Consider the following 72,089-nt stretch of genomic DNA (forward strand, 5'->3'; position numbering starts at 1 on the left):
GATATTGGATAATTAGAATACAAATAAATTTGAAAATCAATCAAGTATATGTGATTAAGAGTGTATAATTTTTTTTACTATAGTACTCTGTAATACGGAGTAGTATTTTAACAACTAAATTCGATAATTATAACCGTCATTGGTTGTACAATTTTGTACGTAGTATATGTAGCAACTACATTCGATATTATCACCGCCAGATAGTAATATTTTACTATTTTTAAAAAAAAATATATGTAACTTCCTTAAACATATATGAACAAAACTTGCGTAATCAAATGTATCTACTACTATACCACTCTACTACTTAATTCCTCAATTTTTTAGATGCAACTCTTTGATTTTTTTACTATCTATTATATTCACACATCGCTCTTCTTTTTCTGTTTTTTGTGTGATTATTAACACTATATGATGAACATAGTCATGTACGGAGTACCCCGTAACAGTTTTTTGGATTAGTATAAATACTTGCACAATGTTGTCATTTTTTAAAAATAATTTTTACTTATTTGAAGTTTAAGATATTAACAGTTGTTACTGATTAACAACCGTGAAAATATAAGTGGTTAATCCAAAAACATGGAAGAAGTAGTAAACAAGAAAATCAATGTGCAACTAACACATGGTCCTCTCTACTTAAAAAAGTTACACCAAATATTTTAGACTAAATAATTGATTGAATTATATTTTGGTAAATTTTTAACAACATCTGCATACGTAGTACTATACTAAAATAGAGGGAAACTGATGTAGAGCTGACTAAATGACGTTCTCTGATGTGCTTCTCCTATAATATAAATAACTATCCTATGATAAAATAATGAATATACTTCGTATTTATTTTACCTACAACGTACCTTCTAATTACTTATGGTAATAATCGATACTACGAAGTACTTATTTACTTACGGCCTGAGATGCTTAAGTATTAGAATATTACTCATATGCTTAAGAATGAGTCATAATAATCGATTATACTACTAAGCACTTATTTACTTATTTACGTATTCTACCTACAAATGTTTATACTGTGTATTATAGTTTGTGGAGATGAAAAACTATAAATGTATCTATATCTATATATTCCGTACTATACCAAAAGAAAGTCAAATCGATGTGGAGATGACAAATGTCGCTATATGATTTGTCTCTTTAGCTTATAACTAAATAATGACTAATTGTAAACTACTAGATGCATTATCACTTTTTGTTTAGAAATTATGTCATATAGATGCAGATATTTATAACGAATGTTTACCTTTGATAAGTTATTATTAGTAATCTAGTTAATCTTTGCATGCATTTTCTGATAACCGATATTTAAAATCTTATAATAGTTGAACATGTACTATCAATTATATTACTATAATATTATCATCTTTCTAAGAATTAGTGTCATATAATGAATACGGATATGAATAACAAACTTGAACTCTTGATTTTTATCACTAGTTCACTACTACAATTTCCGTGTTTTGGCGACGCATTTTTGGCTAATTAGCGACGCCTATAGGCGTCGAGAATATTTCCCTCGACGCCTGTCATTAGCGTCGAGGAAATCTTAGTCGAGAATTCGCGACGCCTTTAGGCATCGAGACATAGGACGCCTTATGCTGTCTTGGAAATCTTTGGGGCGTCGAGAATGGCGACGCCTTACTGCGTCCATAAATTAACTAGGCGTCGAGATCCTCGACGCGTTACTACGTCTTAAGATTTGTGTTAGACGTGGTTCAAAATTGTTTGCTGACGCCTTCCTAGGTTCCTATTCTAGACATCAATTGTCGTCCATAAAGAATTGTGGCGGAAAATTTAAACCTTAATGTAATACAATCATGACATCATAAGGCGTCCAAATTTTGTAAGATTTTTTCACCCAAATACAAATTTGTATCTATATATAGTTTATAAATGAAAATTAAAGCAACAAAATTAATGATTTGAATATATATATATATATATATATATATATATATATATATATATATATACACGACAGATCGATCAATCAACAATTTTTTTTTGGGCAAATATATAATAAAATATTATTATATATCACCAACTATAAGTAGTAAAATCCATAGTATGTCCACTCATTAATTCATATTACTAATATATTTAAAGCCTAGAGAAACTAAAATACATAGTACCTAAAAGAAAATAAAGCCTAGAAAAACTAAAATCCATAGTACGTAAAAGAAAATAAAGCCTAGAGAAACTAAAATTCACAATACGTAAAAGAAAATAAAGCCTAGAAAAACTAAAATTCATAGTACGTAAAATAATATAAAGCCTAGAATAAGTAACTAGGATTGAACTAGCTATATATTTATAGACGATTGTTCATAGTAGCTAATATAAAGCTCAAGTGTTCCAGGTTGCTTCATTCTTTCGTTGCTCCTTAATCATGTTGGACGATCTACAAAGCAAAATAAAAAATGTAATAAGTAAATAAGTCAAATTTTATTACCAAAATGGTAGAAACCAGTTAAAATAAAAAACCCAGAAGCAAGGAAACAAACAGTAAGGGGAGCACAACCGCAACCCTAACTAAAACACAAAACAAACATCACCTAGAACTGCAAAACACCAGCAGAACCAGGCAGCAGAACAACCAGGCAACAACACAAATAACTGCACAGCAGTAAACCAGGAAGCACAAAACTGCACAGCGGCAGACCCAAACCATGCAGCAAGCAGCAAGGACTTACTTATTTACCAAAAAAAAATATGTAATAAGTAAAAATAAAAGTAACAAGCAGTCAAGTACTGAAGAGCAGAAAACTCGAGAAATCTGGTCCTAGACTGCTGGCTGTGCCGAAAACTCGGGAAATCTGGTCTTAAAAAGTCTTAAATCACTTGGCAAAGTGAAAGCACAATACATCAATATTAACACCATTAATGAATGCCTCTAAAAACGGCAGGAGATTGTAGCACTAAGTATAGTGGTCCACAGTGAAAACTGAATGAGAAAGAAAAACTCTCCTAGTTTAGACAGTGGAGCTAATTTGTGTTGGTTACTATAAAGTCCAATATATTCTCAGATTTTGATACAGATCATAAGTGAACACCAACCTACAACCCTTCTTTCTCAAAGTCAATGAAGATGCTTAATATTGAACATAAGAACTAAATTCATACTTCGTTTAAAATGATAACACTGGCTGTTTGAAGGCATGCCAATTAATCAACTAAAAAAGACAGCATGTTAGGTTATGATACATATGAATAAACATAAATCATGCGGAAAAACCATAATGCCAGGAAACATATTATTTACACATAATCATATAGCATAATTTAGATGCATACACTTTGTAGCGTGCCCTCCCTAGCTGCGCCCGAACCGAACAAGAACAAGTCTTTAGGACTCCAAGTGTCGTCCCTCCGTAGATAGTCCACAACACGTCCGGATCCGCCTTAAGATTGACCAACTAGAATCGCCCTTAAGGTTCTTAGATTTTCGTCTATTTGGGTGCAAGTGTTTGGCTGATTTTTGCTTAAAAATCTTACCTTGAATACTTCAATAATCGTCTGTTAAATATGTGACCCTAGGCCTATATTTATAGAGTTTATGGAAAGGAATTATAATCCTACTAGGATATGGATTTATTAATTAGAATCCTATTTGAACTCTAAATAATAAATTTAATCTATTAGGATAAGGATTTAATCATTGCACGAATTCCGATAGGATTAGGATTACACGAATGTCGCATGACCACGAGGGACGCACGCACCCGCGCAGGCCTTGCGGCCCACACGAGTGGGCGCTGCCTCGCAGCCCACGAGCACACGCTCCAGCGCGTGCGCCTACGGCCTTGCTGGGCCTGGCCTTGCGCTGGGCCTGGCGAGGCTGTGGCCTTCGTGTTGGGCGCTTGGCTTGCTGGGCGCGGGCCTGGCTTCGTGTTGGGCCTTCGTCTGGCAAGCCTCGTCCGATGCTAATTCGTACGATGCGCTTCTGATTAAATTCCCGGTTCCGGAATTCATTTCCGATACGACCAATATTTAATATTTCCGATTCCGGAATTAATTTCCGTTTCGAACAAATATCTAATATTTCCGTTTCCGAAATTATTTTCCGATTCCGATAATATTTCCGATTCAGACAATATTTCCGTTTCCGGCAATATTTCCGATTCCGGCAATATTTCCATTTCCATTAATATTTTCCGATACGTACCATGTTTCCGTTTCCGGCAACATCTACGACTTGGATAATATTTATATTTCCGATACGATCCATATTTCCGTTTCCGGCAATATCATCGTTTCCGGAGTATTCATTTCTTGCTTATGACGATCTCAGCTCCCACTGAAACCAAGATCCGTCGATTCCGAATATCCATAGATGGAGTATTTAATGCTATTAAATACTTGATCCGTTTACGTACTATTTGTGTGACCCTACGGGTTCAGTCAAGAGTAAGCTGTGGATTAATATAATTAATTCCACTTGAACTGAAGCGGCCTATAGCTAGGCATTCAGCTCACTTGATCTCACTGAATTATTAACTTGTCAATTAATACTGAACCGCATTTAATTTATTAGACTTAATATTAAATGCATACTTGGACCAAGGGCATTATTTCCTTCACAGCAGTATGACAAAAAATAGTGCACCAGAAATTGTAAGAGTAAGAGTACCCCAAGTCTTCAATATCCTTATATCTATATTCTAGTGGCAACAAACCAAGTGCACTCCACATATATTGTATAATAGTAATAAAAAAATTCACATCCTTTACAAGTAATGACATAAAAGCAAAACATGGTTTTAAGTGCTGGGCATATACCAATCAAGGGAATAGGGGGGAAGCAGGAAGGGGAAGTTAAGTGGGTGAAATACAAATGAAAAGCAGGCACAAGACATAGCAAGGTAAAGGACAGGAGGAACGGCAAGTTAAGTGGGTGAAAAACATGCACAGGACAGAGCAAGGTTAATGCAGATGCAGCAGCAAACTGAAGATTTCAAAGGGAAACTTCGAATAACTACTTCTCATTTAACTTTCAGATTCTTTTCTACAGGTTTTGCAGTCCGCTGGATGACATTGATGTTGCAAATAAGTAATTTACTGAGCATCCAAGGCTATAATTTACTGACCAAATGAATGAGATCATAAGTAGTGGCTTAAAGCAGGTTTCAAAATGTGAAAGGTAACTCACTCTTTTGTGGGATTTGTAATCATAGCGCACCTTCCTATCTCCATGGTCTGTTGTAAGGATCCAATGGAGATTAAGCTTCTTCTACCAAGAATCAAGTCTAACACCTACAAATGTAGCATGACGATATTTGAACACTTCAATTCAACAACCTAATCTGCATCAAAGAACCAATGTCAATAATTTGAAATTTATGCACTAACATCATATAACTTGCAGTTTTGAACAACTTCATTGTTAACCCTTGGATAGGACTTTCTTGATGCACAGGTGCATAGGCAAAGAAGAAGTCATGAAAAAATGTGAAAAGAAGTTCGAACAAAAAAAAAATGTTGACAAACCCAATACACATGTAAATTTAATAATGCATATAGATAATAATATCTAGCATAGATAATAATACCTAGAATCAAAGTAAACTCAAGAAGCACCAGATGTCTGGTGCCATTATTTCAAACAACTTCTCAGCAAACTGAGGACTAGTGGTTTCTATGATAAAAAATATAAGTAATTAAAAAGAAACGCCATTGGTACTCACTTGTATATTAGTGAGTTTGTGGGGGGGGGGGGGTAGCTTCTCATAACTAAATCCAAACTTCATATAATTTGGCTTTGTTTTAAGGTAAATGTATGACCTACTTTCATGTAACAAACAGAAAAATATGTTTGATCTATCTGTATTGATATTAACACGAGGAATAAGCCAAGTAGAAGGTTGTTGTAACATACTAGAAGATACAAGCTGCATATATTTCCCTCTGGGGGAAAAATGAATGCTCAAGTTTTAATTTAAATTCTACTTTAGGTAGTCAAAATCAATGGCATTGGAGTTTACCTGCTGCTGGACGAACAGATTGAGTCTAGGAAGAGATGCAGAGCTATCCTGGTGAGCAGTTGAGCTATGCCTGAATATGCTTGAGATACTTTCAGCAAAAGAAGCAGCTGAATTGATGTTCAAACAAGCGTCGACCCTAGTTTGATCCCCATACTGCTTTCTGAACTTTCCGTACATGTTGGAATGTATAGCACAATGAACCATATAAATCAGCAAAGACATGACTCTTTTTCCTGGAACTTGAAGGAACATTATCACCATCTCCTACTGCTATAATATTTGATATCGTGTCTTCACCATGAAGCCAGGCACCGAAGTTGCTATACCTGATCGACATATGACAACAAGTGAAAGAAAAGATAGACATATCTTCAAGGTAAATTAAAGTAGAAGAATGGCTTGATTTTGTGATCTGAATCAGAACAGTATAAGTGCGGATAGCATGTCAAAATCCAGCAACTACAGTATAGGTTATTTTTACACATCAAATTTGCTTCTGGTAATGATCCCATATTCCCATGTCAATAAGAAAGAAAATTTTCCCATAACAAAATCTGTCAGAATTTTTGTTGAACATGTTCATCATAACCTATACAAAGATTCCATTTCAATGTATCAATTTGTCTAGATTATATTTGTTGCAATAGTGATGTCAATGTGTGGCTTGGTGCTATTCTTGTATTGTACGAAGTATCTGTTAGGAAGAAATTGTGAACAGGTTATTCTGTTTTTCTGCATGATTTAAGAAACGTTTGATGAAATTACTGAACGTTTCATGACCTTCCTGTGGCTTCTCATAAGTTGGTTACACATTGAAGCATGTGTTTGTAATTGTGCAGGCTGCCAAAGAATCGAGGTTTGATAAAGAAGCTGTGACAAAGTTCTTCCGCATGGTTTGTCTTCTTTCATTTTCAGTAGGCTCTCTGGAGATTGTGCTTTCTGGACAGTTTTTCTTACGTTATTAATCATTTGTTTATACAGTTAATAAGGAGGAGATATTTTTCAGATCGATTACCACCATCAAATCCATGGTCTGTTTCGCCAATTCGAAGGTCATTTCAGTCATCTGATGACATAACAAGTTGCAAAGATCAATCCATAAACCATACAAGGTATAGTATAGTCATCCTGCAACACAGAATCGCTTGTTTCTTTCTTTATCATTTGCCTCTCAGACTTCAATCAAATTTATTTCTCTTTTCAGTTCTCTCCAAATTTTTCTTTTTTCTTTTTTGGGAGTTTATGTGTTGCATTTGTTATTTTGAGTAACCACTTTTTTGACAGGAAGCCGTAAATATAAATATAATTACCCAGGCAACTAAGATTTTAAATTACCTAGTCAATTTGGAGACATTTTAATGCTATTTGTTACATCTCCTACTTGATCTTTATTGAGAATCATTTTCTTTAGCTCTCAAGGCCAATGAATATTTTAGAGGCATAGATAGTTTGAAAAAGGAAGCTTCCTGACTGTTTTTATATCTAATCCGAGCACCTTTAATCAATCTGTTGATTATAAACAACTTATGATCTATATTCCACAATGACACCGGAAGATTGTTCATTAATTCCCAATTCCTATGTATTATAAGTATTGCTGGAACTGAAAGGTGAAAACCCAAGATTCTCAACTTATGTTTCTAAGTTTCCCTGAAAACAAAATACTTCCACTACAGAGATGGTCACCTATATGCTGATGGCTCATGTTGTCAAACTAGTTGTAAGCTAAGTTCGTGCCAAATTTAAAACATTTTTGGTTCTAGTTAGTGTCTTAAGTCTTCAACCTTTTGTGCTACAAGCTTTAGAGAGTCCAGCCACTTTATGAAGTTTCTGCCTACTAAGTACAACCAACACACTAGAGTGTAAACATGATCACATCCTTATCCATACCTTAAAAACATATAACCAAGTAGTATAATGTAGGAAGAGACAATAAAGTCAAACTTAGCACAAAAACAACATATAACCAAGTACTATACTCCATAGTCGTTAACTTGAAACCCATCAGAACATAGGATTTAAGAGCATATACAAAGTACTATACTCTGTAGTTGTTAATTTGAAACCTATCAGAACACAGGATTTAAGATCATATACAAAGTACTATACTCCGTAGTTGTTAACTTGAAAGTTGAAACCCAACAGAACGCTAATGCTCATTAATTAACAGAATTTGCTACAATTAAGAACATAAAGTACACATGCTACTAATTTAACATACCAAGTACACACCCACAACGGTACTAATTAAAGTGAAGGCGCACAATTCAACTTTTACGGAGCATCAAGATATACTTTGACAGACATACATAGAATTTAAGTGTGATAGGAAACATATTAAGCAATCCAATCAAGCCATTGTTTAGAACGAATTGAAGTGTAAGAAAAAGTAAAAAAATGCAGAATCCAAAAAAAAAAAAGGAGCATACACAAAAACAGAACATGTACCTCTAGCCCAGAAATTTCAGCATACAATTGAGGATTATACGCTTCAAAATCTCAGCAATTTCTAGCTAAATTCAGTCTTGTTCCCACCACTGTGACTCGTTGTGAAGAAGATAAAATCGAAAATATCAGATCGATGAAGAAAAAACTAAGAAAAACATAAACGGCAGAGAACATTAATTATCAGTCTACCGAATCATAATTTTTATCAACAACAAGAAATTAAAACACACAACTCACACAATTAATCATGAACGAGAAATTTATTTTTAAAAAATAAGAAGAACATCAGAGAAGCAGAAAAGCGGACAAACCTGAGCATCAATGGCGATTTCGGATTTGCAGATGGAAAGTAGTTGAGTTTTAGATAATTTAGGGTTTGCAATGACGGTTTCTCTCGAGCTGAGAGTTTTAGCGGAATAGGGATGGTAAGCGCTGAATTTATTTTCTTCAGAATTTTAAGCGCTCAATTGTAATTTATTTCTTTTCTTGTTTTTATTCAATTTTAGGACAACGCTCAGTAAAGCATATCACGTGCAAGGCACGCTTTTTCTCGACGCCTAAAGTCGTCGCCAAAACCCTTGACGAAGGAAGGCGTTGAGAAAGCGCTGTTGTCAAAATTGTCGACTACTTTAGGCGTCGACCATACGCGGAACTTAATTTCGCACCCAACGCCTACCCCCTAGCGTCGAGGCCATAGCGTCTTGAAACACCTTGTTTTGTAGTAGTGTATATTTTACAAGGTTGTCTCAAATATTTTATATGCCCAATTTCAATTAACAAAATGAAACCCATAGCCATGTTTTTTTTATGACGGGTCCTAGCCTATACTTAATCTTTAATACCAAAAACAAATTTTGCCACATAACCATTATTGTAATATTTTTTCCATATATTTAAAAGTTAGTTGAAAGGAAAAGTGGATTATTTATCGAATATAGTGATGTCATATTGTCAATGGAGCAGGTTTTATGGGAGACCCCGTGCATCCGCCCCAAGTGGATTATTTGTCGAAAGTAGTGACGGGACGAGGATAAATTTTAGATTGGACATGCACGCGTTGCTAATCCTTTATTTAATTGATTATAAATATCATATAAAAAGTTACTACTAACTTACATATTATAATGTTTTATTTATTTACTCAATTACTCTAATCAGACAAACGGATTGTCAAAAACTCTAGAATAAGTTTTATGATTCAAAACTATCTTACCAAAAACTAAAAACTGAGTTAAGGAGTGGGTTATTTTAGGTCGAGGTACTGGATACACCAGAGGGGGGGTAATGAAGCAGGGATAAATTTTATTGTGTACCTCTCGAGACGGGAATTCATAGTGGTGGGTATCGTTCCTATCGTGGATGGAGGGGATGGAGATGAGAATTGTAGGCGGGTATGAGTGTGCAGGCCTCGTCTCGCCTCAAAGTCATCTATAACTGAATAAATTAAATGGTGTAGTTAGGTATTAAGTGGTCGGGTAATGAAGTTAATGGGGCGACTGTGCAAGTATTAACTAGGTATTACTGTCGAGTGAATGATGGAAGAAATCATTAAGTTTATTCTTGACACAAGAGGTGAATGAGAGAGAAAATAAATTTATTTATGTACCCTTATTTGTTTTAACTGTTTTAATAAATATGACACTGAATAGGAAATAACAAATTTGTTCATCGTTAATTATAATTTGGAGGATAGCTATAAGCTCTATTTTGATGATAATTGTCTACCATATTTCATATAAATTTATGTTTATATTCGTGCATAGCACGGGTGTTATACTAGTTAATAATCATGTACTAAAAGACACATCAAGAATGATACTCCGTATGTGTCATATTGTCATCTCCTGGTGGAGTGTCACAGTTTTTATTTCATTTTATTTTTTTGCCAAAATCTTTTTATGCAATATTCCATATATATATACTACTCACTCCGTCTCTTTTTGTTCTTTACATTTTCCTTTTTGGGTATATCAAAATGTTCTTTACACTTCCTTTTATATTATCACATAAATGACTTAGTATTCTATCAAAATTTGTGTCCAATTACTCCCTCCGAATCTAAATGTTATTCCCGTTTCCTTTTTTAGTGTCCCAAAATAATCTTCCCATTTCTTTTATTTCCTTATTAATCTCTTCCTTGTAATTTTAACTTTGTAATTCTATTGGTTTATCAATAAAAAAACCTTGTAGTCTCATTGGTTGGTTTAAGTTAGGATGGATTAAATTAATGAGTTGACATTTTTATTCCTTAAATTCTATTGGTTCAACTATTTTGTTTTCTTGTGAAAATGGAATCAAAAAGCAACAATTCCCCATAAAACTACATTAATAATAGTTAATCTTATAATGTTTTTTTCCTTAATAACCGCGTAAAATGACAAACGGGAATAACATTTAGGTTCGGAGGGAGTATTATTTTAACCAATTAATTAAATTCATTGGGTCATTTAATCTCTCACACTTTTCCAATGGGACATTAAATTTTTCTCATTTCCCAATATCAAATTTTTGATATAAGTGAAAATATTATTAATAAACGTAATTTATCTTGTTTAAATAAAAAAAATTGAGGACTCTCGATGCAAATTAATTAATCGTTAAAACACGTGAAAAATATCAAACGTAAAGAACGAAAAAAGGCGGAGGGAGTATAATATTTCCTTCCAATATATTTACATATCACATATTTTCCTTACAAAAATTAGAAACTTTTTTTTAAATATGTTATTATTATTTCATGGCTTTATAAAAATTGTATTTGGAAAAAAATGGTGGCTCACTAGACGTTCATACGCATTACGCAAACAATAATTTATTCATGTTATTACATTTTATGTATAGCACGTGTAAAAAGTGGTTTAATAAAATTATTTAAAAATCCAAACAGATATATGGTTTAGAAAATAGACTAGTCTAACCAATATGGTTTTTGGATCGGATACCAAATCTAAAAATTTGGATATCGGGTAACACTACTGATATTATTCTATTCTAAAAGCAACGGGTCTGATAAGGATTTGGTAAGTTTTTTTTTTTTGTCGGAATCTTATACTCTTGAAATTGTTCTAACCTCCTTATAGTTCGAATAAAATAATAAGTTTATCTTATTTTCCCAACAACCCATGATAAAACACGATGTTATGTTACATCATTGAAAACAGTCTTTTTATTAAGTTAGCGTGAAACAAAAAGAAAAGTAAGTACCATCCGTGCATTGTACGGGAACTAATCTAGTTTGGAAATATAATTACTACCTTAATTCCTCTTTAAAGATGCATTTGGTTTTGAGTTCATCGGAAGAAATGTTTGAGATGTTCCTTAAATCAAGATGTAAAAATAAGATAGAAAATTGAATCTTAAATAAAGATAAATAAAAACGATAACAAGAAAGAGCATGTTAAACATTATTTCATGAGACTAATAAAAAGGAAACAATTTTATTCAAAATGTTGTTCTTGTTAAACATCTACAACTTAGCTTCTATTCAAATTTAGGGTTGCGACAGCGTCCGTGCAAAACCCGTTAGATGCACAAATTTGTCCCGGACAACAATTGTCGTTGTGGAGATTGCATGCTTCACCATAATGAAAGCATTTGAAACCATTAGGACCCATAGTTTGTAATACAATGTTTGAGGGTAAGGGGAATTGTCGGACAGCCAAGGTTGATTGAGGTTTTGTTACAACCACCAAAAAGGCTATCAACATAAGCAAAATAACCGCCTTCTTCATCTCCATTACTTCACTTGCTCGATCTTTCACTACAGATTATTATTATCTTTTATTTTGTGGTTTGGCCGAAGAGTTTATGTGTATTGAACTGTCGGAGGAGAAGACTGAATCCAGCCTTTTATATGATGTATGCTATACTTAATCGATCACAAATTATTCTCTACTATAAATGACATATCATTTTTTATTTGTTTTAATGAAAGAATTGAAGGAAATATATCTATCAATTAATTACTGATTCTTTCTTTTTTTGTATGATATATTTTTAAGTAATTAAGATATATTTGATCGAGATCAAGGGCGGCGGAGAGGGGTGTGAGCGGGGCGACCGTACAGGGCCAAAAAAAAACACTGAAATTAAGTATCTATAGCATTAAGTGTGAATGATTACAAGAAATTAATTTGGCCCAGTGGTAATATCTGACTAATTATTCACAATCGAGGTTTGATTCTTTGATTGAGAGTCTTTTTTAACAAATAATGACATTCATTATTAGGCCTAGACCTAGCAAATAGGTGGTTTGAATCGGGTTCGTATCGGGTTATTTTGGGTCACTTTCACTTTGGGTCGAGTTTGGCCGTTTGGGTATGGGTCGGGTCCTTTCGGGTTTCGGGTTTAATTTGATTTTTTGATGGTTGGATTGGGTCAGGATTTCGGGTCATTATTGGTTCAGTTCATATTGGATCAGATCATATCAGCTCCGTATTTTCGGATAAGATCGGATATTTTCAGGTTTCAAGTTTTGATTTAATTTAGTAATTTCCCTTTAAATTTGGGCATCATTCATAAAATTAAATTAGTTTTAATATGATTATCATGTAACAATATCTCTTATAAAACAATTAAGGGATAAGTGTATACGGTTCAAAATTACTGACTTACTGTATGGGAATTTTAAACGACAAAGGTTACATTTTCACATTGTTACAAGTGATAATTTAGGAGACTCTAGTCTCACTTCAACTAATGTATGGCCGAGAAGACGGAACACGAAATATGGATAAATATAACAATATATATTACTCCCTCCGTTTCAAAATGTTTGTTACGTTTGGATTTTGGCACGTTTATTAACGTATAATTAAGATTCTTTTTAAAAAAAAATTAAATGTTCTAGATTCCATCATAAATCTGATTCCATCATAAGATGTCTAATTTATTTTTTGAATTAAAAAAATCGAATGCCACGTAGATAATTAATTAGGTGCCACGTAGATATTTTAATTAATTAATTACTAATATATACAACTACATCCAAAATAAAACACTCTAATAATTAAGAAGTAATCTAAAATAAAATTCATCCAAATTCGAACACTAATCTAAAATAAAATTCAATCAAAATCAAACACTAATCCAATATTAGAGCGCCACTTAGAAAATTTAATGGTTTCGGCAAATGAAAAATAAGATTTTGAAATTATTTTTGAATTAAAAGTCGAGTACCACGTAGATAAATAATTAAGTTTCACGTATAGTTATTAACTAATTACTAATATTACACATATACAACTTCACCTTTAGTCAAACACTCTAATAATTAAAAAATAAATCTAAAATAAAATTTAATTCAAACTCAAAAACTAATCTAATCTAATATATAAAATATAGCAGGCGGTATTTTTATAGGCGTTTTATTTTAACATAATAATTTACTTTCCCGTTCTTAAATCTTAGTCATGTTTTAACTTTTCAACCCGTTTCAACTCAATATTTAAACGTAAATATCTTCAAATACGTACGTTAGAAAAATATAGAAATTTGAGATTGTTAAACTACACATTAAGACGAACAAAATAAGATCTCACATAAATATGCTTAGAAGTACGTATTGGAAAGAAATTAGAAGATTATTTTCAATTGTGAATAGTATCAAGATTCCAAAAGAGATTAATATTCAATAACAGAGAGAGTAATAGAATCCGTGAATAGTACGGGCTAAAAATCTAGTCATTCATATTTCATACTGTAGACAACCCCATGGAAACTCCGAATACAGGCCTACATCGTTTGTACAGACAAACTTTTTTGGTGCTAAGATCCAAAGTCGAGAGGGAAACAGCCTAGGGTCTAAACTTGCATCAAAAGGGGCTTCGCTGGAATTTATCCTGTCATGAAGGAAGGGAAGAGGGTGGCACAACTGCAGCAAGCTGAGCTTCCTCTTTACCTTGTCTAAGTGCTGAGACAATTTCATTGCCTCTCTTGCATCTTGTTTGGAAAAATCATTGCCCAAGAAAATGTTCACGATTGTCACTGACTTATACATTCTATGTGGAGTCTCCCAGATTTATCATGCAGAAACATTATGGGCTATCAACTATAATAAGAAAACCTAATTTTGATGGGCTTTATGGGCTCAACTTCTCTTTCTCTCTCCTTCCATCACATTCAACAGAGTCGTGCAAAAACCAACCGACCTAAACCCATTAACTCCACCTCGTCTCTCTTTTCATTTCCGTTTTCTTCAATTTGTCGGTTTAATAAATCCCCAATTTCTCTCTCTCTCTCCTCAACCTTGCTCAGACTTATCCGATCTAGGGTTCATACTTCTTGTTCCCTCTTTTATCGGATCAGGTTTCCTCTCTCTCTATCTTCTAATCTTTTTTACTTTCTTTAGCTCCAACTCTTTTATTTTTAGTTTTTTTCTTCTGTTTAATCAATCAATTTTGTTCTGCTCTTGTTCGCGTTGATTTTGATAAGATTCTGATTCTGTTTCAAGGTCGGTTTATTTTAATTTTACAATTTTGATTGATTTTATTGTAGATTTGTTTGATTATTCTGGACTATGATTGGTTTTGTGTAATTTTTGTATGATCTATTGTTGAATTATTTTCTGGTTGAATTATCTGCATGTTTTTGACTTGTGAATTTGAAAGATTAGGACTTCAAATCTTTTTATTCCGTTTTTTCTCATGTTTAGATTTAATGATTTTTTATCTGCTGGTTAGATCTTGATTTTTATATTGTTGATTGAATGAAATTTGTAGCTGTTTTATTCGATCTTCTAATTATTCCATAGATAAATGTTAAAGGATTGAAATATTATGGTTTAGCATCTGTTTTGTAATTAGAGTTGACCTCATTTGTTCAGTCCTCGTGTATTGTGGATTGGTTGATGCGTATTAAATTGGATATTTTGCTTGTATCATGTTTTATATTTTGTAATTGTGGGGTTGGGAAAGGTTTAATTTGCCCAAGGCCGAGCGCTTCCCTCTTTAGTGAGGGGTGGCGTGGTATTCCACGGGAGAGGTTTTAATCGTGGCGCACATTGTGTGATGGGCATAAATTAACATTATTGCTGGACTCCTTGGCCGCTCCACTGTTTTAGTTCTGCAGCATGAGTGACGGGATAATTCCTACATGTGTCTTTTCTTTGTTTTTCTTGGATTTGGGGTTTTAATTGATAGATAGAATGGGATTCAAAAATGTGCAGTGGAAGATGAATAGTTTAGTAACTGGTTTATATTTCATTTTTTGTGCCGATTTGCCTTTGTCCTGTTTACCCTGAGCATAGCGTTCTCGGTGCATTGGTTTACTGGATAGAACCTTATAACCTTGTGGTACGAGGAAGGGCTTTTCTGTACATATTTTTTCATTTCATCTCTTAGCTGCCTGATTTATCACTGTTCAATGTAGTTTTAGATTAGTGTATTGTGTCATGTGAACAAGGTAATATTACTGCATTTTACGAACGACGTTCCTTGTTCTTTTTTAATTAAGTTTTTTAAATTTATTGAAGTACAATAACAGAATTTTAATAGCAATATAATGATCTTGTTCATAACAATGATATGAACTTGTTTCTATTTGAGTTGTGTGGTTTTGGTTTGAGCAATTTTTACATCTTTCAATCTTTTCTAAGAAAGTATTTAGAGTATATAAGAAGTTAACAAGTTTAAAGATTGTATGTTTTGAATCATCCATATAAGCCTGATGGGAGTGTGCGTATGGTCTGGTCTCTACTGATGCCAACTATATTGTTTTTGATTTTGTAGAATTGTTTAGGGGAGCATATTACTTTCTTTTTGTACCTGATAGGACTTGCCAATGTTTTTGAATGTGGATTGTTTTATGGTAGTTTTGTACCTTTGTAATCCTTAGCTTGATGTTAGAAAATGACATTTATGTTGTGATTTCTTAGAACTTCCGAGTGGTTTGCTCTTTCATAGTTCTGTTTTAAGATGTTATGTTTGGAGCTTTTTAGAAATGAGTTCCATTGTTGTGACTCTTGATTAATATTCTGCTGACTCTTTGTAATGCAGGTCTGAGCATTTTATATCAACATCAACTCTCTGGTCCGCAGATCCTTATTCACAAGCCTAGTTTTCATGTCGGATATCGACGTCCAGATTCCCGCTGCTTTTGGTAAGTTGTCAAATTAGTTTCGAATGTTTGCTGTTATTCTGGTCTGATAGGGTGGGAATTGGATTCAGAGCATATACTCTATGATCTTTATTTGGTGTTGCCCTGATTGTCTGATCTTGTTTTTTAATTTCTGACTTCGATGTTGTTCAGATCCTTTTGCTGATGCAAATGCTGAGAACTCTGGTGCTGGGTCAAAAGATTATGTGCACATCCGTGTACAACAGAGGAATGGTAGAAAGAGCCTGACAACAGTGCAAGGATTGAAGAAAGATTTTAGCTATAACAAGATTCTCAAGGACCTCAAGAAGGAGTTTTGCTGTAATGGTACTGTTGTTCAGGACCCAGAATTAGGCCAGGTGATCCAACTGCAAGGTGATCAGCGGAAGAATGTGTCTACCTTCCTAGTTCAGGTGCTGTTGCTTTTTTAGTTGTTCATTTATTTTTTGTCATATACCCTGTGGTAGTGTTGTAGATTATCCTGACTTAATTCTTTTTGCTTGGATTGGTCAACAGGCTGGCATTGTGAAGAAGGAACACATAAAAATACATGGTTTCTGAGCTGCGACGGCTCTAGATCCATACGTTGTGCCTGTTCTGTGTCACAGTTGTATGGTAGCAGAAGTTGTGGACTCGTTTATCGTAATATAACTCTGGTGACAAGCATATATGTGTGTAGTGTGTTATAATAACTCTGGTGGTTAGCATAAGTTTGTGTGGTAGTGTTTCTGTTGCTGTGTCATGCAGAGCACATGGAATTTGCGACGGATGTTAATGTCTTTGACAATAATCGTCTACATTATGATATAATGATGAAAGGTTTGCGTACTTCAGGTATTTGTGTGATGTAAAAAAAGCATGTTTACTTAAAAGTTGGTTCTGGATAGTCTTTAGCTGGTTTTCATAATCTTAACAGGTAGGAGATCTCCTAGTGCGTTGTCTAATTTACTTCCCCGAGATCTCCTGTACTTCGTTTGGGTAGTTGTATCCTTATTTGCAAGTTTGTCCTTGGCCAAGTAGAACACTTGAACTTGTTTAGCAGGTAATGACTTGTTTATTTCTAGGTTTTGGTCAATTACCTTGCATAGTATTTTGAAGGTTCTGTCAGCCTGGCTTCCTTGTGGAGTTGGCCCTATTTAAGAGGTTGTGTATTGGGTGTGGATCAAGCAGAGAAGTGTTGGGTTGTTGCAAAGTTGTGGAGGGTTTGCTTAAGCTGTTATTTTTGGTATTTGGATATGTGTTAGCCTGATGTTTTCGGTGATCCGAGTTGATTTGTTTTCTCTCAGAAGCTGGGTCATGGGCTTGTGGGTAATTGATTAGCTAGACAATAAAATAGCTTGAAATCTTATATGGCATAACAAGCTAATTGTCAAACTAGCTTACCATTAGAGATGCTCTAACCTACTTTGTGTGACCACAATTTACGGAGTATTAGTATGGTGGAGCGGAAACCTCTTCTCCCTTTGTGATCAACTATGCCTCGTCTCTCACGAAAATCACCTATTTGAACCCATACTTGTCGACTGGCAAATGATCACCGTCTCTATTACAAGATTTCCAGACATAATTAAAATGTTACGCTTAGAAGAATACTTTTAGTTGTGATTATGGTCATATAAGAGGTTGTTCAAACCATAATACTTGGTGAAAGCATTTTTTCGTTTTAGTTGAGATTATGGTCATATACAATTTTTTCAAACCCGAGTTTCTTCTCTGCAAAACGACATAAACTGAAAATAATTACTCGTTCAAGTTTCTTATTTGCAAAACGAAGTGAATTTTTTTTTGTTGATAAGCCCCAAAAACAAGTAGTTTAATACCTTGTTTTGCCCTTTAAACTTTTGCGGATTGTATTCGTAGTGATAGCTTGGGTAGTGCACGGGTCTTCCCTATGTTGGAGCCCTAGAGCCCTAGACTAGAGGTCTTATGCTTTTGTAATATTTTGTAAAGCTTAGGTCAATTTCAACCAGGATTGATGTAGCTTTTGTGTATGCTCGCCTTTTGTAGAGAATATGTAAGTTGTTTGGGAGGAGCTACAAGCTCTATATCGACATGGGAAAGTCCTATTGTTTGCATCGGGACTTTAACTATTATTGAATGGCGAGATCAAAAGCTTAGGGGACAGGGATCATTTAGAGTGGGCGCGACGTTTACGATTGGAAGTTCGCTAGTGGTATGACGGAAATTCACTTTTTTGGGGGTAAAATATACCTAAAGCAACAACGGGGAAGGAAGGCGATCACTACAAGAAATTGTACTATTAACGACGGGATTTCCCGTCGTTAAAGGCCAATAATTGTTCAATAACGACGGATTTTTCGTCGTGAATCCGTCATAAAAGGGGGCCGTCGTTAATTAAAACGGATTTTTCAAGAAATACTCCCGAATTTTGGCGTAATTCACCAAATGCCCCTCGACTTTCAGAAATTCATAAAATAACCCTATTTCAAAACTTAATGTACGAAATACCCCAATTTCAAAACTTAATACGCCAAATATATTTAATGACGTCATCAAACCTATAATCAACCAACTAACGTCTAATTAACTCAGTTATCCCTAATTAACACCCATAATCAACCTAATTAGCCCACCCATTAAACCACGACCCACCCATTTCTTTCTTTTTTCTCTCTTCCCCCTTCTTCCATTAACTCATCATCCACCTCAACTATCATGGCAGCCATGTTTCTGACATCCCCCTCCTTCATCTCCACCTCCACCTCAACCTCCGCCTCCACCCTTGTCCACGCCTACCAAAGCAACACACATCCACTCTTGCCAACGCCCACCAACGCCTTCCCTCCCTCTGCTTCCTCTCTCCCCTGGTCAACACTGCAATCAATCCATTGGGTTTCGAGCTAGTATCATCATCTCGTTTACCAGCTCTCCAGGAATGTAAATTAAGATCCGAAAATCGCAAAAAATCAAATCAAATACTAAAATCGCATATAAGCAAAATCAATCAATCAATTTTTTGGGGGAAATTCCCTAGCGTCCATCTTATGGTCAGTATTCTTCGAAGCTTCACCACCGTTGTAACCCTATGCGTAGGCGGAGGCATGAGAGGTGGGGAAGAAGGTGATGGTGATTTGAGGAGAGAGAAATCGAATCATTTCTCTGATGGAAGGATTCGGTTCAACAAGGTGGAGGAAGTGGTGCTGGCTGGTGGTGGTGCAACGAGGAGGCACAAGAAGACGGACATGAGAGAGGAGGGAATTGCAAGGTTGACCAACAACGTTTTCTGGTGAATTCAATTGATCGAAAAATTCCCGTTGAATTCAATTGAATTCAAGTGAAGAGTTTAATTAATTAGAAGGAGGAGAGAGGTTGTTTTTACTTGTGGCTGATGTTGTTATTGTTTCTTGGTGGTGGATGGCAAGTCGACGGAGCTGACGACACACGATGGTGAAGAGGCGGTCCTGGTGGAGCTAAGAAATTGACATCTATGGAAGAAACTGGAAGAAGAAATAGGGGAGAAAGAAAAGAAAAAAGAAAAAAAATGGGGTAGTTAGGAGTTTAGTGGATTAATTGGGAAAAAATGGGTTAATGGGTGGGTTAATTGGGTTAATCAGGGTTGATGATGTCATAAGGGTACTTCGTGTATTAAGTATTGAAATAGGGGTATTTTATGAATTTCTGAAAGTCGAGGGGCATTTGGTGAATTACGCCAAAATTCGGGGGTATTTCATGAAAAATCCGTAATTAAAAATTCCGTCGTTAAACCGTCGTAAAAGACATTTGCGACGGTTGTTCCCGTCTTTGTTGGGTTGTAATTACCGTCGCAATTTTTATCCAACTTTCGGGCATTAAAATACGTTTTAGGCGTGGATGACCAGTCGTTATTAGGTTGTCATAAAAGATACAAACTTTTGTAGTGGATGTTTTGATTTGGATCGTTCATATGTAAATGACTGGAGAATGATATTCCCGGACGCATCACTTTGCAACCACCAATCTTTTTGTTTGATCACAACCTCATAATACTTGCGCCTCTGGGGAAACCAGGATCCGAGTGCACAAAGTTGGAGGCCTGGTGTTTGAATAAGGAAGAAATTTCGAAAAGGTGTGGAACACCCATGTCAATGAATCCCATCTTTATCTATTCAATATCATATTCGCCAAAATTTTAAGGCTCTCGAAAAAATTGTGCCTTGAATTCAAAAGAAACTTGGGTTTGAACTGGAGATTGTTCGAAAAGGAGCTTGCGAAAGTCCATGAAGTTGTTTGAGCGTCGAGGATGTGTGAAACATGTTTCTTCAGAAAAATGCTATCTCAAACACAAGCCTAATATCAATGTTTATATTGGAAGCAAAGATCAAAGTGTAAGTGAGATGCATATGGAGACCAGTCCTCAAAGTTTTTCTAAAAAAGTGTCAAAGTTCTTGCGCAACGAAATGAGATTCGAGGCATAAAAAAAACAGTGGAGAATTGATTAAGTCCCCTTCGGGCATCCGCGCCGCATTCAGGGATCACTTTGCGAGAATTTTAGAATGGACCAAGTACGGCTCCACTGCATTTGGATATATAGTGGTTGCAAGGGTTATCCACTATATCTGATTCGCACTTATCTTTTTTACTAACCCTTTTTGCTAATTCAGAGATTCAAAGAGCAACATTCAATTCCAAACCTGTAAAATCTCTTGGTCCAAATGGGATACCACCATCGTTTCTCCATAAACATTTGGGGCTGGTGGGACTAAACCTATGTGACGCGGTTCAATATTTCTTGCCTTAGAATACCTCCTTAAAGAGGTAATCAGACATTCATCACGTTGATACCAAAAGAAGTCAGACCAGAAGAGGTCAGCAAATTCAGATCTATCAGACTGTGCAACTTAACTACATGATCATTTCCATATGCATGGTAAATAGACTGAAGAAGGTAATGCCCGATCTTGTCGCGGATTATCAGAATGCTTTTGTTCCGGGAAGTTGATGGTGGATAATTGGTTTATGGCCTCTGAGCTTATGTATTATGTGCGTAAGAAGGAAAAGGATAAGCAGTTTGCAACAATCCTGAAAGTGGACCTTAGTAAGGCTTATGATCGTGTTCGTTGGGATTTTGTTCATGAAGTGTTACTCTCAATGAAGTCCCCAAGTGTCTGGATTCATAGAATTATGCAATGCATCTCTACTGTATCTTATGCCATTCTAGTGAATGGGGAGCCATCACAATCCTTTACTCCAAAAGAAGGCATGCGTTAGGGAGAATCACTTTTTCCTTATATCTTCATTTTATGTATGAAGGTGCTCGCAAAAAAGTTATCTCTACTTCAGTACAAGAGGAAAATAACCAGGTTAAAAGTGGCAAGATCTTCTCCAGCAATATCGCACCTCTTCTTTGCAGATGACACCCTCTTTTGCTTTATGGCCAAACCACCTTCGTGTTGAGAACTGAGATATTGTATTGACTCATTATGTGAGCTGTCAGGGGAGATGATTAATTTTGATAAGTTTTTTTTGTCATTTTTATCAAACACCCCATCTTTCTTCACTGGGATATTCAGACGTCCCTTGGGAGTAAAGAGCGCGACTTCTATGGGGGATTACCTAGGATGTCCGATGGGCATAGATGGAAGATCTACAAAGGGTCTATCTTGTATTCCTGATAAGCTATTGGCAAAGCTAACATCATGAAATTCATGCATCTCAACCAAGCGGGCAAGCTAATCTTGATCAATGGCATCCTTATTGCACTATCGGCAAAATAATTTTCTTTATAACTTATCGCGCAGAGATTGGTAGAAAATATCTCTTCCATTATCATGAGGTTTTGGTGGATTTCGTCTATGGATCGCTGACTCATTTATTGCAGGAAGAAAGAGCTCCTGTTTAAACACAAGGCTGGCGGAGCCTTACGAATTCGGAACATCGAAACGGTTAATATTTCCATGCTAGGAAGGCAGGCGTGGAGGCTATCCAACGATACCAGCTTGCTCCCAGGACCCAATCTCTTCTGGGTATACAAGTGAAAACTTGTCAAATGCATTGTGGCCGGCTCAGAGTATGGTGCGCAACATTGCTCGACTAAAAGGGGGAACTAGAAAGGTAATAGGAGATGAAAATTCTACAAATATTTTTAAAGATATTTGGAGCTCCTCGAGTCGTCTCTCTTTGACCTCAATCAAATGGGTCGTCAATCTCACGGACGACGCCCATATTTGGAAATTTGCCTAATATGGAGGGAGTTCACCCTCGCCTCAACATCAACCATTTTTTCTTCATAAGTGTCTAACTCGGGCGATGGGGATGGATTCTATTAGGATCTTACCAAAAATGGGGACTTAAGCATCAAATTTGCGTATTGATTCTTTATCAACCAACATTCTGACTTGCCTTCAGTACCATTTAATTTGGAAGTCTTTATGGAAAAGAGATACCTCTCCAAAGTCAAAAATGTTTTGCCGAAAGATTGTCAATAGAGTTATCCCGACAGGAACAAATCTGAGAAAAAGAAACATTCAGGTCGATGGATTTTTCCCTTTTGATTTGCAGAATAACGGAGGAATCCGATGATCATTTGTTTAGAGACTGCTCTACTAGTGACCATATTTTTAGAGCTAGAGGCCTGGTAATCAATCCCTCTGCATCGACGAATACCAACATTGGTGAATGGTTGAAAATTTTCCTTAATCTCTTTTTTTAAAGAGGATAAAAGTATGAATCGAGAGTGGTAGAGTTCATCTCTACCCTATGGGCTCTATGGCTTTATAGAAATGAGGCCGTGTTTGGAAAGTCCAAGTGCTCACTCGAAATGATTCTAATGTTGATTGAAGAAGGAAAGATCAAATGAAGCAATTCTTGTAAATTGGTGAAAGAGGAGGTGGGTAGACTAGGGTGCGTGCATCCTATACCCCTACCAAAGAATTTTATCTGGAGAAAAGGGGCACCGGTAAGCATGGGGTTTATGACTATTGTAGTCGGTGCTGCGCGGAAGAAGATGAATCACAAGAACAAGAAAATAATGGGGAGCTGCAATTGCGTGGATAGGAGAGAGGGAATCAGAACGATATGTCCAAGGTTGGATGCGAGTTTGTGTTAATTTCTCCCTAAAGGCAGAATGTATGGGTATTTTGGAAGGAATGAAGGGAGCTTCCCAGTATGCCAGGAATGTCCTCTTGAAGACTGGCTGTTAAGATGCAATTGATGCGCTTTTACATCCAAAGGTGGTAGATGATCGGATCCATCACATTATCCCATGCATAATTTTGTTGCCTCGTCTCTTGACTATGTAGTGTGGATTAAAGTAAGTCGTTTAACGGTTAACCCAACCTACGTACTTGCCAGTAAGGTAAGGAAAAAACTGATTTCTTGATTCTTAGTTTTTTCTGGCTCTCAAAAAGAAAAAAGAAAAAAAAAACATCATCCTTCTATGCAAAAGTGTTTCCTAACTATTTCAAACTAGATGGATAGATAATTTGTGTATAAGAAAGAACAATGTCTTACAATATTACTTTGTATTTTATAAGGTAAGATGAAATGGCATGCTCATATGACTCTGAGAGTAGGAGGAGTGGTAAGAAGAACCCTAGCTAATAACCAAAGTAATTCTTATAAGCCAAGACATTGCTTAGTCAATGTATTGCAATATGATTATTACTATACTACTTGTACTTGGTATATAAGATGAAGGGTGTAACACTGTAACCTAACCGAGAGGAAGGAAAATGCATTCTGCCATTCGCAGTAAAGACTTCAAGTGTAGAGCGCATAAAAATTGATGTACTAGTACTTGGCAAAGTGGACATCAATAATAAAAAAGAATCAATAATGAGATAAATCACGAGAATTATGAGCAATCAAAGTGTCAAAATCAGCTCAAGAAAATGCCAGAAGTGGCTATCAAACTCATAGCGCATAGCCATATACACGTTAGAGAGATAATTAATGGAACTTGACGTTGTACAAAAAAATGACATGAACGCAACAAATTTGCCACAAATCTTTCAAGTGGTTTTTTTTTGCCCTACAATAATGTATGTTGGGGAGATAATGTTTTTGATATTTTTGGATTATTACTATCACACCTGCGCGACATCATGTCATATATTTCCTTTCGAGTCACACTCATATGGCTTGACTCTCTTTTAACACTCACTTAAAATAATGGTTTTTATGGTGCGAATGAGCCATAAGGCATTACATGGAGAAGATTTAAACCTTTGAACTATCATACACAAGTCTTCAGTTTTTACTTTTTACTCAATTCGCTTCAAAAAATAGTGAATTAACTGTTTTCTGGGCTAATAACTAGTACCGTATAGTAGTACTTCGTATAAATAAATGGAATCGATTAGTTATTAACCATGGTCCATGTCGCAAATGTATGATTGTTTATATGTTTTCTTTGGCCTCGACAAATACTAATTTGTCATATAATGGACAAAGACTTCCTGTCTTGTTTTGCCAATTTGTAGATTGTATGGTCTGATCATGGAAAAGTTAAATAGACACATACTTATAACTTTCAAAAAAACCCAAAAAATCAAAAAATAATATTAAAAAAAAATCTTTATTAGGAAAAATCATTGCGAACTAAATTCAGCTACATACGTAGTATGTACTATGTAGTACGAGTAGTACTCATCTTAGTCAGCTCTATCACTAATGTTTGCTCATTTAAATTAAGATTTGGGAAGCTTTTGAAACATTACTATGTAATACAAGCTAATTAGTAATTTAAATAGGGAAAGTAACAGCAACTTATTGGATAAATAATACAAAGTATATGGACCATGGTAAATAGATAAATACAACGGTATGTAAGATAAATACTCTGTATCTATCTGTAACAACCTAACAAACTAGACTATTAAAGAGATAAGAGTTACGAAGTAGTAGTAACAAATTAGACTAACGGTACGTTCTATTAAACTTATTTTCACTTAATTGTTTTCATAACTAATCTTATACGTAGTATGAATTTATTTAGCTATAAATTGTATTAGGATAATTCTTATTTTTTTCCTGAACTTATCTTATCTGAATTCACGTGAAGCTTATTTTCTTCAAAAAATTATCGGAAATAACGTGAATAGAACAAAGCAAGACAATAATCCCATCAGAATATCTTAATTGTTCAACAAAAAAAACAATAATCAAAATATCATATCTTCAATCGTTTGTTCGTTTTAAATACTCAGTATTTTATGCAACACGTTGATTTAATCTAATTCCTCGCAACTTTTAAATAAAATTTACTACGAAGTAGGTAACAAATTAACAAAGTTGTACAATACGGGCGGAGTACTCCGACTTATATACTCCCTCCGTCCCTTAATACTCGCACCGCTTTCTTTTTCGGGCCGTCCAACACGTTGATTTTTTTTTATTTTTATTAATCCCACCTACGACATATTTTTTTTAACAATCTCACATTTAGTACCCAAAGACTTTTATTGAGCTTAATAGGTCATAAACCTGTTGTAGGTGGTAATATGTCACTACGTGACATGTACTCTCTCTCTCTCTCTCTCTTTTCCCTTGATATATGCAGACATCATCTTCATCAATTCATCACCATCTCGCTGGCGAGATTATTAAAAAATATGTCGTATGTGAGATTAATAAAAGAAAGTCGGTCAAATGTTGGATTAATAGTACCAAATTTTTCCTAAGATATTTTTTCGAATACTTTTTGAAGTCCTCGAAAATAGTAACATAAGGTATAATTTATATTTTAGAGCATATAAAAACAAATGGGCCTAATTTATTGTCTCGCCCTGAGCCCTTAAAAAGTCAGGATCGAGCCTATGCTCTGTTTTATTTGACATAAGTCTTTTATTAATCAGACAATCAAATTGTAGAAGACTCTAGTATAGTCCCCCTACAATGTACGATGTGCGAGTATTAAATTTGCATGAAATCTAAATTGTATTTGCAGACAATCTATAATAATAAAAAAAAGAGCTTATAAATATTTTCTATTTAAAAATTAATGATGGATAAAATATGTTGTTAATGTCTTATTTATTAAAAAAAATTAAACAAATAAGGGTACAAATATTTGATTGTGTTCGTCTCCGTTCATCACCCGTGTCAAATATAAAATTATTCTCATCCACCCTATATTTCGGTAGTCATACTCCTCTAATATTCCTTCACCGTCTATTTCATTAGCCTATCACTTAACACCTACCTCCTCCATCTATTTTATTCGACTATAAATGACTTTGAGGCGGGCGGAGCCTCCACAACCGTACCCGCGTAAAACTTTTATCCCCTCCACCAACTGTAGGTATGGTACCAATTAAACCCCAATCCCATTCCTGTTCGTCTTAATTATAAGATACGAAATTAAATTCATCCCAATTAACTACCTCATTACCCGATCATTTAACACATACCCGCACCATTTACTTTATTAAGATAGAGATGGCTTTGAGGCGGGGAGGGACTTCCACACTCTTAACCACCTAAGATCTTACCCCCTTCCTCGCCACCCATGATAGGAACAATAGTACCAATCGGGCCACCCCACCCAATCTCTTTCCTGAAGGGTAAAAAATATAATTCATCCCCGTTCAATCACCCTCTCGTGTATCTACACCAGCCTCAAACCCACCCCCCAATTCAACATTTTTTGTTTTGGTAAGAGAATTTTAAATTTAAAACTCTATTATAGAGTCTTCTACAATTTGATTGTCTGATTAGAGTAATTGAGTAAATGAACATTTCATTATAATATGTAGGTTAATAGTTTTCTTTTTTTGAAAGATTCGCGATAAATTCGTTCAATGATAAGAGAGGTGGGCGAGGCTAATAAAAAATTTATGCATCCTCGTCCCGTCACCCTCTTAACCCAAAACAATCCGCCCCACTGACAATCTTTCGTCCCTATATTCGTTAAATACATCACTTTGTCTTTCATGCATCTTACTTTTGAATATATTGACATAAGTTTATTATTAAAATTGATTTCATTAGCTATATAATATTGATGAAAAGATCTAAAAGTGACATTAATTAGAATTGGATGAGGGTTCGGGTTCTCAAATCCAATAATTCAAACTCGCCCCATCACCAAGGTGGTCTGGTACACGTTTTCCTCATATCTATTCACCAACACCAAATATCTATTTATTAGACAATATTAGTCAATAATCTATCTTTATCTTCGTCGTTAGAATAAATTAATTAAGTCCGGACTCTCCCATATCAAGTGTGATGCATGATTTATATATCAAAATGTTAATTTTACACAAAATTTTATATATATAAGGAATATTTCAATCCTTTACATTAACATAGAAAAATTATTTTGTCGTTGCAAACATATTAATAATAATTTTATTACAATATAAGATACTACGTACAATATAATAAACCCTTAATTATAAGGTATAACCATTATAAAGTTTATGTTGGCTTATGGAGTTAGAAATTAAAATCATCTTTGCCCCTTCATCCCAAATATGATATAATATGATACATTATTAGTAGATCAAATATGCTTACCCACTTTATTCGACCAAATATTCATTAAAAAATGACATACTACACCCTCTTAACTTAATTGACCCATTTAAAATTTTATCTTATTCATCAACTTTTAAATCGAACTTAATATAAATTGTAAAATACAAAATTAAAATTTTACTAAGTTATATGTATGTCTATGCTCACCTGTCTTATTTTGTTATATCACAAATTAATGTTTTCGTAATATCTAGTTTTGCATGTACAATTGCATGGACATAATATGAAGCATATCATTTGGTTCACATATAATTTGTATCACCGTATGTCGTAGTAATTCCATTTAATTTTTACTAATTACTAATACATAAATTATAAAATATATTTTTAGTTTAACAACAATATCTTTTAAAAATATACTTTGTAATAAGGTGTTGAACTGAACTATATCCTCCTTATAATTTATTTGTTTAATTAGGAAAGGGAAAAGAGCCGAAAATATTCTTAGTATGTTTATTATCAACAGAATCTTTAGATTTATAATGAAAATCAATAATATTTTTTTCCTTAATTAAAGTGTTTTAATTATTATTTTTTAATTAAAAAAATGAGGAATTAATGAGTGACATTTGTCATCACCACATTGATTTCCTCTCTTTTAGTATAAGAGCAAGATTAGCGGTAGTCTGAGCAATAGTCTGAGCAATAGTCTTATTGAGTATTAACTTAAGACCTCCCATTTAAGTTGAAGAGTATGACAAAAGTCTGAGCAAGAGTCTTGGAATTCCAAGACTCTACTTAAGACGTTTAAATAGCACATTCAATCTTAATTATTATTATTATTTATTCTTCTTTATTTTATTATTTTTATAAGTTTGAGGAGTATTGAATGGGTACGAGGGGTGAAGTGAAAAATTAAGTAAGTCTGAAAAGGTCTCAACAAGAATCTGATTAATTGAAAATAAATAAAAATTAATAAAAAGATGACGTGAAAGTCTTAGCTTATACTAGCGCTAATCTTGCTCTAATATATAAATAGATGGATGTTTCAAGTTGCTTAACCGTTAAATAGTTCAATTAATTTATTTTGGTCACACATTAAACATGACAGTGTTACAATAAATAAAAATGTTATTTTGGTATGATATTGGGTACAAAAGTTAGTAAATTAAAAATTCTTAACACTAATAAGATATTATTAGAATGAAAATACAGTATGAAAATTTCAATATAGTCGTAATTATTTTTTGAAACAGTATATTTTATTTAGGAAGAAAGAGTGAAAGAGCAGTTAAGATTTTTTAGGGATGATTGTTGAAATCATACCATTCACTCACATATAGGGTGATTTATTTGTTTTGCATTATAATTTTTATATTGAATATTCATTAAATCCCCTATAAAATCCATCACTTCCCTTGACTGAAACGCACATTTATTTTTTCTCTCCTCTCTAAACCTCTTTCCTTTCTACTAAAAAAAATAAAAATGGCTTCAATGGCTTCCGCCGCCCTATCTTCCAAATTAAGCAAGCCGGTCTTCCTAGACTCGGCTGTCTATGGAACCCCTTTAACCACCCCAATCCACAAATCTATCTACTACAAGCCATCCACCAAGTCTAGCATTTCCATGTCTGCCGCCCCAGCCCCAGCCCCAGCCCCACTCCCGTACGACCTTAACAACTACAAATTCGACCCTATCCGTGAATCCATCGTGGCTCGGGAGATGACCCGGCGTTACATGACCGACATGATCACGTACGCAGATACCGATGTGGTCGTGATCGGGGCCGGGTCAGCCGGGCTTAGCTGTGCTTACGAGCTGAGCAAGAACCCAAACATCAACATAGCCCTCATTGAGCAATCCGTGAGCCCTGGAGGAGGAGCATGGCTCGGTGGCCAGCTTTTCTCCGCCATGATCGTCCGCAAGCCTGCTCATCACTTCCTTGATGAGCTTGAGATCGATTACGATGAGCTAGAACACTACGTGGTTATCAAACATGCTGCCCTTTTCACCTCCACCATTATGTCAAAGCTTTTGGCCCGACCGAATGTGAAGCTATTTAACGCTGTTGCGGCTGAGGATTTGATCGTGAAAGGAGGCCGTGTTGCTGGGGTTGTGACAAACTGGGCACTAGTTTCAATGAACCACAACACACAGAGTTGTATGGACCCAAACGTGATGGAGGCTAAGGTTGTGGTTAGCTCATGTGGACATGATGGTCCATTTGGTGCAACCGGTGTGAAGAGGTTGCAAGATATTGGTATGATTAAAACTGTACCAGGGATGAGTGCTTTGGACATGAACCTTGCTGAAGATGCTATTGTCAGGTTGACTAGGGAGGTTGTTCCTGGTATGATTGTTACTGGTATGGAAGTTGCCGAGATTGACGGCGCTCCACGAATGGTAAATCTCTTTAATCTTTTTATTTTTACCTATATCATTGCTCATATTTATCACTCAAATTTTTTGTGTGTGTTAATGTTTTATTAGTGGTGGACGGTGGTACTAGACATTTCGTCATTTCTTGTGAATAACTGGTTAAATATTGTGCAATGTATAACATATTGCATACTAAATCGTTTGGCACACAGGATGCAAAATGATTTTAGTTGAATTTTGATCAATAGGTCAAGATTAAAATTATAAATTAGATACGGTTAATATGTGTAGAAAATTACGGTATTCAAAAACTATCCCTAATAATTCTTCAATTTTTTTTTAAAATTCTATTCGTCTCACATTTATGATTTAGTTGTTCGTCCAGAATAAATGCCCACATTTCTAGGATTAGGAAAGTCAAAATTGTTACTTTTTCTACTCCATATAACACTAACAGATGGCCGGGAAAAATGCAAACAATGGAGTAATGGATGTTTTTTTACTTATTATTTATTTTTACACATTTTTTGCAATCTGATGGAAAATTAGATGTTCATTCCGAGAAAAACATATTAACATATTTTGTTATACAGTAATTGTTCTGTTGAGTTATTTGGTCCTCTTTAAAATAAAATTAATCAGGTCAGTTAAATTTAATGAAATCATTTTTCAAGGCAATTTCTTATGAACAATTGGTTAAAGGTTGTATAATGTAAACTGGATTGTATACTGAAGAAACACAATTTTCAAGCACACTAGTATAGTACTACGTAGTATATAGTGATACTTTTATTAACTTTTATAAATTAGGTGAGTACCTTCGACTTAGATTTCGTATATGCTTTTTTTATTTTATTTTGTCATTGAAGAATCAAGTGGAATAATGTGACTCCACTAACATAAAAAATAAAATAAAAAAGTGAGGCATGTGACTAATGTGACCCACCAATAACTAAAAATTAAATTAAGAAAAAGGATAATTGTGAAATGAAATTTGTTGATATTCACTAAAACCATTAATTTGCTATAGTTGTGGGGTATAATCAAATATGGATGAGAATCATCCTCATGATTTAGCATCTTTAAAGAGAGCTACATAACCAAATAAAGGTAAGGTAGAAACCAAAAGTTCTATAAAATATCTGTTTCTCACATGAATAGACAGGCATATTCGTTGTTTGACACCAATTTTTAAAATTTACCAATTAAGTTAGTGGTACCATCCACCTTAACTTTCCCATGGTAAAATAGAGATTTTAAAACTTTTTATGTGCAAAATTTAGTGAAATTACCAGGGTAACATTAGAAAATTTGGATTGTGATTAATTTGGATCGAGTCTTCAATGAGATGGTCTGACAAAGACTTTTTCTTTTCTTTTGATATGATCCGATTTTTTTAGTTTATGGTTTGAATTTTTTTTTTGGTCTGGTTTGGTCTAGTATGAATATTTTATGTGATTGCTTTGCTTTTTTTGTGGCCTGATTTGATCTGAATATTTTTAATCTGGTGAGTAAGGAATAAGGATAATTTAGATTTGAGTTTTGGAAAAGTTTAATTTTCCGAGATGAAAAGTGATTATTTTTTCCCCTCTATATTTCAATATTGGATGAAGAATTAACATGTATCCGAACAATAATTTGCAGGGTCCAACTTTCGGCGCTATGATGATTTCAGGACAAAAGGCGGCCCACCTAGCTCTGAGAGCATTGGGCCTAGACAATGCTCTAGACGGTACAGTAGCAGAGCCCAAACCTGAGTTCACTCTGGCTTCTTCTGAAACAACAGACGTTGTTGATGCTTAAGTAAATGAAGGCCCAAACCCAACCCATACTATGCCTAATGTTGCAGAAGGCAAGGAGAGTGTAATAATATGGGTGTTGTTGATTCAACCCCCTTAATTAGGTCATTTTGTGTGTTGTAAATGCAACTTTCTTTAGAACCTTTCATTTCTTTTCCTAAATGGTTAGTACTTTGGTCCTTTTCTTGATCAAAATCCGAGCATTTTGTTCGTGATTTATGTTTGAAACTTTCAAGTGACAATGTTATATTATGGGGGTGTGGCGTTTGACACGGCCGGTGTTCTAACTTTTGGGAATATATGGTTGTTAAGATTGATGACCAGACAACCGATATTACGTGACATGAGCCATGGACTAATCGTGTTTACGGATGTGGTTATGTCAACCCACTTCGTTACAACCATTCACAATACGATACTAGTATGAACATTTTGGCTCAAATAAGTACCTTTTTAAGGGCAATCAGGAATGATATCAAGTTGGTATGAGTTTGAAACTTGATTCTTAATGCCACGCGTTTGGTTTAGTTTAGAAACGAGTTTCTTTTTTGCTTTTTTATTGATACCTTAAGTAAAGGTATGAACCCCCCCTCCTAGGTTTCTACACCCCGATCATACCTTAAAGGTATGAGGTATGAATTTAAAGCACTTCAAATCATCAACCAAACACATTGTATACTTTTCAAGAAAAAAAAACAGATAGTATATCCACCCCACCAAAAAAGAAGTTTAAGGGGGCGATTGACTCGCACAATGGTATAGGGTTCGAACCAGGATTGATATCAAAATGATATGATTTGGGACTTGATTGTTAATACCATGTATCTAATTCATATTGAAAATGAGTTTTTTCCTTTAATTTAATACCTATAGTAAAGATATGAGCCAAATCCTCATACTTTGAGGGTTTGAGATATTGATTTGAAATTCTTAAAATTAACCATCAAACAAATAGTATGGGCTTAAACCATTCATACCTCATATCTCATCCCTATAATTTTGAACCAAACACTGAAACAACCCCTAAAGCATCGTACATTTGGCGTAATATGCAAACACCTCAAAGACCTATGTAAGAAACCAAGTGCCAAGACAAGTTTGGTTCGTATCGTAACAAAATCACATTTCCTATGTAGGACATGCATTACTTTTTTATACCACTCCAGACCGGTTCAGGACAAGCCCATAGACGTATTGTTATCGTACTTGATGTACATAGTGAAGTGGGCCTCATTATAAGAAATTCAACAAGGCCCATTATCGTGTAGCCATTGACCTATTGGCTATTGTAATTTGTAGCCCCGGCTTCTACCGCTCTTACTGAAATGTATCATGTACGTAGTATACGGAGTATTTGTTACTTTGTACAATTATATATCTTCATAATATGTTGGGTAGGTTAAAGATGAATATATAGATGATGCTAATAGGTTTTCTTAATCATATGCTCCGTAATTAAAGATTGTGCATGCACTTGCGTGTCCTTTACTACGAAATACTTTATCCGTCCCATAATTATAGTTATGTTTTAAATTTTCACTTTCTATACATAGAGTACTATATTGCTTTGAAAAGACAGCAAAACAAAAATATGTATTATATTTCACTATCCATGATCCGGACAACCGTATTGGTAGACTTTTCATTAATTTAGTTGATAATTCCTTTCAATTAAGCTGTTTGTTTAGATAGTTTCACAGTATAGACCTATCTCCTCGTTGATCATGAATTACTAATTCAATATGTTACTCGTTCTAAATAAAGTAATAAATAGACAATGAAATCCTTAATTAGGATAATTATATTCAACGCAATTCAGAAGTAACCATGAAAGGAAATCAACTCAAATCCTTGAATTTTGAATTGAGAGAAATATCGACAAAGACCCAAGTATTCGATCACTCTATTTCTTAGAGTTATGGACTCAATTCAATCGATCTTCAATACAAGAGTACTCGATCAATATCTACTTACGTAGTATTAAGCAATCTATCAAAGGGACAAAAGGCCGGTGGGTTCTATGTTATTCAGACTCTCATTTCACAATTCACATCAATCACCCGTGTCGGATCCTCGACCCTTGTTACTCAAACATGGATATACGGACATTTCAACACTTTTACTTAGGCCAAAATCACACTTCATTATAATTATAATAGACGAGTTGGACATTTAAGCACATATCCACATGCAGGTTGATAATTTAATTGATTCTCCTGAGATAATACGAAATCAAATAATCTTAAATTAAAATTTAAAAATTAAAATTGGAGAAGGCCGGGACCATGCATATTAATACCATATGTCCATAAATGTACATAAGGGCCAAGAAACCAAGCTTTGGTGGCTGCTAATTACAATGTTTACCAACCACGTTTTCTCCATGCAAGTGTCTCTAATTATGTATAAATAGTAATCCAATAACGTAGCAAAATTAATCCACTTTTATTCAGCCAAAAAAGAATTAGAATTTCAAACCTTAGCTTGTAATAAACAAATGGCAAGCAAAGTTGTAATCCTAGCTGCCATGATGGCAACCTTGGTGGTAATGACCCATGCCACCATTATAACCACCGAGGTCGAGGTCGAGGTCGAGATCGAGGACACTGCCTCAGACCGAAGGATGAGCACTTCTAGCCAGTGTCGCCGTGAGTTGCGGTCGCAGTGGCCGAACCACTGTGAGCAGTACATGATGCAAGGCATGAGGAGGAGGTCGTACATGATAGATGAAGATATTAATCAAGGGAAGCAGAGCAGACAATACTTTGACAAGTGTTGTGATGACTTAAGGATGATGCAACCACAATGCCAATGTGAGGCCATGAAGATGATGATGCAAGATATGGAGATGAAGCAACAAGGACATATGATGATGGACAAAGCCATGAAGATTCCTATGATGTGCGGCACCATGCAACGCCAGTGCCCTATGTCTTACATCTAGGATGGTCAATTGGTCATCATCATCATCATGTTGAGGAAGAAGAATAAAATTAATTAGTTAAGTCTAATTAACTACTTAAGAGAGTATTAGTTATAACTTATAAGGCCTGGTTTTAATTAGAGCACATCGTCGTGTGCTTTGATGTTTTCTTTATGCTTTAATTTGTTATTGCTTTTAACTGTATCCTTCGAGCTTTATCCCATAAATAAAGTTAAAGTTGGCTCGTTCTTGATCACCATATATCATAGTCTAACATTTCACAGGTTATTTTTACGCATATCAGATATGTGATATGTGAGAAAACACACGTATCAACTAAAAGACAAATAGCTAAAAAACAAAAAATGAAGTACCATTCATTCATGTTTAGGTGCCTGCGAATTGCGATTGCACTTACATCAAATAGTTATGTTTATCTCTGGGCATGTTGTTCATACACCAAAGTCTTAATTTTCTACTCAAGGCTCCGACACGACAACATGTCGATTGAATAGGTTTTAAATAGTTCCAAAAATGTGGCCATTACAAGAGCAAGACTGTGTGTTGGCCTGGCCTGGGCTAGCCCAGCTGGGAAAACACAATATATTTATAGTTTTATACTCGTATGTTAATCTTCATCAATCTGCTTGAAAAATAAGGTTGTGTTATCAACTTTATCACCCGGAGTGTGCCGCGATGCGTGTGTGGATTTTAAAATGAACGTATGCTGACATTAATAAAATTAAAATTTATTAACTTAAAATGACTATTTTTTTCCTTCTTCAGAAAGTGTCTTAACCAATGATATAGTACAAATTCCAAGATTTCATCACAAATGGCTAATCGAAAAGTTATGAAAATGTTATCAATCCAGTGTGTGATTTTTGTCGTCAAAAATGATAAATCTCAATAACACAACTTATATTTTTTATTTTCTTAATTTATGCATGGATTCGGGATTAAAATATATATACTCATATGTATCGACTTCAAGAGAAACAATGGTGGATTTTTTTTTACTCTTTTTTTTTAGAACTGTTCAGACTCCTATTCCTTTTACAGAAAATCGAATTACAAAAGTGATTTGAATAGTTTTAGTTTTCTGTATACATAATAGAGATTTTGGAAATTATAATAAATTTGTAATATTATTTGATTTTTGTGTGTCTTCTTTTAACTTTTATTGACGGATTTTATTGTTTTTGTGAAAGAAAATGAGATATTACATGCGGGGCTGGTTTCCATATTTTTTTAATTACTTGCTTTTATGTTCGTTAGATAAATTATTTAATTCTTTGTTGACTTTCAATGTAACATTGCCAATAGGAAAACTTCTATGCATGAAATTATTTAGTTTTTATAAATTACAAACTTGCATTAAATAGCAAGTTTTTAAAATTACTAAAATAACCAGCTTTTAAATTGTCGAGGGTATTTTAGCCTATTCTATAGGGGCATCAAAAATGTCATTTACGAAAAATGATCTCAGGAATTCCCTTATAAAATAGGGATGTGAATGAATCATAAGCATAACATAATAATCCGGGAGGGATCGAGAGATTCAAACTTGTAATCTATTGTACATAGAACCACAGTTTTAGCCACTAGGCCAATACATTAATTTATTGGTATAAATGTATTGTATTAGTGACATGCATGATGTGTTAGTTCAGATAACATGTAATATTTCCGACACCAAACAACGGTTTGGGCTAGTGGAAAAAATTTCACCTTTCAACTAAAAGCTAGATTGGGGTTCAATCCCACTAGGGGGCGTACTTCAAACTATTTTGTCACATGCTCATATTTAAACAAGTGAAAATTTTATTTTTCTACCAATGTACTACATCCGTTTCAAAATGATCTTTACATTTTCCGTTTTAGTCCGTTTCATAATGTGTTTTACAGTTTGCTTTATTCTATTTGTTGATATGAAAAATTACTATCTTACCCTCTTCTTATCCCACAATTTTCCACTTACTTTTTCTTACTTTATTTATTTTTTTCTTACGTCCACTCACATTTTTACAAATTTATCTTATTTTATCCATATTTTATTATATTCAACCAACTTTTTCATTTTTGTCTTAAAATTTGTGCAAATAGTAACCGTAAATCTATATATAATATACTAAAAGAGAGGAAATCAATGTGGTGATGACAAATGTCACTCATTGATTGGCCTCTCTTATAGATATTAAAAAAATTAAAAAATAAATAAAATACTTGATGCTATAATTATTTTGTTAACTTTTACTTCGAAAAGAATATTTGATTCTCTTTTCCTCAAAATAAAAAAGATTTCAATCTATACATAGAATATTTTTTAAAATTATAAATATTTTTTATATTTGGTAACAAATATAACCAATATAAGAATAATAATATTATCTTTTTTATATTTGATAACAAATATAACCAATATAAGATTATATTTTTATAAAAATTTAATCCATTGTACGGAGTACATAGTATGACTTTTATAAAAAAAATTAAAAGTAGTCTATTTATTTTTATTTCGTACTTATATAGTTTGAATACAAATAAATTAGAAAATTAATCAAGTATGAATAAGAATGTAATAAAAAAAATTACAATCTATATATATATTATACTAAAAGAGAGGAAATCAATGTGGTGAAGACAAATTTCACTCATTGATTGGCCTCTGTTACAGATATAAAAATAATATAAAAATAAAATAAAATACTTGATTCTATAATTATTTTGTTAACATTTACCTCAAAAATATATTTGATTCTCTTTTGCTCAAAATAAAAATATTCCATTCTACAGATACGGAATATTTTTTAAAATTATATTCCTTTTCTATATTTGGTAACAAATATAACCAATATAAGATTATCTTTTTATAAAACTTAATACATGCATTATGCCGAGTACGTAGTATGATTTTTATAAAATTTCAAGAGTAGTCTACTTATTTGTATTCCGTACTTACATAATTCGAACACAAATAAATTAGAAAATCAATCAAATATGCATAAGAGTGTATAAAAAAATTGCAATAGTACTCTATAATATTTTAAAAGATAAATGCGATAATTATAAAAAGTCATCTATATTACTATTTTATACGTAGTATATTTAGGAACTAAATGAGAAAATTATAAATGTCATCGATTGTACTATTTTATACGTAGTATATTTAACAACTAAATTCTATAATTATCATCACCATTAATAATAATATTTTACTACTTTAAGAAAATTATGTAACTTCTTTAAGCATGAGCAAAACTTGTTTAATATAATATCTACTACATTACTATGTAATTCCTAAATTTTTTAGATGCAACTCTTTGATTTTTGCACTGACTATTATATTCACACATACGTCTATTTTTTCTATTTTTTGGTGATTATATTCTATGATGAACATAGTCATGTACTCCGTAGCATTTTGGTGGATTGTCTAAATACTTACATAGTACTACCATTTTTTTAATAATGTTTACTAATTGATAATTTAAGATATTAATAATTGAAGTTACTTACTAATAATCGTGAAAATAAAGTGGTTTATCCAAAAAAAAATGAAAGAAGTAGTAAACAAGAAAAATGATGCGCGACTAACATGTAGTCCTCTCTACATAAAAAATCTCTTCCAAATATTTTAGGCTAAACAATTGACTTTATTTTAGTTGACTTTTAACAAACATTTGTATACGGAGCACTATACTAAAAGAGAGGCAAAATGATGTGTAGCTGACAAATGCCGCTCTTATTTGTCTCTTTTATAATATCGGTAACTAACCTATGTTAAAATAATTAATATACTTTGTGTATATTTTACTTAAAATGTTCTAATTACGTATGCTAATAATAGTTTATACTACGAATTATTTAGTATACTCCGCATATAAATAATGACTAAATGTAAGTACTATCAAGTTTCGTTTAGAAATTGTCATATACCGAGTAATGATATGTTGGAACGTTCCTTTGATCGTTTATTATTTGTAATCCAATGAATTTTTTTTGCATACAATTCTAATAACTAATATAGTAATATTATAATAGTTTAACTTGGACTATCAATTATATTATTATAATACTATCAACTATTTAAGAATTTGTGGCATATAATGAATACGGATATGTATAACAAAAGGTAACTATTGATTTAATGTATTTAACAAGATTGTCTCAAACATTTTATAGGCCCTTTGTTAACTAATTAACAAAATGAGCCCCCTAGCCATATAATCTCTTTAGCACGAAGCTTATACTTAATCTTAAATGTCAAAAATAACTTTTACCACATTCTGATTATCGTAACATTTTTATACGGAGCACGGATAATAATTTGTTCGCTCATATTATATATTGAAGTCTTAAGAGCATGTTGATTGAAATTTTAACTAATATATCGTAATCAACTATGTCCAAAGTCATATGATCTACATGATTAAGTTTCCTTATTATTAATATGTTTGCGATCAATTTTTTTATATAAATTAATGTAAATGATTGCAATAACTTTAAAATTCCGTGCAAAATAAAATTTATGTATGTAAATGGTGAATCACACGTGATATTGGGGCGGGTTTGGATTTTAAATTGGTCTGTCGAAAAAGTGAAATATAAATGATTGACCAATGTTGACTAACAAAAAGAGATTTTGGTAGATGGGTATAGAGCTAGCAAAAATTGACCCAACCCACCAACCCAAATCGAACTCAACCCAATAATAAAGGGTTGGGTCAAGATTTTCAACCCGTTTAATTAAATGGGTCAACCCAACCCAACCCATTTAATTAAATGGGTTGGATCAGGTTGAAATTTTCAACCCAAAAATAACCCGCCTACCCGTTTAAGTTCAAGCAAGTATGTCATATAGATCTGTATAATGTTATTTAAAAGATTTAATTTCTCATTTTTCCTTCAACATTGAATAATTATCTGACATTTTGATTCATGTCAAATACACATCGAAGTATTACTTTTTTCTATGAGATATGCCACAAAAAAAATTACCTCGCAATTCTATAGTAAAGTTATTTTACACTTAAAAGTGGGAAGAAAAAAATTAAATGGGTCAACTTCATGTCAACCCGTTTATAGTTGGGTTGGGTTGGGTTGAAAATCTCAACCCGTTTAATTAAACGGGTCGAATTGGGTTGGGAAAATCTCAACCCGTTTATAAATGGGTCGACCTGATTTCGACCCAACCCAACCCATTGCTAGCTCTAGATGGGTATAAGGATAACATGTACTCACCTTGATGATGGGGCGAGTTTGAATTGATCGGATTTGAGAACACTCACCCAATCCTAATTATTATTGTCACTTTTAAATATTTTTTCAATATTATAGCTAATAGAATTATACACTCATTTTGATATTTCGTAATAAAATTATGTCAGTATATTTAAAATTTAGTTGAAAGGAAAATTGAATTATTTATCGAATATAGGGATGTCAAATTGTCATTGAGGTGGGTTTTTTGGGAGATCTCTATGTGCATCAGCCCCAAGTGGGTGGCGACGGAGGAAAGTTTATTGGGTGATGGGGTTAAAAAATGTATTCGTCGCGGGTGAAGGGACCCGCTTGAGTCGCTAATCCTTCATCTCATTGATTATGAATATATATAAAAAAATTACTATTAACTTACATATTTGTTTTGTTTGTTTATTTACTCAATAACTCTAATCAGACAAATGAATTTTCAGAGGCTCTATATAATAGAGTTTTAAAATTCAAAACTCTTTTACCAAAAAAAAAAAAAGTCGAGTATAGGGGTGGGTGTGAATACACGAGAAGAGAGGTGATGAAGAGGGGGTGGATTTTATTTTTTACCTCTTGAAATGGGGTTGAGAGGGGTGGGTATTGTTCCTATCGCGGATGGAGGGGGTGAATATGAGAAATGTAGGCGGGTGCGGGCCCTGCCCCGCCTCAAAGTCATCTCTAACTCAATAAAGTAAATGGTCTAGATAGGGGGTTAAGTGGTCGGGTCATGAGATTGACGGGGCGACTGTTGGAGTATTAAGTGGGTATTAAGGGCGGGTAAGATAGTTTTATGTTTGACATAAGTGGTGAATGAGAATGAAAATAATTTTATCTATGTACCCTTATTTGTTTAAATTGTTTTAATAAGTAAAACACTGAATGAGCAATAACAAATTTATTTATCATTAATTTATTTATTTAAAGAATATTTATAAAACCTATTTAATTTGATGATAATTGTCTACCACATTTCATGCAAATTTATTTTTAGATTATAAATCGTGCATCACACGGGTTCTATACTAATATCTTTATAAAACGGAGGTAGTATGACACATATATTACCACCAAATAGTAGTACTTAAAATATGGATTTTCCTCCAACTTTTACATTGTTTCGAACGGATTCCCCTAGGAGCCCTATCATGCATCTTTCCCCTCTCAAAGTGTGGAGCCCGAATATTCCTAATATTATTTGTACTTGCGTATACTTTTTCCACTTTTCATTGTAACAACCTTTGCGTATCTTAATTTTATACTGCGTAGTATACATGACGATTCACGTTTTATTGTACATAATATATATCCTTACCCGACTGCATTTTCATGCACCATATATGCATGTATCTTGTGTCTTGGTAAATGTAACTCCCTATAAATACTTCAATGGCCTTTCTGATAGAGATAATATTAATTCTCTCATACATTCTGTAAAGACCAATAATATTGTGTTACAAATTCTTTATCACTCTTATTATCTGCTATATATATATAATCTAAGTAGAAGTCAACGACATTCACCAAAATTTACCTCTCAATCAATTGTAGATGGCAAACAAGCTTGCGATTCTAGCAGCCCTCATGACCATCTTGGTGGCGATAAGCCACGCCACTCGAACCACCAAGCCTGAGGCTGAGGATGGTGTCGTCCCTAATCGGCTGGGAAATGGGATGATTCGGGAGTGCCGCCACTATCTAAAGTCCAGTTGGCCGGACCACTGTGAGCCATTTGTGACAAAGAACGGCGTGGTGAAGATTCAAGGGGCTGGGGAGGACTTTAATACGTGTTGTAGTGAGCTGAGAATTATGCATCCAGTATGCCAATGTGAGGCCATGAAGATGATGGTGGAGAAGTTTAAGATAGGGCCAGGACCTAAATTGGAAAGGGCCTTGCAACTCCCTTTGAGGTGTGGCACCATGGAAACTAAGTGCACCATGTAATATCACATGCGTCCTGCATCACATTGTTATCTTGAATATTCAATGTACTGATTATAAATAAGACAGAATTTAGACATGATTTCAAGGCATGGTATATACTTATCTATTCTCCTTTAGTTGCAATGTTTTTACTTTTACGTTTATTAATTAATGTCCATCTTTGACCAATAATATCACTAATTGTGCACAAGAAATAATCGTAACACTTTAAAACATGCAAAGTTTAAGTTACTATTGCAACAATAGTGTAGTTATGGTTTTGCCCCCACCTCAACCTCTCATTACTGAGTTGCCCTCCTCTCCTAATCAAACCAGGTTGCTTCTCTGCCAGCTTTTTTCATTTTTTTGCTCTTTTCTTTCTCTCTCTTCTTCCCCGATCTTTCCTCCCCCGAACTTTCTCTCTGCTCCCTCTCGATCTTTCCTTCTGCTCTCTCTTCCCTTTCACTGCATAATTTCAAATTTTCGATGCTTCTCCTTCCTCCCTTGTCTTCCACTTTTGATCTTCACATCCAACTCCATGTTTAGGAGATCTGAACTAGAAGAGAAGGAAGAGGAGGAACCGATGTGGAGTATTTCTCATGGATATATGAATTTTTTTAATTATTCTGATCTGACATACGAGTACTCTTCACCGACTAATTCCTTCGATGTTGGTGCCAGAGTTGACGGCTAGGGTTTTCGACAAATCTGATACTACAATGGCGGCTAGGGTGTTTGATGAATCTTCTGCAGCTAGGGTTCTTGATAAAAATCTCAAAGGTGAGTGTCTCTCTTTTATTTTCTTACTCTGTGAATTCTCAAAGTACGTGGTAGATCTGATTGTGGAAATAATTCCCCCATTTCGTTGCTTTTTCCGTTCCTCCTGCAGTCAGGCTCAATAATGGATATCCGTCGTTGCTTTCCGGGAAATCTAAGGTTTTTTTCCAATGATTCTCAGTTCCTCGCCGAAGGCGGAGAAGGGGAGGGAATGGAAGCGCAGAGTTTTCTGGAATTCTTGACGACTGAGAGAGTGAAAGTGGTGATGATGCTGGTGTTATGCTGATCGTGTTGTTATGTCTGTCGCCATTGTCTCTCTTTCTCAATCGCATGGTTGGAGCTGAGCATTTTCTTTCAAGTCTATGTTCTTTGGTTGCTCGAATATTAATCTGGGCATTTAAAGCTTTCAAAGTTTATTTTGAGTTGTTTAATTATTTTTAACAATTCTTCAGGTTTCGATTGTTTGATTAACTCTTGTGCAAGCAATGTAACATACATGAATTAATAGCTACTTGAAATTTCTTTCACTCGTGACATAATTGAACATTGTTTATTAAGTTTTATGCGTTGAGTGAACCTGCTTTGTCAAACTTTGTCCAGTTACTAAGCATTTAGCAGTTCCTGGATTTGCGTTTGAATTAGTCATCGTTTGAATTTGTTTTGTTGCTCATTTGGTTATTAGTAGGGGGTTCTAGCTCCTAATGATACCACTTCAATGGAAGAGAATTTAAAGTTCAGTTAGGGATTGAGAACTTCGGGATTCAACTGCAAAATTATGGAGACTTTGACTGATATAGCAATTCTTCATCAAAGAAATTGAGTAATTTTCTATGTAGGAGAATGGATGTATGGTAGAATGCCCTTTGTCCCTTACATCACTCCTATCGTTTACTGTCTTCTCATCATTAAAGAAAATTTTCTTATGTGCCTGAAGATATAATTTCGTGGGCCAATCAGTGATAATGACTAGGCTTGTGTCTTGCCAGAATCTTTTCCGACTTGTTAACCGTTGTGGAGCATTTCTTAACTATGTGTTTAATTGGGGATATATGTCCTCTTTTTTTTGACTTTAATGTCGTATGTTTAAAGTTGCAGAATGTTGGTAGGTTAATCAATTTGGTATTGGATCTGGCTGAGTAATTGTTTTATGTGGAGATGTTAGTTTTGTTATTAGGGTTTTGATTTTGAACTGAATTTTTGTGTTTTGTGTCTTTTCTCTTAAAAATTGCAGTGTGTACAATAGAGTCTACAATACAACGATTCTCAAGCACAAGAAGTCGTTGAATCGGTTTGTTGTTGATGAAGCCATCAATGATGACAATTTGACAATGCCATTGTAATTGTTGCTATGCTCCTGGTACAACGGACACGTTCCAGACAATACTTTTCTAATCAAGGTATAACTTTTATCATTGATGTGTTTTTATTTAGTTATATTGTTATAATTTCTGTTGTTTCAATTGTTACATTGTCCATTTGAGGTTCCTAGTTTGTTAGGGTTACAAGAATTTATGTCTATTGAATATGTGTTGGTTAGATTGTTTGTGTAAAACTCAGCTTGTCCATGCAACCTAGTAAAAAGAAAAGTTGAAATTATAAATAGATTGAAAACCCAAGTTGGTAGTTTTACACAATGACTGGCATCCACCAAGAATAAGAAGCATTCCATATTGTAAAGAACCAATTCAAAGACGTGATACAGAATCTAAAATAACTTCCATGGAAAAACCATAAATTTGTACCTAAAAAGTGAAGGACTATGTTAGTTAGATGCCTCAGAAATTGGGCTCCTTGGCGATCTACGCTCTGAAACTTTTGGACTTTGGTTAGGAGTTTTATCAGCAGCGTTACTTGACCGGGACGAGGAGCTCAACTCAACTGAAGTTATTTTCAGCTGTCTGACTGGTCTTACGGAAAATTTCTGAGGTGACTCCTTGGGACTTCCTCTGCTTTGAAGGAGGGGTTAGGTAATGAAGAAACAAGTAGGAATTCAAAATAGAAAGTAAAACGTAAGTTTGTTTTTTCAGTGAGATAAGGGTGGATATATAGGTGTGGATTTATCGCTGTAAAGATGCTTCAAATTCGCCTTAATTCTTTGTTTTAATTTTGGAACTCATGTAGGAATTCATATGCTTGCCTCCCATACTATTGTCTAGCATATTTGTTTACTAATAGAATTCAGTTATGATTTATGTAAATGATGATGCTAATATAGTCGAGTTCATGCTTGCAAGAGTGGTTGCAAAAGTTGAGCATATTTCTTGTTACATTCGACATACCAGGATATGCTGAGAGTGATCCAAATCCTCACCAAAAAATGATGACCTTGATATTCAAGAACTTGTTGATCGACTAGAGCTTGGCCCAAAGTTTTATGTCATTGGAGTATCCATGGGTTCTTACCCTGCCTAGGGTTGCCTCAAATATATACCTCGCCGGTATAAAGCTATTTATACTCATGTGCCTCTTTGTTTTCCCCACACTCAGTACATATATAGACTTTGTTTATGCTTCAAATGAAATTGGAAGTATTATCTGCTAGGTGATGCTCTGAGCAACTTGTTGACGCCGGTTCCCTTGGACTTGAAAATTTTGAGTGCGTTTTTAACCACTGGAAAATCAAGTTAATAGCAGTGCCTAGAAATAATATCACATGCAGTTCTAAGAAGCCCTATTAATTTATTAGAACTTCCCATGAGTTCATATTTTGAATTTCATACAGAAGTCTATAAAATGACTATTGTATCAACTTTTAATCGATGTTGTGTAGAATTTTACATAGTAACAAATTTCCCATAGTAGACATCTGACATACAGTTAGACCTTCTGAATGTTTATTCATCTTTGTATGACGACCTGATTATTTACTTAGTCTACACTAATATGATCACAGGGCTTAATTTGTATAGGGCAGAGCATAACCATAGTATAATTAGTCCAAAGTTTGATGTGGTAAATGCTATTAGACTCTGTTGTATGGATTACTGTGTTTTATTTTAGAAAACCGACTTAAGGTTCATCTCCTTTTCCTTCTTTCTTTTTGCAGGTTCACCATTGGCTTCTGTATTTTTGTTGTCGTCTTCAAAGGAAAATCTCGTATAGGTGTGTTTCTGGACTGTAATATATAGATAGATTGGTGGTTGTGTCTGGTGATTTATGTTAACCGAAATACCCCCATTTTCCTTTGATATTTTTTTGTTCTTTATCTTACGGACAGTGTAATTACAACTCTAACCTTTTTCCCCACTTGTATGTTGTGTCTCCGGTCCCCCCTTCATTTTTCCTTGTTCCCCTTTCCCTGCTTCCTTTGCCCTTCTCCTTTGAGTTCTTGATTTCAGGATGCTCAATTCGCCGCTCTCCCATAAGGCCATAACGAGTGTTGTCTTTCTTCTTTCCATTTTCCTGCTTCCCTTCTCTTTTCCGGGAATTTTTCTTCACCCGTATCCTTTCCTATGAGGGATTTGCCTTTTCTAGGGCTTTGATTATAGGAAGATGTTAACAAAAAGGTTGTTTTTCCATTGAGGGTAATTTCTTTGAATATTAACTTCCGGTTGGAATCATCCTTGTGTATGATCATGATCATGGTAGTGAGGAATTATACATTTATACAATCCTTCAAACTGAAATGTTTGGAGGTCTTACATATTCTGCATGTTTCATGCAGGTTTGAAGTTTAAATCAAGGCAAAAGGGATGTAGAGACATTTCTAACTATGGGAGTTATGGAAGATGTTAGCATTTACCCCCAGCCTGCCGGAGGTAACTATAAATTGCACTCTTATCATCAATTTACTTAAAATTGTTTAGCTTTTCAAGAGAAAAAACTGCCCAAGTTGCTTTGTGTTGCCCTCTCCAGCTTATTTGCGGCTTCCGCTCTAAATTTTATTGGTAGGCCAGTGGATCCGTTGGCTTCAATATATCAGAAGGATTTAGGACAATATACCTTTGTTCTCTTGAACCTAGGGCCTAAGCTTTGAAGGGAATCTTCAAGTTGCCTCGGAAGCTTGGCCATTTAATATCCTAGACTTTGGATCAAATTACCAAATTGTTTGGCTTATGCTATTACGCTATTCTCCAGTTGGTTCAACTTCGTTACTTGGTAGAAAACTAGAGATAGTGGTGATTGTTATGTAGAAACATATATGTTATCTGTTGGATGGGATGTTTCAAAACTGGAATCTGTCTAATTTCCATTTGTTTACTACGTTTCTTTTTCTTCTAACACCCAAGACAAGATGATAATGCTCTATACATTCTTCTGATTGACGAACGTTGGCCATGCTTATTGATGTACTATGGTTGTATTTACTTTGGAATTCGCTTCTAACCCCCCTGTATGCCCCCTGTGATATTCATACGACATTTCTTCTCATTTGGTTAGTTCAGACTATAATGGAATAGTTAATGCTTACGTTATGCAGGTTGGAGCGTAGTGTGTGATGTCTGATTAACTATCTGATTAGGTATATTTAAATCCATGCTTTTGTAGGGTTCGTTCAATAAGAAAGTTATCAGCCTTTTTTGTGCCAACTACCTCAACTGGATGAGGTGTATCGCTCCCACTTGAGTCATTGATTGAGCTTTTGTTTTTGGTGCAGGTTAGAGATTTCACTCACTGGAGATTTGAACAACATAGTTGCACTTCAGGGAGTGCTGGCACCCTTCGATATCTGCGAGGTATATGTAGGACTTATTCCTTTAAAGTATTTGAAGTCCTAAGTTCTTATTCGCACTTCATCTGGACACCAATCTCTGTCCTAATACAACCACAAGGTTTGGCTCATGCATTCTGTCAGGTTTTTCGTTTTGTCTGGTCTTCCTGTTTTCTACAATCAACACGAGCATAAATGCTTTTGTGACGAAATCATTCCCCGGTATTTTAGTTAAGAGTAAAAGAAACTAAACAAATTAGGAGTGGCATTTCCTACATGATGTATGCGCACACCAATTCCTAGATCCATTTGCTGTTTATTAGAGTTGTTAGTAGTTGGCTGTGTGATTAGTCTTTGGTCTTCAAGTTATATAAGGCAGTGATTGAATACAATCATTTGATTTCAAATGACTCATTTCAAATCCGGGAATTCAATTCCAAATTCTTTGTTTGGGAAATATGATAATTTTAAATTTATCATTTTAAATTTAACATCTTGTTCGGAAACAAGGAAACTTTTAGTTTCAGAATTTGATCACTGAACTGATATTTCTCGTGTAATCCAATTCAACATCAATGACAACTATCGTAGAAATTGTTAAATTCAAATTATTTATTCTTCTCAATTACAATTTGACAATTTGATAATTATACGGAGTACCAACAATCAAATCACATTAATTTTTCTTGTTTTTAACTATACATCTGCAAATTGGTTTCTCTTGTTTTCAACTTAAAAACATATAGAACTTCACTTGATTGAATCTCATCTCTTCTACTTCTTGAAGAAGATTTTCATTCCTCGGCCTTCTCTTCTTTTCTAACTAAAAGCATTGATTTTTCACCAGATTAACTAGAAATTGGCAGATGTTGAAGATTTGGATTGGTAACCTTTGAGACAAAGAAAGTGATCGACATCACAATTGAATAACCGAACAGCTCAGCCTCACAACATGGAGGTGATCGGAGGTGGTAAGATTCCACGGCGAGGGATTAGGCAGTTACGCGGTGATCGGAGGTCTGGAGGCGCGGGGGATAACGAAGGTGGATGAAGTAGACAATGGTTGCAAGAGAAGAGAGAGAATGGTGGGAGAACGGGTGGTTGAGGTGGTGGAGAGCCGGTGGTTGAGGTGAGAAAAAATTAGGTCATCTGTCGAAGAGAGAGAGGGAGGTGAAAGAAAGAGCAGAAGTAGTTCAACCCAAGGAATTGAAAAGACTGGTTTTGAGGTTGTATTTCAAATTCATTAAATTGAACCTATTTCTTGAAAGGCTTGGAAATGGGCCAAATCCAAATCCAAATTCCAAGAGCTCCCAAACAAGTTAATTGGGTCAAATCTCGAATTTCAAATGAAATCCATTTTTCCAAACAGGCCATAACTGAATTTCTTCTTCTTTTGCAACTTTTCAAAACGATCTGAAACCCAGAAGTCCACAAAACATGTTGGTCCACTACTTCTGTTATGGGATGATCATGATATTATAAATATCATGGTTTTGGCGGGAAAGTTAGTTGCAAAAGTTAGTTAAAATCAGTTAGCTAGCTTTTAAATAAATTCCCTTAATTTTAGGAAGTTGTTAGAAGGTTGTTGCTGATTCCTTATGCCAGCTTATATAAGGCATCATTCAATGTACTTGTTAATGAATGAATATAATAACAACTTCTACTATCTCCTTCTTCTTTCCCTTTTCTTTCTACGCAAGCTTCCTCTCTTCTTCTCTCATCTATTTCTTAAACACTGTCAGCCATTGTTGGAGAGCTTGAGAGCTCCCATATCAACTTCACTTAGCTTAATTGCTCTATTAGGTTGCTAAAGGAAAGATTAATTGAACCTGATGGTGCGATTTTTTTATTTGTTACTTGATTTTTATAACTTTAGGTTCTCTGATAAGGATATTAGCCTATTAGGAGAGCCAAAGTATGGGTTAGGAAGTTTGGAAAAAGGGGATTTATCACTTTCAATTCTGTAGACGGATGTTAATTATCTGGATTGATGCCTCTGACCTTATGCTAATCGCTCTGTGTGTTGTGTGTTGATGTGTGCTGCAGAACCCTACTCGGTTCCTCTGAATTGGTGTCGCTCGTGTTTCCCTTGTCAGTGCAACATTTATCACACCTGATGGCTAACTTTCTATGCTATATGTGCTTTCTTTTCGGATAATATGTGTCAACATTGTTGCTCATGTAGGTCTTGCTACTAATTGTTGTTTATTCTTCATGGATATCAGATAAGTTGTTGCTGAGCCAGTCCTCAACTGTAGCACGGCGAAGTAAACAGTTGAGAATTACTCTAAGCCCTGACACAGGTAATCCCATTTTTATACATTTCTGTTTATTAGTGTAGCCTAGACTCGTCCTTATGAAACAAGATTGTTGATTGGTTGTGCAATGCATAGTGGATCAACTGCCACTCTGCCAGTAGACCATCACATATGACTAGAATGGTTTGTCAACTCTTGTATTAAGATTGGGTATTGCCACTACAAGATGCTTGCCAATAATAAGTTTTTTCTGGCAGAGATGACATGGGATGTGTAGCAGTAGATTGATATTACAAAAGGCATGAAACCAAAAGGCGTGATACTACATTACTACAGGAGGCTTGTCAATGCTTAATAGTTCTACTACTATTATTTTAAATTTGTAGGTAGTATTAATTACTCATGTATTGTTCAAAGTTTGTTTGCAATCAAACATGTGCTAATCTATTTCCTATAATAATTAGGCTCAGGATTTGCTTTTGCGTTTTGATAAATATTTTCTTATAACTTGGGGGACCGTATGCGCTAGCGCACGGATCAACAACTAGTTATAAAAAGTTGATATTGTGAAAAAAATAAAATGAATCTAACAAGATCACACATGACTATCTTTTAATTTACGTACTTCCTCCGTTTTTTACTTGCACTATTTAGGAGCACTAACATTAAAAAAGGAAGTAATATCAAGAATATCCCTATGATAAAAAATAAAAATAAAAACAAATTAAGTAGAAAATGTTGTTATTAATGGGAAATATAAAATATGTATAATGGTAAAATGAGGTATTTGGTGTGTGAATGCATGGAAATGGTGCAACTAATATGCAACTTCCAAAAAGAAATTTTTTTTATGCAATTAAAAAAACAGAGGAAGTTTAAATTATCAAAGTTGGTTAAAGGAGAATATTTAAATAGTGTAAACGTAAAACGTTATAACTAAAACAGAACGGAAGAACTAGTTAATTTGTTTTTAAATGTTCTCATCTATTAATCAATGAGAACAATAGAAGAAATTTTAATTTATCTTCGTCGTCGTATTTAAAAAATTCATACTCCGTAAAGAAGAAATAATACTAAGCAATCAATTTTTGACTACATATCAGATGAATTAGATGTAAATAAATTATTATTCACTACAACAACAAATTAAAAGGCCCGTCCGTTTCGTTGAAGACGGTATGATATAACTAACAATATGAGAAAAGTACTCCGTAAATAACATTTTAACAATAAATTATCTTTACTAGTACTCCATATAAAACATAATAATGTTATGACTAAAATTCTGAGCTTGAAAAATAAGAAGAGAGGAATAGATAATTTAGAGAAAACATAGATGGGGGCTGCAAATGATTGTATTATTTCAACCCTAGTGTTTCTCGCATTTCCTCCACCTTATACACTACTGCATGCATACACTACAGGTCTACAAGTCCGAAAGCACTAAAAACAATGAAACAATAACATAAGTTGGTGGAGTTGGTGGAGAACTCACCTTGTAACTTGGAGGTCACAAGTTCGAGCCCCATCAATTGCGAAATGCTTGAAAGTGGCTCAAGCGATGACCTGCGGAGCTAGGCTGGTTAACCTGTGCTAGGTGCTGGTTCAGTTAGGGCCCCTTCTTCTTACCTATTAAAAAAAAAAAAAATACAGCTTGTTATTAATCATCCTAGCTAATGATGAATGGCTTAATTTAAGAATGGCCTTCCTATGACAGCTGACATTGTGTCATGGCCAAAAAGTAGAATTTCACATTTCTCCTTTGTTATTCCCCTCCAAGCTGACTAGCTCCTTTGTTAGTGTACATCTAGTGTAGAAAAAAAATTTGTATACCACCACTAATTTGTTGATACATCATCAAACACAAAATGAGAATGAAATACAATAAATATGTCATTTCAACCAATAGAAAAACATGGTGTACAATATGCATTGTACACTAGGTGTACATTTAGTAGAATCCTAATGTTGATGAGGAGCTCCCAACTTGATTATCAATTTCTTGCTCCCAATTAATTTGGTTAACAATTTCTTGTGCTACTGGATTGGTAGAATTTTTGTTAGGGATGTCATTTCCCCTGATTGAATTTTATCTCTGATATAGTGACGATCAACTCTAAGTGCTTGGTTCTTTCCAGTAGTATTGGATTTGCAGCGATTGCCAATGTAACTTGATTTCCACATTTTAGGACAGTAGGTGGTAAATTGTGGAGCCCTAGGTCCTTTAGTAGAAATGGATGCCATTTTTCCTCCTTAGTTCTCTCTTTTATCTTCCCATCAACCCTCACCCATCTACTACTTCCCATTTTCTTTTGTTCTCTGTGACTTTTTTGTAAGGAACCAAATAAAGGAAATAAACTAATTCTAAATTGTATTTTTCCTTGAAAAATATTGTCAATGAAAAATCTTTTTGCAGAGTACTAAAGCCGATAATTGTGTTCGTTTAGAAACTAGAGTTAGATTGCTAAGTTCAATAAGATTTCTGGTAAAATGTTTAAGCTCCGTTTAGTAGGGCGTAAAACGTTTTCGTGGAAAACGATTTTCTCCTTTGCAATCATTTTACGTTGTTTGGTTGGACAAGGGATGAAAAACAAATTTCCATGACTCCCTCAAAAGGTGGAAAACCCTGTTCCATTTGAAAGGGAGGGAAACCACTTTTTCTTCTTTCTTCCTTACCTCCCTCTCATTTCTTCCCCTTAATCTTCACCATCTTCTCCCATTTTCCTTTAAGATACCAAACAAAGGAAAACTAGTTTGAAATTGTGTTTTCCCTTGAAAAATGTTTTTCATGGAAAATCATTTTACAATGAAAACGTTTTACACCTTACTAAACGGAGCCTTAAAGGGTAACAATGTATTAATAATTATGGGTATGCTATATTAATGGAAGCATATGGATTTGTTGGAATCCTAGGAGAGTGAATAGTTGTATCACTGCTAGTCATGCTCAGGCTATTCATGGCTCGTCAGTAATCTCCAGACGGGCATAGTGTTTGATTTCATTGCAGTTTATGCTTTCGATTCCATTGAGTTGAGAATGGATTAGTGGAGGTTTATCGATAATGTGTGCGCTAATACTACATTTCCTTTGCTTATTGGGGGAGATTTCAATTCTGTTTTGTGCTTTGTCGATAGATTGAAATCAGAGATTTTACGAAGTGTTTTCAAGATAATGACCTTAACTGCTTGAGAACTGTTGGGAGTTATTACACATGGGTTAATAACCAGAATTCTTATCAAGCCTGGCTCGATAAGGATTTGCGCTCGAACTCGGGAAAAATTAACCAAACCAAGCCGAGCCATATTAGAGTTCGACTCGGTTCGGCTCATGTCCACCCCTAAATGGAGTAAATCCTTCTTACACTTAATACCCCACTACTACTGCGTAATATTTATTTCATACTTACCCCACTTCCAATATCTTTTATTTCAATTATTTAATCCACACTTACCCCAATTCTTTTATTCTTTAATAAAATCAACTCATCTTTATTAAATTTCGTATCAGTCAAAGAACACCAATCATTTACATACGGATGGAGCATTAAACAAACAAAAGGGACAGATGGAGTACTACGATAGAAAATATAGTGTCCTCAAAGATTCAAAAAGCAGCCGAACAACAAACACATGCGAAGGATACTCAAAACAAAAGAATATAGGCCAGCTTACAAGTTACAGCACAAGTCCAAAACGTGTAAAAAATCTTAACATGCACTTCCACACCACACCACACCCAACTTTAAAAAGTTCATAAGGCACGTACTTAGCATGCAAACACCTCAATAACTCTATAATAAAAACCAACTCCTACTCTAACAAAAATCTCACATCAACTTAATTATTAACCTTCCAAAAACAAACCCCTCCAAAGAAAATATGGCGAAGGCACTCTCAGTCCTCCTAGCAGGCATAGCTGCAACCCTACTAGTCATGTCCACCTTGGACACTACCGGCGCCATAGCCAATGAGGCACAGCTAAGCTCACGCTGCGAGCGACAGCTCCAGCGGGAGAAAATGGATCACTGCAGGAACTACCTGAAGAGCGAAATGAACTTGCTAATGATGCCGAATTCGGGGAACCAAGCTTGCTGCCTCAGGGAGTGTTGCGAGATGCTCCAAGAGATGGACAAGGATTGCGTGTGTGAGGCACTCGAAAGCATGGCGGAGGATGAGACTGAGAGGGTTATGATTAGAAGCGCAGAGGGGCGGCAAATGGGGAGGGTGGTGCTTAGAAAGGCTATGCAGCTCCCTGGGAAATGTGGTATTAGTACACGCTGTGAAGCTAGTATTGGTACCACCACCACATACTAATCTAAATGTAACTTAGTTAATTAAGTACTTGGCATGCACTTGTTGTACTAGATACTAGTGTACTACTTTCTACTTGGTAGGTAATAAGGTACATCATCGTGTGCTGTTTTCTCTTGTAAGTTATGTTTTGATTCTGCTACCATGTTAAATACTCCTTAAACCGAATCATGTACTAAATAAACAAAACTACCAAGTATTTCTCAAACCTCAGCTCCCAATCAATCGCTCTCAATAGTCAATAGATACACACTTTGACTATTTACATACTTTATATACAACTTACAAGATGAAATCTAAGTGCTACAGGATTTAAGAAGCTCTTGCAACTTGTCCTGTCTTTCCACCAATACATTAATTAGGCTTTTACTTTGATAATACTTGTTGCTAAACAAGGTTTTCCAATCTAATCATAGTCTCCACTCTCCACTCTCCACATACATCATTTTACTCTTCCCACATATTTATTCCTAGTTTCATATATCATCTCCAGATATTGTCTGGACTTGTTCTTTAGTTCTTTCTCAGATGGTACAAACTACAAAGGACTTGATTCCCCTGTCATCCTTATCAAAGACACTATATATCGAAGCTTCCTTAAGCGCTTCAATAGGAATTACCCTCCTTTTTCAAAGATTTAACAGAAGGGATGAGTGGATAGCCTCACAATCTGGACTAGTAAGATGCATGCATGAACATAGCTGCTAGCCTGCTACAACATCGTTGTCATCCTCCTCAAAGTTACTAACAGATAAATTAAATCAGCAGAGAACTGACCCAAGAAAAAGGGAAGCCACAAGTTTACAATATACACCCACAGTAATTAAGCACAAACTCGGGATGAGAAGACACATCACATTACTTGAAACAAGAACTAATATAAATGTCGTTGCCTTTCAACTTCTTCCATCATAACAAAACTCATCTGCTAGTTGGTCTTATTCACATAATTCTCTTAATCTATACTGGATTCTTAACATATATATGTCTCTAACCCAACTACCAAAGGATATTAAGAGATCAGTTACGGGATTGAGTGGTTCAAACTTCAAACCTCACATGGATATGCAAAGGAATGAAAAAAAAAAAAGGGGGGTCGTGAAGACTGTGATAGGGTTATCAGCCATTATTACCCATAACTAAGACTGAAAAACAGAATAGGAGTCCTCACCTCAAACAAGGACTTGAATTCATTATATTGCTTCTTCGTCACTTGCATTCGAAAATAGCAAGTTCTTTTACCAACCGGCCATAAGCTTCATTGAACCTTCTATCCCCCTATGGAATCTGCAAACCTTAAGTTATGCCACTGTATGTCCTGATTTAATCTGCTATACCTGAAGCTATTGCTGCAGATCCAAGTGTTCTTGGCATTACCCAAAACACTTGGAGATAAAGCAAGGCTTCAGATATTACATGCTCCGTATTATAGCTTCATCAAATCAATATCTTAGGAATATCCATAGCCTTGTTCTTTCTCATCTAAAAGAGTATAAAGAGGCAAACATTTCAGTGAAATACTCCATCCCCAAAAATGAAACAATTGAGCTTTAGAATTCAAGGCAACAAAAACTTGACCACAATGTAATTGATTGCTATAAGTCGCGGTGTGGTGAATCCGACATTGTAAAGCTAGACGTTCCAATTAAGTAATCTATTCCACAATAAAAGCATCATCAAAGCAACCTATAATTCTACAAATGGAAGAATGCTACAAACATCAGATTTACAAAAGAAAAGAAACAGAATTGACAAAAAGTGTTTCAAAATCTTTATTCAATTGACATAAACATGCATAAATTAGGGTTTCACACCCCTAAACACTCAAACATTTAATAATTGGCACCAATTACAGTTCCTAAAAACAAGGGGAAAAGAATTAGGGTTTCAATTGAACAAACGAACATCCAATTTAGGATATCAACACTCGAAAACAATAATTAACCAATATTTGCAAGATTAGAATCAAACCAGCAGCCAGTAATTCAATTATACACAAAAAATCAAAAATTTGAAATTTAATTGCGTTATGCAACAGTGTAGTGAAATTGAGAGAACATAATTGGACAAGCTTACCTTGCGATCCATGCCCCTTCTAGAGTTCTAGTGTTAGTGTGTTACTTATGGAGTATTGGTATTGGAGTCTGGATACCTCAACGAGTAAACAAAAAAGTTTAGGAAAGGGGTGGCAAATTGGGAATTGACGAAGGGTAATTGAAAACGGACCAAAATGTTTATAGTGCCTTAAATGAAAAGAAAAAAAAAATGTGATCAAGGTCTTTTACATTTGTAATCTATTTCTAATCAAAAATATTGTATGTCGAAAGAAAGTTAATCCTATTTTATTTTATCCTATCTTATCTTATATACGGAGTACACTTCCGCCAAAAATTGCAATAGTACTCTATAATATTTTTACAGCTAAATGCGATAATTATAAAAAGTCATTAATTGTACTATTTTATACGTAGTATATTTAGGAACTTAATGAGATAATCATAACTGTCATTTATTGTACTATTTTATACATAGTATATTAAATTATGTAACTTCTTTAAACATGAGCGAAACTTGTGTAATCTAATCTATCTACTACTTTACCACGTAATTCCTAAATTTTAGTAGATGCAACTATTTGATTTTTACACTGGCTATTATATTCACACATACCTCTATTTTTTCTATTTTTTTGGTGATTATTAATATTCAATGATGAACATAGTCTTGTACTTCGTAGCATTTTGTTGGATGTCTAAATACTTACATAGTACTAACATTTTTTTTTTAAATAACGTTTACTACTCCGTATTTGATAATTTAAGATATTAATAATTGAAGTTATTTACTAGCTAATTAACAACCGTGAAAATAAAGTGGTTTATCCCAAAAAAAAATGGAAGAAGTAGTAAACAAGAAATGATGCGCGACTAACACGTAGTCCTCTCTACGTAAAAAAGCTCCTCCAAATATTTTAGGCTAAACAATTGACTACTATTTTGGTCGACTTTTAACAAACAATTGTATACGGAGCACTACACTAAAGGTTAGGCAAATTGATGTGGAGCTGACAAATGTCGCTCTGATTTGCCTCTTTTATAATATTGGTAACTAACCTATGTTAAAATAATTAATATACTTTGTATATATTTTACCTAAAATGTTCTAATTACGTATGGTAATAATAGATTATACTACGAATTATTTTTTATACTACGAACATAAATAATGACTAATTGTAAGTACTATCAAGTTTTGTTTAGAAATTGTCATATACTAAGTATAGATATGTAGGATCTTAATTTCCTTTGATCGTTTATTATTTGTAATCCAATGAAAAATCTTTGCATTCAATTCTGATAACTGATATAGAAAATCTTATAATAGTTTAACTTGGACTATCAATTATATTATTATAGTACTATCAACTATTTAAAAATATGTGTCATATAATGAATATGGATATGCATAACAAATGTTAACTATTGATTTATTGTATTTAACAAGTTTGTCTCAATTTTTTTTTGGGGGGGGGGGGGGCAAATGTTGTCTCAAATATTTTATAGGCCCTTTTATTAACTATTACTACCTCCGTTTCAGAAAGTTCTTTACGCTTTGGAAAATGTGTCCAAATTATAAAGAATTTGACCGGAAATTCTCACCATTATATACATCAAAACGTTACATGTAAGATCTTGTTAGATTGGTCTCGGGATGTATTTTCAGAATATCAATTTTTATAATTTTTTGACATACGAAATTGGATATATTAGTAGTTAAATATTGCATTGCAATCCGTGCAAATAGTAACTATAAAGATTTTTTTGAAACGGATGTAGTAATTAACAAAATGAGCCCCTTAGCCATATAATTTCTTTAGTACGAGTACTTAATCTTAAATATCAAAAATAACTTTTACTACATTCTCATTATCGTAATATTTTAATTAACCAGTTTATACATTTAAAAATTTAATTAATAATTTAATCATTAATTAATGTTGGTAGTGCGTTACAGTACACGGAGGTTGCGGTACATAACAATACCCGTCATTTACTTTAGACTATTCTTCACATTCATCAAGGAATGAGTCTACGGTAAATGTTATGTACTGTTATGTACTAGAAGTGTTATGTACTGCTATGTATTACTAATTAATTTATTATCATATATAATTAATTAATGCAATAAAAAGTGTTAACCTACTCTTTAATATATATATAAAAAATAAAAAAAATAAAAATTAACTTTCTCCTTTAATTTCTCTCTTTTATCACGTTAATATCTATTTCTTTCCCCGACCTTTCTCTCTCATTCTGCCTCTTTTCCTCCATTGTTAATCTCCATATTTGAATTTTCAAATCAGTCCAAATTAATGATTACTATGGCCTAAATTACTGAATTTGAAGATTTATTCTTAGTATTTATTGCCTAAATTACGTTAGTATTTGAAGATTTCTTCGTATTATATTTATGGCATAAATTAAATTACTCTGTATTTTTTTCGTTGTTTTGGTTCTCTTCATTATTTGAAGAACTTTGTCCATTAGAGTATCATGATGGAGAACACACGAACAACAATAAAAGGGAAAAAAAAGGAGAGGAAGATGTGGTCCATGAGAATAAAGAGAAAAATTAGGGTTTTATTTCCTTAACAGAAGGGAAAAAATTTAGGATTTCCTTATATTTTCCGGTGAACTAGTCAAAATCTTTTTTATATCCTTTCTTTCTCTTTTTTTTTAAAATCCATAACTAACTATGTTCTCTATAAAATAAATAAAGCTTAGACTATCATTTTATTAAATTACTAGGTTAGTGCCCGTGCGATGCACGGTTGAACATTTCTTATTTTACGCAAAATATGTTATAATAATAATAATAATAATAATAATAATAATAATAATAATAAACATATTAGTTCGTATGAAAGAAGTACAATATCAAATTCAATAATATAAAAAATGAACGAAAACAAAAAGTACAAACCTCAACAGGTGGAGGAAATAGTAGAAATACCTTCTGCCCTTATTTTTAATTGAGCATATTTTCTTTCGGGTATATGAGTAAGTTTTCTTAATTGTTCTATAATGGACCAATTTTAGTAACTGCACAATAAATGAAATACAATTTCCGTCACTAAAAGATAGCCCCGTATATTATACTTGCCTCTATTTATTTACTACATATTTTATTTGGTTTACGGTCCCTACTTATATTAGCTTTTATATTCGGAGTAGTAGTATTCCAGGCAAGCTTCAAACATGGTTATATTACTTACATAGTTATATGTTACACCATATATAGTGAATTATTAATGAATACAATTGCCAAATGGTAGACAATTATATAAACCACATGCACATTAATCTAACTAAAGTAGGTGAAAACCCATTTTTTTATTTTGAAGGTCGGTGAAAGCCTTTTTGAATCAATATTAGTTTTGCTTGGTTTTTTAAGTTGAAATTTCCGACATAAAAAATAATTATATCTGGATTACTGATTAATGAAAGTAGTTTTAAACTCTTAAAAAGAAATAAAAAACTGAAAATTCAATGAAATATCATGTCTTAGGATATTTTATGTATAATAGACTTCTATCTCTATCAAAAACAACTACTCAGTAATAATTAAAGAAAGTAATGTTAAACTCTAAAAAAAAGAAAAAAAACTGAAAAGTCAATGAAAAATGAAGCAAACTACTAGGAAAAAAATAAGAAAAATGTTAAGTGTTAGAATTTCATCATAAAACCTCTAAATAAATTTACAAAGAACAAAACAACTTGGCAAACCTGCAACATTAATTTAAAAGGTTTAAATATCTAATTAAATAATTAAGTTAATTTATTAATAGTGGTACAAAGCTGTACACGACGTTTATTTAATTAGAGGTAAAAAAAAAAATTAACTTTCTCCTTTAATTTCTCTCCTTTAACATCTCCCTTATCTCCGTGAAGATTATCCCCTCATGGCCTTCACCAACAGAGTTACAGAACAATGTTTCCTGCAAAGAAGATGTACACCTGCTCAAATAGTCAAATGTGGAGCATGCGTCGATAATAACAACTTATTTCGTCTTCATCTCTCAATTCTTCAATTAATATTTTAATTGATTCTTTAATTCACTCATCCTGAAAGACGTGGATGATCGGGAGAAACACTATTCAAGCTTTTGATTTTCCATATATGATCAAATTTACTTCCTCGTGGTTCGTAATTTTACCCTTTTATCTCTGCTTAAAGTTCCTTTCATTCTGTTCAATAATCTTCGCTATCTACTGGAAAATTGAAATTTGAGTCGTGATTATTGCAATTAGGTGAGTTTTTTCATCTGGTTTTCTATTAATGTCGGTAATTTCGCATATTTATGGCTGTTTATTAACTCAATACAGTGTTTTTCATTCGGAAAATCGTCGACCTTATTCTGCAATTGGATGAATATATGCATCTGGTTTTGTGTTAATTAGTTTAAATATGCTATATGGTTTCGGGTGATTGAGTTTGACTCGATTCAAGAGTTATAATTTGTGGGCAATCAGTGTTTTTTTTCATTTTTGGCATGGGCTCATGTTAAATACGGGTCTGGGCCGCACCCGTCATCAAGAGAGAGAGTCCACTTAACAAGTCCAAAGGATGTTCCACCTTAAAACCATATGGCAATAAGGGGAGTAGCCCCTTAGCCTTATTAAGCGATTAACTCTCTCATCTCTTCTCAATGTGGGACACTCACATGTGTTTGTTTGGGAAGGCTTTCATCAACACTCTCCCTCACGTGTGAGATCCACTTTTTACTTCGGTCACATGTGATGTTTCGTGGGCCAAAGTGCGTTTCTCGACACTCCCCCTCACACGTGCCATTTTAATTTGGCCCAGAATATTATTAACGGTCCAAGGTCCAAGTCGTGGGCTCGGCTCTGATACCATGACAAATAATATTCAATCTCGTGTATTCTCATTAATTCACATCATATATATATTACATAGGGAAGGGTAATTAGGTCACTCCGTATATATAGGATATTACAATATTAACATAACAAACTCCGTATACTCCGTACGTCTATCGTAACATCCCCCCTCAAGATGGAGCATGAAGGTCTCGAATGCCCATCTTGTCTAAAAAAAACTCAAATTGCGCATTCCCCAATGCTTTAGTAAAAATATCTGCTAACTGAACCTTCGTTGACACATACGAAGGACAGATAATCCCTTCCTTGATTGCATCCCTAATAAAATGACAATCCGACTCAATATGCTTTGTTCGCTCATGAAACACCGGGTTCTGTGCAATATGTAATGCAGACTGACTATCACAGAACGTACTCATACCTTGCTTGTGCAATACTCCTAAATCCCGTAGTAGTTGCTTTCAACCATTTCAATTCACAAGTCAATGCAGCCATGGAACGATATTCCGCCTCGGCAGACGAACGGGAAACGGTATGTTGTTTCTTGGTCTTCCAAGACACCAGGGACAGACCAAATAACACAAACCAACCAGTCAACGACCGACGAGTCAACGGACAACTCGCCCAGTCCGAGTCACACCATCCATCTAACTGTAAGGTACTGTCAGAACGAAGAAGAATACCTTGGCCCCGGACACTTTTTCAAGTACCTTACTACCCGTAAAGCCGCTTCCCAATGCTCCTCTTTTGGTGACTGCATGAACTGTGACAAAATATGTACGGAATATGCCAAATCTGGTCGAGTGACTGCCAAATAAATCAAACGCCCAATCAAGCGCCTATATTTCTCACCATCTGTCAAGTCTGCTCCGTCGGCCAACCCTAGTTTATGATTTTGCTCCATCGGAAAATCCGCAGGCTTTGCACCCAACAACCCAGTCTCCGAAATAATATCCAGAGCATATTTTCTCTGACAAATGTAAAACCCATGACTACTACGAGCCACCTCCAGACCTAAAAAGTATTTCAAAGCTCCCAAATCTTTCATTTTAAAGCATTCACTCAAGTATGCTTTAAAACTTTCAAGTGCAAATTTATTATTTCCTGCAATAATCATATCATCAACATAAATAAGCAAGCTCAGCTGCAACTTACCCCTGGAAAGAGTAACAATGAATAATCAGACAAAGATTGCTGAATAATCAAACAACTTCTCAAACCAACAACGTGGAGCCTGTTTCAAACCATACAACGATTTTCGCATCCTGCACACTTTCTCAGAGTTATTCTTCTGAAATCCTGGAGGAATCTTCATATAAATCTCTTCTTCCAAATCTCCATGCAAAAACGCGTTATGTACATCCATCTGATGCACTTCCCAATCCTTAACCGCTGCAACTGATAAGAAAGTCCGAACTGTGGCCATCTTTGCGACCGGTGCAAACGTCTCATTATAATCCAATCCTTCCTCCTGATGATTTCCCGGACAGGCTAACCTGGCTTTTAGACGAAGCAGATTACCATCTTCATCTCGTTTCTCAGTATAAACCCATTTACTACCAAGTGCCTTCTTTCCTGCCGGCAAACTCTCTAATGTCCACGTACCCTGTTCTTCAAGTGCCTCAATCTCAGCTGCCATTGCTTTCCTCCAATCCTCATGTTGCATAGCCTGTTTGAATGTCTTAGGTGCCTTTTCTTCCTGTAATATAATGCTGCAATAAAATTTCTGTGTTTTGACAAAAAACGTTCATAATTAACAAAATATGTGATAGGATAAGGAGTACCTGAGGAGGGTGTTGCCGTAGATGAGCTTTCAGGAGTACTATATTTTTTCCGCATTGTGTGTGTTACGAAATTTGTTAACTTTGATGACGGAAACTTTGTACGCTTCCCCCTACCCAACTCCGTACCATCCTCCGTCCTCTCCGTGCAACCCTCACCATCACTCGCCATCACACTCCTTTGCATACCCCCTTCTGTCCTCAACAGACCCGGAGTATGCTGCGTCTCTTGCCCCAAATCGCGTGCCACTGCAGGCTGCCCAAGTGCAGTAGCAGCAGCAGCAGACTGCCTGGATGCAGTAGCTACAGCAGGAGACGCAGGATCAGGCTGCAGCGCCTCTCCCTGCGCATCATGCAGCGCCTGTCCCTGCGCATCGCCCAGCGACTCCTGCAGCGCCTCGCGCCTCGCCCCCTGCGCCTAGCCTCGCGCCTCGCCCTGCACTCCTTCACTCAAACACGCGGAATCATGCTGTTGCTACTGCAATTGATTTTTGGCAGGCACAACAGCTCCAGCATCTAACTGCCACTGATCACACTCACCCTCATCATCCCAAACATTATCAATCACCCCACCATCATTCACCATATCAACAAACTCATTTGAAACAACCGAATACGGAAACACATGTTCATGGAACTTCACATCACGCGAGACAAAAAATTCCCGGGACTCCAAATCATATAATTGCCACCCTTTCCGGTCAAACGGATAACCAAGGAAAACACATTTTCTACTTCGTGACTCAAATTTGTCTCCTTTACTCCGTTGATTATAAGCATAGCACAAACATCCAAACACACGAATGGACACATAGGAGGGTGATTTACCAAACAACATTTCATATGGCGTTTTATTATTGAGAATGGGAGTAGGTGTACGATTTAACAAATAACAAGCCGCCATCACACATTCCCCCCAAAAACGTTTAGGCAAATTTCCTTTAAAACGCAATGCCCTTGCTACATTTAAAATATGTTGGCGTTTTCGCTCGACTCTCCCATTTTGTTGAGGGGTTCTAACACACGATGACTCAAATAACATGCCATTTTTAAAGAAATAGCCTTGCAAGCAATTGAATTCCGTCCCATTATCACTTCGCACAATCTTGATGACACTATTAAATTGACGTTTGATCATAGCAACAAAATTAAGAAACATGAACTCAACTTCCGTTTATTGCTAATTAAATAAATCCAAACACCCCTAGAAAAATCATCAACAATTGTCAAAAAATACTTCACTCCACAAGACGATGGTGTCTTGTAAGGACCCCACAAATCAACATGAATTAACTCAAACATTCTGCTAGAACAACTATCACTAATTGGAAAACTCTCTCTACATTGCTTTGCACGCGGACATACATCGCAAACATTATTATTCTTCCTACTAACATTACTCACAGGAGGGAGTAAATGTAATATTTTCTCCGACGGATGCCCCATTCGTTGATGTCATAGATCCACCACACATTCCACAGCTAGCACCCTGTGTAATATCCCGAATTTTCGGGTATTTTCTAATAAATTATTTTATAATTTAAAATGATTTTACAAATTAAAATATTTAATGAGTTTTAACTACAAATATATTTTCGAATTTATTTTATAAACTTTCTGAAATTTAGTCTCCTAATTAAACCCTAATTGTACCCTAGCTATATATACCCTATTGTAACCAAAAAAGTCTCGTGCATAATTGCTGACCCTCAAACCCTCCTTCATCCCTCAATTGTTTCCCCAACCGTCATCATCTCCAAGTTTGTTCCTTCATCTCGGTAAGTCATGGATTATCACCTCCTTCAACACAAACTTGAGTATGGATTATATTGTTCTCCTTCCCCTGTTTCTTTTTCTTTAAATTGTTTCTTTCGAAACCTTATCGTTCTCCTTCACTTCCATTATACTCCATAAGTTTTTAGAAAATAAAAACGATTACTTTTGTCTAGATAATACTCTTGAGGTACATGTACTGGAACTTTTATAATTATGGAGCTTATGTTCTCGCATGTCTGATTCTCAGTTCTAAAACAACAACAGAGGCTTGCTCTATTTTCTTTCGGTAACTTTCGTGTAAGACCGCCTTACCGGAAAGACCACTTTAATTGCTTAACTAATTGGTTTCATTGCATAACTAATTAGTTCTAGTGCTTTACTAATTAGTTTCATTGATTAACTAATTGATTTTAGTGCTTAACTAATTAGTTCAAGTGCTTAACTAATTGATTTCATTGCTTAACTTATATGACACCAAGGTGGTCTTTTGTGTAAAACCGCCTTATATAAAAGTTTGTAATTTCCTTTTGTCTAATGATGAACAAAGCAATATTTTATCACCGTAGTTGACTTTAGTTTCTTTATTTACGTACTTCGTTTTGTTTTGCATCTTGGAAGTGTCACTAACTTTCCTTTGTCTTATTAAATGGGTTTAATAATTAGGGTGGGTTGGTTAATTTAGCGTCAAAACGTGCAATTAGGATTCTAGAGCAAGATTAGAATACTAATAGTTGATTTAGGTTATAGTCGTATACTGATTTCGTATTACTTATTTTTGTGTAATCATAGACGATAACTACTTAGGAGGCACGCAAGGAGACTACTAGTTTGAGTACGTGCGCGTTCAAGGTAATTTTCAATGTCCATCATCTTTAGATCCCGTTAAGAAAAATATTTTGGACATGTCTACGTGCTATTATGTGCTAGGGAGACTAAGTGTTGTTTATATAAGCTATACCATTAGAATTCATGGGCATGTCTTATATTTGTAGTACTATGGAAATATTATTTGAACTACTATATACTATATGCTTATTTGATCGAGATGATGGTTTATATCTTACGGATTATAGTGTTAGTATTGTGTATTGTATAACTTGGACATAGTGTTGGATGGATGCTAATGGTTTGTATGGCAGGAACTATTTGGTTACTCTTTGGTATAAGGGGTTGATTACTCTTGGGCATAATAGGCGCAAATAAGAAAGACTAAATGATGATTAATCCATAATGTTTGTTCTTGTGGCTACGTATACTATATGTTTCGAACCCAATCAAAATACTAATTACGTAAAGTGTAATCTCAGAGGGAAAAGTCCGTAAGGGTTAGGAACAGGTTGCCCTTCTAGATGTTGTTCTATCGGTGCATTTTAGTGGAGACCCAGTAGGCTTCTAGTAGGTTTCTATTATATCATTCTGTATTAAACTTTCTGCTTAGTCTTCCTCCTAATTCTATTGGTGCACGGTCGCGGAGACCCATAGTAAATTAGTGAGGGGTGTGCACACTAGGGACATTCTGTACTCATCTTACTTTGGCCATTCCCAAGGGTTACGCGCGACCCTTAGCGTTCTCTTTCCCTCACTTAATTAATATTGATCTTATGTGATAAGTTTAATAATGGAGTTATTGAATCGGTACTTGTTGTTTAATTATTTATTTTACGTACTCAAAACGTTTTCAAACTAAAATTATTTATTTTACGGGATGGAGTTGAAATTACTCAGTTTATCTGATTTTTGGGAGTTTGTTTCTCTTGTCTCTTTTCTATTTATTTTTGCAGGTTGGTGAAGGTGTTTGGCTACGAGTGAGGAGACGTTTAGAATAATCACTTAGTCAAGGGACAATTTCTATTCCAATTTAAGTTGGATTTTGTTATTTATTTTATGGGGATTAATTAGTTGTAATATTTTATTGGCCACCTTTAGACCACTTAGTTAATTTTTACTTTAATGGTTTGAAATTGTTTTGTTGCTTTGCATTTATTTTATAAGGAGAATAAATGTAGCAGTGACACTCCCAAGGTTTGGACGATGATTTTATGAAATTAAAACAGGGTTTTTTTTGATTATATAGAAGGTCCAAATTTTGGGGGTGTTACACCCTGACTCTCGGAACACCTCGGAAAAAATATAGTCCTTCCTCTCGATCACCCACGCCAATCACCGTCCTCGTCGAGCGGTCCTGAATAACACATAATTTGTTAGTAAATTGGGCTGAACAATATAACTTGTCACTTAATTGAGTTACAGAAATTAAATTGCAATTTAATTTAGGCACGAATAAAACATTATCAAGCACGAATCCACCATCCAATGTCACGAAGCCATATTGATTGGAATTTGCTGATTGCCCATCCGGTAAAATAACCGAATTATTTCCTGACGTTTTGATATTTCTCAAAATAGAAATGTCACCCGTCACATGAGTTGAGGCTCCGGTGTCAACAATCCATCTTTCATCTAAATTACCTTGTAACTTAGGAGTAGGTTTAGATAATATGTCGACAATCTGTTGCACTTGGTCACTCGTCACACCCACGAGTCTGTGGGTTCCTGCTGTTGCTGCACCATCGTGGGCTGCTGTCCCTACACCGCTGCTGCTTACTGCATTAGCCCGAGCTACTGTGCTCGCGGAGTTTGTATACACACCACCACCCCTGCCTCCTCTTGTAGACACATGCCCACCTCTTCCAGAACCTCTTCCTCCTCTCTTCTTTTCATCCCACCATTCTGGGAAACCTATTAACTGATAACAGGTTGCCTCCTCATGACCCTCACGGTTACAATGATGACAGAATTTCTCATTCGAATCGCCATACTTGGATCGAACTTTGGACTCAACTTTGAAAGCCATCACACTCTCTTTCCCTTTACCCCCTTTGGGACGCATATTCTCGGTGTTAGTGACTGTTTGATATGCCTCATCTAGGGAAGGTAAAGGGGTTTGAGCCAATAGTTGGGCTCGAATAGCTTCATAGTGATCCTCCAATCCAATCAGAAAATAGTGAAGATGATCCTCCGCGCGGATTTCGCCCACCTGTTTGGCTACGTTACACGAACAACCAGAACACGAGCAGCGAGGTACTCGCGCGTACTGCACGTACTCCTTCCACAGCTTTGATAAACGTCCGTAATTAGACCTGTCAAACGGATCGGTCGGGTCGGGTTGTAAAAAAATATTTTCGGGTTCGGGTTGAATCGGGTCAGTCACTTTCGGGTTCGGGTTTACAAATGTTTGTTCAAGACCCAGAACTTTCGGGTTCGGGTCGACCCAACGGGTTGAGAGATTTTAAAACGCGCATTATATTTTCATTAATTTAGGTGATAAATATACAAAATATGGGTACAAATTAACAAATTTTCCTACACAAGTGTATATTTAGTAAAATTCAACCATAAAATGGCGTATTATTCAAATTAAAATCATATTACACACAACAATAGTAAAAACAACGTGTTTATTATGCTTAAATTTTCTCATAATCTCATTTATTACTATAAATACAATGATTTTCAATCGGTCGGGTCCAAAACGGGTTCGGCCGGGTTTTGACCCATTACTTTTCGGGTTGCTCGGGTTCGGATAAAATCGGGTTACGGGTCACAAAATCTTGTTCAAGACCCATTATTTTCGGGTCGGGTTCGGGTCGGGTCGATTTTTGACAGGTCTATCCGTAATAGTCAGTGACACTCTCAGAAACTACCTGCGTACATCCACTCAAAGCCATCTTATTATGGCAGATCCTAGCTCCAGTAACCACTGAGAAACGAGTCCTCATATGACTCCACAATTCATGCGCAATGTCAAAATCCTCCAGACTCGACCGTAATTGCTCATCAATGGTGTTAGTTATCCACGACACCACCATTGAATTCACTGCTATCCAATACTTCATCTTAGTCTCATCGTTCGTGGGCTCTTTAATGGAACCATCCACAAATCCATACTTGAATTTCGAAATCGTCGAACGACGAATGGCCTTCGCCCACTCATCATAATTCACAGCACCCCTCAATTTCACGGGAGTGATAACAATCCCAGGGCCATCTCCTGACCCTAGGTGATAGTCCAGATCAATCACCAGTGATGAAGGGGTCGCGTCGTCGCCGTCTTTGCCCATGGAAAAGTGAACGGCGCTGCTCTCTCAATACTCACTCCAAGTTATGCGGAAAAAAAATATTAGGGTTTTTCAACCTAGGCTCATGATACCATGTTAAATACGGGTCTGGGCCACACCCGTCATCAAGAGAGAGAGTCCACTTAACAAGTCCAAAGGAGGTTCCACCTTAAAACCATATGGCAATAAGGGGAGTAGCCCCTTAGCCTTATTAAGCGATTAAATCTCTCATCTCTTCTCAATGTGGACACTCACATGTGTTTATTTGGGAAGGCTTTCCTCAACAGCTCAGAATAAGAATTAAAAAATATTACGAGTAAACACTCTTATGACTTTATTTGGTTCAACTTATTAAAATTATTCTAATTTAACTGAAGGCAGTGGCTGATTTATGTGATTCTGTATTGTTTTCTTTATCTTATAAATATAGCTATATATACTACTCCGTTTGTCGTTTTCAAATTCTTTTGATAAGATAAAATAATTGAACAAGCCTCAAGTTAACTCTGCCCAAAAGAAACTTGATCACCTCTCACAAATTGTACCTAGTGGGAATTATCGAAGAGTCCGGATTCTCTAGAGTTTTAATAAAACTCTATAAGATAGAGTTGTATCTAAACCATACATTTTAAAATCAATGGCTCGTATTGATGAGAAAAAATAAGAGGAATTTTGGAAAGATAATATATGAACCATTGATTTTTCATTCAATGGTTGATATGCTCGAACTCTACCTTGTAGAGTTATTTTATAACTCTAAAGAATCCAAAACCATTATCGAACTCCCTGCAGGTTCCAGCCTAAATTAGAAGGTGCTATGACTGAGTGACTACTATCCGCTCTTTTTCACTAAGCCAGGTTTAACTTGGTTACTACGTGTCTAAATTGGTTACTACTCCATACTATGTGTATGTCATTGTTCATGTATACTCCATGGTATTCAATCAAAGAAGATGGGGTTTTTTAAACGATGTCCGGCCTCATTAGCTTAAGATGCCCTTATTAGCTAAAAACGCCCTTATTTATTACGTTAAAGTACAAATTTACCCTTTATAAACAAATTTACCCCCTCCATCTCCACCCTTCCTCACCTCTGCTCACCCCTCCCTAAACCACCCACAAGAACTCCGACCACCAACAAAAACTCGGGCCACCTAAAAAAACTCGGGAATTATAATTTGCTCGCTGGAATTATAATTAATAATATACTTAATAAAAATTTAATGAACAAATTATATCTAAAATAATTTAACAAATAAATTTTACAAATTCCCAACATTCATTTTTGAAATAATTTAAACATACATTCTTAATTAATGATAACTTAAAACATTAATTCTTAATTAACGCCAATTTTAAACAATATATGCATGGCCCGATATAAACATTAATTTTGAAGAAAAAAAATCAAAAATATAAAATGCTTTCCCATGCACGGATTTTGCAAGGAACCCATAGCAACCAAGCACGGATAGTGGTTGGAAGCCATGGTTTCCGCGTAATATCTGTGCGTGGAAGCCATAGTTTCCATGCAAAATCTGTGCTTGGTTTTCATGGCTTCCAAGCACGTACTAGATCTGCGCGGTAGCCATGACTTCCAAGCAATTTCTATGCGCGGAAGCTATGGCTTCCATGCAAAATCCGTGCTTGGTCGTCATGGCTTCCATGCAATTTTCGTGCGTGATCGGATAGTAAAAAATAAAAAATAATTTTTTACTTCTGACGGAAATCATGCGATGAGAGAGGTAGTGGCTCCATCTCCGTCTCTCTTTACTTACTTTTTTGACTAGTAATGGTAGTATACTTACATTTTCCGGCGAAAAATGGTAGTAGCCAAAAGAACGAAGGGTTTGCCAAAGGAATTGTAAACAAAAAAGTTTGTCAAAATTGTTGACTGCTGGTGGGTAGATGGACCAGCCTGCCGGAGGGGGAGGGGAAATATATCATTTCATGTTTAAAACACGGACCATTTCAATGTATACGGACGTCGAATAACGATACACGTACATAAGATATTGCTACTAGCTTATAGGTCTAGGTCGTATCTGTGAAACCTAGGTCTAAGTCGTAACTTTTTACAATAAGAAACGTTAGTTCTGGTTCAAGACAATACAATAAATATAGACGCCAAATAAATCCATTAATCAATACATTTCTGCTTACACCAACAACGTGTAATTATCTCAACATGCACACCCACAACAATTACACTAAACATGCAAACACGTACATTAAAACCTCTACATATATAAATATATAACAACTTGTCTCCAAAAGACTACCCACTTACTACTATATCACTAAAAAGTAAAACCCCAAAAAAAGAATGGCAAATACGTTCCCAATAATCCTTCCTCCTGATTTCCACATCCCAAAGTGGCACCGTCGACAACTCGGGCATAAGCAAACATTGCCTTATGCAGTTGTTTTCGCAGCCGGGGAAACTACCACATTGGCGCCATTATTGACAGAGCGAAGAGGGGGAACTGATCACGCCAAAATCGAGGGAAGAATTAGGATGCTACATTAAGGAGTGTTGCGAGATAATCAGTGGAATGGATTCTAACTGTGTGTGTGAGATTCTCGAATTCATGGCCTCTAACTGTGTGTGTGAGATAATCAGTACAGAGTATGTATGTAATGTGTATAAATTAAAGTACTAGCACATAAGTGGTTTAAGAGTAGAGCTGCATAGCTAGACTGACTAACCTGTAATATCTGTTAGTTCAATATGGCCTCTTCTTCTTATCTAATAAAACGTTACTATGTAGTAATTAATTAATGCACTTTGGTTTAAACTTTTAAGTCAACAAACTAGGCACATACGGAGTACTTCGTATATGATAGATGATTTTCAAGGTGGGATCCATTATTTTTTATTTGTCCGTGTCAAAATAAGTATAACAAGAATCAGGCCCGGTCCAAAACATTTGGAGACCCTAAATAGGCCCATATAAAAAAAAGTTAAAGCTATAATTATTTGTTGTTTTAAAAATAATAAAGTGAAAGGTAAGAAAATTATCTCTAACACTTAGTTTTTGTGGGCACCATAGAAGTTTCTGTTATGTTTTTGTAAAAACATAACAGCAAAAAAAATTCAATGAAATGGTACATGTTTTAATCGAAATGGTACATGTTTTAATCGAAATGGTACTTTGTAATGAAATAATACTCTTTTTAACGAAATGGTACATGTTTTTATCGAAATGGAAATCTATTTAACGAAATGAATGGTACTTTTTGTTAGTTTTGTATGTAATGTGTATAAAGGGCTCT

At 34.9% G+C, this 72,089-nt stretch overlaps 4 protein-coding genes and 3 long non-coding RNA genes across 10 annotated transcripts; 6 read left to right on the forward strand and 1 right to left on the reverse strand.

Annotated features, from left to right (window-relative positions):
- Positions 1-5,973: 5,973 nt before the first annotated feature.
- Positions 5,974-7,553, forward strand: LOC110795724 (uncharacterized). The gene is made up of 3 exons (XM_056827134.1): positions 5,974-6,375; positions 6,839-6,892; positions 6,981-7,553. The coding sequence occupies exons 1-3, from the start codon at positions 6,298-6,300 to the stop codon at positions 7,266-7,268; spliced, it is 420 nt and encodes a 139-aa protein (XP_056683112.1). The 5' UTR covers positions 5,974-6,297; the 3' UTR covers positions 7,269-7,553.
- Positions 7,554-14,388: 6,835 nt separating this feature from the next.
- LOC110795722 (protein translation factor SUI1 homolog) lies at positions 14,389-17,374 on the forward strand. Of its 2 annotated transcripts, none has more exons than XM_022000737.2 (4): positions 14,389-14,753; positions 16,442-16,544; positions 16,695-16,954; positions 17,058-17,374. In XM_022000737.2, exons 2-4 carry the CDS (start codon positions 16,508-16,510, stop codon positions 17,100-17,102), a joined length of 342 nt encoding a protein of 113 aa, XP_021856429.1. In that variant the 5' UTR covers positions 14,389-14,753; positions 16,442-16,507; the 3' UTR covers positions 17,103-17,374. The 2 variants fall into 2 exon arrangements, with proteins under 2 accessions (XP_021856429.1, XP_021856430.1); XM_022000738.2 differs by having other exon boundaries at positions 14,696-14,898.
- An 11,820-nt stretch (positions 17,375-29,194) lies between these two features.
- On the forward strand, positions 29,195-32,415 carry LOC110795721 (thiamine thiazole synthase, chloroplastic). Its single transcript, XM_022000736.2, has 2 exons — positions 29,195-30,368; positions 31,989-32,415. Exons 1-2 carry the CDS (start codon positions 29,451-29,453, stop codon positions 32,145-32,147), a joined length of 1,077 nt encoding a protein of 358 aa, XP_021856428.2. The 5' UTR covers positions 29,195-29,450; the 3' UTR covers positions 32,148-32,415.
- Positions 32,416-34,462: 2,047 nt separating this feature from the next.
- LOC110795737 (2S sulfur-rich seed storage protein 2) lies at positions 34,463-35,087 on the forward strand. Its single transcript, XM_022000756.2, has one exon. The coding sequence runs from the start codon at positions 34,641-34,643 to the stop codon at positions 35,085-35,087; it is 447 nt and encodes a 148-aa protein (XP_021856448.1). The 5' UTR covers positions 34,463-34,640.
- A 6,393-nt stretch (positions 35,088-41,480) lies between these two features.
- Positions 41,481-56,499, reverse strand: LOC110795720 (uncharacterized). 2 transcript variants are annotated; one of them, XR_008919176.1, is made up of 5 exons: positions 56,313-56,499; positions 55,408-55,718; positions 51,421-51,554; positions 41,851-42,273; positions 41,481-41,747 (listed from the first exon to the last, which is right to left on the reverse strand). It is a non-coding gene; the product is annotated as an uncharacterized lncRNA (long non-coding RNA). The 2 variants fall into 2 exon arrangements; XR_002535404.2 differs by lacking the exon at positions 41,481-41,747 and having other exon boundaries at positions 41,755-42,273; positions 56,313-56,494.
- On the forward strand, positions 49,362-50,606 carry LOC130459651 (uncharacterized). 2 transcript variants are annotated; one of them, XR_008919178.1, is made up of 4 exons: positions 49,362-49,502; positions 49,714-49,758; positions 49,893-49,970; positions 50,183-50,606. It is a non-coding gene; the product is annotated as an uncharacterized lncRNA (long non-coding RNA). The 2 variants fall into 2 exon arrangements; XR_008919177.1 differs by having other exon boundaries at positions 49,714-49,970.
- Positions 56,500-60,133: 3,634 nt separating the features above from the next.
- On the forward strand, positions 60,134-66,625 carry LOC130459210 (uncharacterized). Its single transcript, XR_008918436.1, has 3 exons — positions 60,134-60,439; positions 65,485-65,544; positions 66,477-66,625. It is a non-coding gene; the product is annotated as an uncharacterized lncRNA (long non-coding RNA).
- The last annotated feature ends 5,464 nt before the right edge of the window (positions 66,626-72,089 follow it).

Source organism: Spinacia oleracea, chromosome 4 (assembly GCF_020520425.1).
Source record: "Spinacia oleracea cultivar Varoflay chromosome 4, BTI_SOV_V1, whole genome shotgun sequence".
NCBI classification, from domain to species: Eukaryota; Viridiplantae; Streptophyta; class Magnoliopsida; order Caryophyllales; family Amaranthaceae; genus Spinacia; species Spinacia oleracea.

Bases quoted from the DNA above. Each gene is read 5' to 3' on its own strand.
- LOC110795724 (XM_056827134.1), top strand. From the start codon at position 6,298: ATGAAGCCAGGCACCGAAGTTGCTATACCTGATCGACATATGACAACA. The intron at 6,376-6,838 runs GTAAATTAAAGT...GTAATTGTGCAG, and splicing joins AAGATAGACATATCTTCAAG to GCTGCCAAAGAATCGAGGTT. The intron at 6,893-6,980 runs GTTTGTCTTCTT...TTGTTTATACAG, and splicing joins TGACAAAGTTCTTCCGCATG to TTAATAAGGAGGAGATATTT.
- LOC110795722 (XM_022000737.2), top strand. From the start codon at position 16,508: ATGTCGGATATCGACGTCCAGATTCCCGCTGCTTTTG. The intron at 16,545-16,694 runs GTAAGTTGTCAA...GATGTTGTTCAG, and splicing joins CCAGATTCCCGCTGCTTTTG to ATCCTTTTGCTGATGCAAAT. The intron at 16,955-17,057 runs GTGCTGTTGCTT...ATTGGTCAACAG, and splicing joins TGTCTACCTTCCTAGTTCAG to GCTGGCATTGTGAAGAAGGA.
- LOC110795721 (XM_022000736.2), top strand. From the start codon at position 29,451: ATGGCTTCAATGGCTTCCGCCGCCCTATCTTCCAAATTAAGCAAGCCG. The intron at 30,369-31,988 runs GTAAATCTCTTT...AATAATTTGCAG, and splicing joins TTGACGGCGCTCCACGAATG to GGTCCAACTTTCGGCGCTAT.
- LOC110795737 (XM_022000756.2), top strand. From the start codon at position 34,641: ATGGCAAGCAAAGTTGTAATCCTAGCTGCCATGATGGCAACCTTGGTG.